This window comes from Oreochromis aureus, linkage group 3 (assembly GCF_013358895.1).
Source record: "Oreochromis aureus strain Israel breed Guangdong linkage group 3, ZZ_aureus, whole genome shotgun sequence".
NCBI lineage: Eukaryota > Metazoa > Chordata > Actinopteri > Cichliformes > Cichlidae > Oreochromis > Oreochromis aureus.
The window spans coordinates 118,362,683-118,434,771 of NC_052944.1; the positions used below are offsets into that span (position 1 = coordinate 118,362,683).

Consider the following 72,089-nt stretch of genomic DNA (forward strand, 5'->3'; position numbering starts at 1 on the left):
TGGTCAGAGGGCCCGGTGGCGCCAGTGTCCGGCAGCCTCGCCTCTGTCAGTGCGCCCCAGGGTGGCTGTGGCTACAACGCAGCTTGCCATCGCCAGTGTGTGAATGGGTGGATGACTGGATATGTAAAGCGCTTTGGGGTCCTTAGGGACTAGAAAGCGCTATATAAATACAGGCCATTTACCATTTTACCATTTACAGAGTCTCCTCTGACACTCTGATCCACCTCCACACCTTCAACACCACATTCACTCAAACTCTTTATCCTGGGTTTGGGTTCTGGTTCAATCCTGGTGCCTCAGTGTCCCTGTGCTGAGTGGAGTGTAAAGAGTGTCTCCTGTTAAAGAGACACTCTGACTGTTGAACAGATAGTTCAGTCTGTACATGTCTGTCTGTTTCACTCACAAACAGGAAGTGATGTCACATGTGTTCCTGTCCACACAGCAGAATGAGTCTATTGCTGACAGTGATGTACAAACAGAGTGAGCATTTCTGAGGCCAAAATAAACTGAGTAGTTCACTGAATGAACACTGTGAGCTCAGTTCCTTCATCATTGGTATGGATTATATATGTATATGTATTATATTAGTATCATATATATCAGGTGCTGCTGGTTTCAGTCATTGTGCAAATGTGCTGTTTGTAAGGTTGTAAAGCTGCAGTCAGCTGAGACTGAAGAAGTCACCTGATCAGTGAGCAAAGGTTTCTGAAAACGTCCAGATGAACAGAATCAACCTTTTGGGATCAGCCAGCAATGCAGCATCATTGTTGTTCAGGTTCAGAGGTTTGCAGGAATGAACTGATGACCAGAAACAGCTGCAGAGTCCAATCAAATACCAGCTGGAGTTCAGCTGCATTTGAAGAAGTCAAAGAAAAGTAAGGATGGCAAAGGCGATGTTTTCTTCAAAGAACTGAAAACATGGTCGACGCCTCATTAGAAGAATAATCTGGACATTTGTGAGGAACTCTAACCAAGAAAGCAACACAAGAAAGCAACGTCACACAGATCCAACAGACAGTTTCCATGACTGGAAGTGTTCAGTGTAAAATGCTACATTGCATTATTGCATCCTCTCACCACAGGAGGCGCTGTTGGCACCACTGATTGCTGATCAGCTGTTCTCTGATGATCTGATTGATCCTGTGAATAACGGGACTCACTGAACTCTGTGACACAGTGAAGATTACAGAGTTTAACATCTGACTGACGTCACACAGACAGAAGGATGAACCAGTGAGGCACAGAACACAGTTACTGGAGATACTGGATCAGCTCCATGTGAACCTCTGATGGAGAAGCTGCTGACCCAGAGAAACATCAGGACATGACAGGCAGCTGCACTGATCTAACAACATGTAGCAGAGCTGATCTATGTTAGAGGATCTATGACAGCAGCTGAAAGTCCAACACTGGATACCAGCTGAGCCTGTGCTGAGTGTTACAGGAAAAGAAACACTGACACTGGTAGACACAGTGATGCTGACTGGGGCACAGAGCTGAATGATGCAGCATCAGGACACTGTTTCAGTCTGACTGACAGAGAAACCTGTAGCTGCATCTACATGTGAGGCAGAGGCCACACAAGCAGCTTTCTATGTTTCACAGTGACTGAGATCTTCAGTGGGGTGGACATGCTCCTGTACAGACCTCTGAGGAGAACCAAGGTGCAGTCAAAGAGTCCAGTCTGTCCTCACAGATGTCAACATGTGGTTTCATCAGGTCTGCTGTCAGCTAGCAGGCTCACATCAGAATCACTGTTCCTGAAAAACACAGTCTGTGTGACATCATCAGTCAGCTGATGGTCCCAGATCTGAATGGTTTCTGTCTCTACTGAGGAAGTCAGAGAATCTCACTGAGGTGTGGATCAGGTCTGAGTGAGCTGTGGAGGGACAGCTTTAAACAGTCCACAGGTCTCACGTCCTGCTCAGTCTGGTAGCAGATACCTCGTATTGTTCCAGATGTGCTGACATCACCAGCAGCAGCAGCAGCAGCACAGCTGTGTGATACGATGAATCTCAGTTATTGATCCAACACACAGGAAATACAAAGATCAGGATTTATGAGAGTAATCATTATGAGTCTGAACACATGATCACTGAATGTTAGTCTCCACAATAATAAGCTAACACAAGCAAACACAGCTTTCAGCTCTTATTTTGAAACTTCTTTAGAGAGCTGTGATGTGAGCGTGCCTGGCTCTGAGGCACTTGGGTCAGCCTCTGTTGTTTAGAAGTGTTACAGACTGTGAATGACACAGACCTGTCAGTTTCATGTTTGTCTGTAACACAGCTCAGGGGCTCCATGCTGAACGCATCCATCCAGTGTTATTGATCCAGGACTAATACCAGCATTGGGATCAATACTACACAATCACATGTGTCCACGTGATGGATTTGACCAGCTTTATTCATTAATGATCAATCAACTTATTTACTGCATCTGAGTCCAGCTTCATTTAAATGATCCAACCATGAAAACGACATCAGTCCTACAGAAGCACTTAATGCTAACAGGAAGTCATTTATTAAGGTGGAATAACACAGAGACACAACCACTCACAGTTAACCTGACCCCACTAACTGCATGTGTTTGGACTGTGGGAGGAAGCCGGAGTACCGGAGAGGACGCACACAAACACGGGAGAACATGAAGCACTGAAACAAAGATGGTGGATTTGACCTCAGGACCAGGCGCGTAATTTCCAGGGGGGGTTACGGGGGTCACGACCAGGGTTTTAATAGTTTTGCAATTTTCATTAGTTTTTATTTTTATTTCGTTTTGACTTCAGATTTTCAATTTTATATTAGTTTATATTAGTTTTTACCAATTGTTTGCTAGTTTAGTTTAGTTTTTATTTTTTGGAAAATCCTTATTTTCAGTTTAGTTTTGACTAGTTTCAGTTATAGTTTTAGTTGTGTTTGCAATAATTAAGTGTAACAAAATCCCAGTTTCATCATATCAGTCATTCTCTTCTGCTTATCCTTGGGTATGTTGCTATTCCAGCTACCATACCCTGCACCCTGGACAGGTCGCCTGTCTGTCGCAGGGCTAACACGCAGAGACAGACAACTCACATTCCCACCTATGGGTTCTTTAAATAAATAAATTAGGGCAGATGAACAACCGTTGATACCAGGCAACTATAAAATGTATATCTTGGCCGCAATGAGACTATTAACTCTTGCAGCACCGGGTGTTCGTAATTTTGGTTCAAGTGAATTGATAAACCTTTTGAAGGCAATTGACTCACACAGTTATGTAGATATCCCAGTCCTGTTGTCTTGGGATGCATCACGCTGCCTTGCCTGGGGTTAGCTTCTGTTTCTGGGGATGAGGGTTGGGCGTGCTCCCTTACCTTCTCCAGGTAAGCTAGGCTAGATTAGCCTTCTTGTGTGAGCTTTTCAAGTGCACTTTAAGGTTTGTGGGATTTTTTTCCCTTTAGAAATGTCCCTCACAATTTGTCTCATTCCACTACAAGACACTTGCTTTATCCAAAACACAGTCATATTCAAAGTAATCCCAAACTGGACTCTGGCGCTTTCTCCCGACTTTTCCTGACGTGATTCTGCGCGTGGACGGAGCAGCAACACAGACGACTCGACTAACGTACTGCCACCTGCTGGCATAATGAGACACAGCAAGAAAAAAACCTGGAAACTAAACTTCTTTTTCACCCTTGACTATTGTATGACACGCACACATCAACGAAAACTAAACACATTTTTGCTATAAATTCAGTTAATTTTAGTTAGTTTTGTGAACACTCATTACAGTTTTAGTTAGTTTTCCTTTTTTTGTTTTTATTTTTATTTCCGTTAACGAAAATGTTTTTTCACTTCTAGTTTTCGTTATTTCGTTAGTTTTCGTTAACGATAATAACCTTGGTCACGACCCCCAATAATCAGATCCAGCCAATATAATTTCATCATTCCAGTTTATAAAATTATGAATTATCTTGATTTTCTTTAATCGTTTCAATTATTATCAGCAAAATAGTTTCATGTTTAATCATCTATTAATGTAACTCCGCCTCCTTCGCCGCATACTTGGTATTAACCAACCAGCTTTCTCTACCAAACCTTCACTGTTTGCTGTATGTTTGTTAGTGCAGTCGCTGGTGCCAGAGGCTGCCAGTGTCTTCAGTCTGAGGGTTTGAAGTTTCCATGTCTGTGTGATGTGTGGTGTGAAGGCTGCTGGTTAAACTGGGACTCACTGTTTAAAGCACTGAGTGCTCATAGAGAGATGCTCCATGAGTCCCAGTACAGACTACAAACATGGTGGAAACTTAGCTTTTATATCCACACACTCTGCACGTCTGTGAGTAACTGTGATGAAGATGTGCAGAGATCTGTGTACAAACAGGAGAAAGACTGTAAAGACTCTGTGCTTCTAACAGCCTCTGTTAACATATGTGAGGCTGTTTGTTGTTGTTGCCATGGAGCTTTTCACTGTTTGGGTCAGCAGGTCATGTGATCAGGTTTGTTCTGCTGGACGATGGTTCAGTGTCAGGGTTTGTTTGCATTCATCAATAAATATCTAAATAAATCAAAGACTCCATGTTTGTTCTTTCATCATGTGACCTCTGCTCATCCATCTCTGTGTGTATCAGGATACATTTAGTTCATAATACACAGAAAAATCAGAGTTATTACCTGTAATAAATGTGAAAGTAAAGATTCCTGCAGTGATAACCAGGCAGGACTGAAACACATCCAAGCTGTCACCACGGTAACAGCACCGTCCATCCACAGGTGAGGGAGGAGCAAAAGAGGGACTTTCACCATTTTATACTAAAACACTCAACTAATGTTTCTAATATGAAACAAATAAGCCCACATTAATGTGAGCATTTATTAAATAATAATAATAATGATTTCCTCCTGATCTCATTTCCATAGCAGAGAAAACTGTGGTGTATATTGCGGTGGAGGGTGTGGTCTATGGCTCAGGTGTAGAGTGAGGGTGGGGTGCACCACAGCAGCATGCTGGGACTGCTGAGGGTGGAGGAGGGAGTGATGATGACATCAGAGCCCCGTGATCAGCACCAACACATTCAGTTAGATGACAGAGTCCAGCTGCAGCTAGAATCAGCTCTGTGAACAACAGCACAGCGTCAGTGTTTCACACTCAGTGAAAGGAGGAAACAGCAGAAGAACACCATGTGTGCTACGTTTCCCAGGACACACTACAAACTGCACAAATACAGAGCAGCACGTGGAAGGACCTGGAGCTGCATTTAAAGAGAAAAGACAGCGTGATGTCCTGTATGGACAGGTGGAAGGAACCAAGTCCTCAGGTGAAACACTCGTGTTTGTCCACAGACAGGAAACACAGCAGGAAACAAAGAAGCTCATGGATAACACACTTCCTGTCAGTCACAATGAGGCTGGAGCCAAACACAGAAAGGTGTTTTTGTCCAGATGAGCCCAGAGAAGAAACACGAGTGTTCACAGACATCAGAAGCTCAGAGAGGTGAAACATGAGGTTGGAGTCCTCGTCAGCATCCAGAAGAGCTGCTGTGAAACCCTGAGTACTCATGACAGACTCTGATGGCACAAACACATCATGATTCAAACAGAAAGACAAACATGGAGCTCCTGATCCTCCTGCATGAGAACAAGCTGACATGAGCGCTGTGTCTGAGAGTGTCTCCCTGTCACAGTGACAAGAACACAGCTGCTGCTCACAGTCATTAAACTGACCTGAGGTCAGCTGCTAGCACGTCTCTGTGCTCCTTACATATGAACCATGTGACCTCACATCAGTGCTGTGGATGACTGTAGTCATAGAAGAGTAGAGCTGTAGCAGGTGGTGTGAGGAGGAGGAGGAGGTGGTGTATTCTAGTTAACGCAGTACTGAAACACTCCAGCAGAGGGCGCTGTTAAGTCCTTATTGTAACACAGTTACTTATGATCACAAATTTGTTTTCCAAACTTACAAAACAAACAAACAAAACAAAAACAAATTGCCTATGGCCTAAGGCTTTGCGTTCATATTAATTGAGTGTAAGCTGCTTTCTTCATTGCAAGTGTTTGAGTATGTGTTGTCTATTCATTCTATTCATAGAGTTCTGTTTCTCTCTGTGGGCTGTCTTGACACACCACAGGCACACAAATTTCCTGTTTCTGCAGACTAATCGAACTCTTTTGTTTCTCTTTGTATTCATAGTCTATAAACCCTCTTTAATTCTACTAAATCTTGATCTAAAAACGATACACCTTTATTTCACACACACTTTTAAATTGAGCTCTTTCAGACATCAGGAATCATCACACACACTTCCACTCGTTCACTCACTCTACTATGAACCTTTGTAGTGTTATTATTACTTATGTTTTATTATTTTTGTACAGATCACACCCAATCACTCAAAACCTACTACTCACAGCATTTACACAGTTAGAATCACTCAAAATATGCTTTCATACGAGTATTTCAGACATGCTTTTCAAGATATATAGAGGTCACTCACTGTACATCCACAGTAATGAATTCAAACTCTATTTATACAATTGTAGTGAGCAAAACCAGCATCTCCATGCGCGTCACCGCTCCTCATTAGCTTGGTAGTGTCCACATATTTAATTCAGCTTCTCATTAGTTGTTAGTATAGGTTTGCTCTTCATCCTAACGAAGTCTCATCTAAGATGACAGGTTTACAAGCAGGTCAAGTGTCTCTATGCACCTGATTAGTGTAGTTATTTCCTTATTTTCTTCATCTCGTATATCATTGTACTGAGTTTGAGCAAACCTTAAGCTTGAATCAGACTACTTTTAACAATTATTCACCTCACATCATAACTGACTGAGGTGCCTCTTCTTATTAATAGTATGTCATTATTAATGTTATCATTGTATTGTTTTTCCTTTTTTATAACAGCAGTAGTATATTACAATACACTACTTTACTACTAATATACAATAGTATATTAGTTTATATTTTATTATGTATCCATCACGGGTCTGTGCGAATCTGCAGCTTCACACCTTCCCAAGCTGGAGACATTTTCCTTGGCTGAACAATGACACAGCCGTAATATGCCTTATGCATCTCTCTTTTTTATTTGATATATTTTCGTGTGAATTATCTGGTTTCATGCATTCTATTCATTCTAGGCACGGTCGTCATGCCAACTATGTTTCATTGTTAATACCAGTTTACAGGTTGTTAACCTTCCTATTATCTCCTATTATCATGCTTATCACTAGATAAGCTCTGCTTTAATTTCAGTTAACCTTAAATTAACCTTTTGTTTATTCCACTTCACTCCACTTTCCATGCTTTAAAATACAACTCTTGTGTACGCTTTGTTTTCTTTTTAGCTTCCTTTTCAGTATTTATTTCTGCTTGGAGGGTTTCTTATAGTTTAGTTATACATTTTCCTTCCCACGTGGGACATTTAGGTTTTCTTTGGATTTCTCCATCTATATACACTAATTTGTCCGGCACCTGGACATTTCTTTTCTAACCACTGCTCGTCAGCAGTGAGTTACCCATTTTAATCCTCTTAATTCTTTTAACACTTTACAACTACACAACTGCGGCACCTTCTCTGGCACGAGAATCGAGAGAGGTAGTTGACACGGCCTTCTACTTTCAAGCTATTCTTGAAAGCGGTGTCATCTTTACGTGATGAAACACGACCTGTTTCTCTCTTTTCACCAGTACTTGGGTGGCCAACAGCAAACAAAATAGTGGAATAGTTCAGCCTCCTTATTGTGCTGTAAAATCAACTTATTCCACCAACAAAAATGAAACAACAACAATACCTTTTCAACGCGCACTACGTTTTACGGACGAGGTTTATCTAAAAATGCTTCCAGCCCTTTTCCAGGCGAGCCTTTACTTTTAGGAATGCTACCAGCCCTTCTGGGCGAGCCTAAATGTTTTACGCGAGGTGTCCGAGTGTTAATATTCACCTGGTTGCTGCCGGTCTCTCAGGTCTACCTCGTCGACCCCCACCGCCGTGGACCACTTATAAGAACGCTGGCCAGAACCCGAATGTCACATCTCTGGTCTTTATATCCTCTACCTAGAGAGGAGCTGTCGACAGACAGAAGGACCGGCTCGAAGGACCAAGAAATGTCAGGAGTTTTCCTGTATTGCAACTCAGGTCGGAATAAAACGCTCAGACAGGTTTAACGTGTACACGGTCGAGGCTCAGGGAGAGACTCGCACTGTGCAATAAACAGAAAGAGTCTTTATTCAGAGAGCACATACAGGAAGAGAGAAAATAGAACTGCAGGCTTCCTGTGTGACTTCCCCATTTAGGAGTCTGCACAGAGTTGCAGAGTTTAAGCTGAATACTGAAAAGAGCAAACACATTTAGATAATGAAATGTACTTTTAAGCATAACATAATAAAAATCTCAAAATCCTAAAAAATCTCTTATCATTTACACAGCTACGTTCTCGCCTGAAAATATGTTAAAAGTTTATTTTGTGACCCAGAAAGATTAATAAGAGTAATATTAAAATTAAGTAGCTGCCGCCATTGTTGGAAACTGGAATTGACTGGGCTGCGCTATGAATTCTGAGAAAGGTTGGGCCACGAAGGTTTTGCACCCATCCCATCCCTCAAATCTGGGGAAAAGAAGGACGCATTTGTTGGCCTTGGAGGAGTCTTTGAATTTGGACAGCCTTTGTCCCGTCGCTGTGACGTAATCGGTCTACAAATGCGTCCGCCGAAGGTTGCGGGCCCTCATTCTTCCTGAAGCCCATTTGTGAGGTCAGACACTGTTTGACGAGAACTTTATATTTAAGTACTGTTGTCCAGGCAACCACCAACCAAACTCAGACTCTATCAGCCTATCAGATTGCCGGATGGAGACGTGTGATTGGTCACTCCAGAGAACACGTCTCCATGCTATAGGGTCCAGTGGCATCAGATGCTTTCATCATGCTTGATGATGTAACGCTTGGATGCAGCTCGGTTGCCATGGAAACATATTTCATGAAGCTATCTGAACGCCATTTGAAGTTTGGTCGTCTGTAGTGATTTACAGAAAGTCGGCGACCTCTGTGTCCCTCAGCATCCACTAACCCCACTCTGTGATTGTAACTCTTCATCGCTGTGCTCTGTTCCACTAACAGCTGACAGTGGAATATGTAGTAGTGGGGAAAGTTCACACCTGGACTCGTTGCACTGGTAACATCCTATCACAGTCACACGCTGTAGTTCACTGAGCTCCTGAGTCATCCTTTCACAGATGTTTGTAGCAGCAGTCTGCATGCCCAGGTTTTATACACCTGTGGTTGTGGAAGTGACTGGAACACCTGAAGTCTGTGATTCAGTGGTGACTGAGTACTTTTGGCAGTATAGTGTATGTGAGCTGAGTCTCAGGAGACAGTGAAATGGTGACACAAAGCAAACAAGTTGTTCTCATAAGGGACGTCAGAGAAAAATAAACTGTTTTACAAGCAGCAACTAACTCAGACTGACGTGAACAATCAGCAGTTACACAAATGTTTAGAGTTGCTGCACAAAGACGTCACAGCAGGTAGTGTCAGTAATGCTTCACATACTTTTATCTTATAGGTGGAGAAGACTGCAGTGAATGATCACCTGAAATAGTTTTACCTGATTGGTTTGATTTTCTTTTAATCCACTTCCTGCATATGACTAATTACAAACATGATAAAAGTAACAAAAAGAAGCTTTGACAGAAAAGTAAATAATGTGTCATGTTGTCCTGTGAGAGCAAGTTTCCTAAAATATCTGTAGTCTGTAGTTCTAATCTAAGAGTTGTAGTTTGATGAGCAGAGACCAGAGCTGTGAACATGATTGTGGTGAAGCTTCACTCCTGAGACTGAAATTATGAAATACTGTGAAACATTTAGTCTCTATGCAGACGTCCTGGAGCCTTCATCTCATGGCTGCTGCACAGAGGAAAGTCTGATTAGTTTAACTCAGAGGAAAACTTGTCCTGATCAACATGAGCTTGTAGTGCATCGTTCCCTTCACTGGGATCAGAATCATGTTTTATGAGTTTTACATTATGGAATTAAATTAATGTGTGAATTTTTCTCCAACTTTACAAAGTCTGGCACAGATCTTTTTGTACATTGGAGAATAAAGAGAATAATCCCCCAGAATACAGTTTCAGCTCAGAGTGGGTCTGCATCAATAAAGATAAACATACACACAGTTATATAACTCTGTATAAAAGCCATTTATTCCTTTGGTTTGTGTTATGTGGGAGGGTCCATGTTTATATAGGCAGTGAGAGGAAGTCTGAAAATACAGATGGGACAAAGATAATGAAATTAGAAGAATCACACACATAAATAAATATATAAAAACTGGCTCCTCACTGGTCACCAGGGGAACCCAGAGATGGTACAGAAGCTGATTTGTTACTGTTCCCTTTGATTGTGTCCTTTCCTTAGTCTTTCCTACCTCTCCTCCTTCCCTTTAATTGTTGTGTGGTTGGACATTATGTCCCAGCAATGTTGCCACAATAACAAAGATGAAATCAAATGCTGGTAAAGTTCAGGAGCGATGAAGACACAGTGCACTCGGTTTGTCTTCCATCTCAGTACTGGGCAAAACTCCCCAAAGCAACTGGGGAACACCTGACTCGACATCATAGTTCCACCTGTGATGTTGCCCCATGTTTCTGTCCTTCTGTACAGTCTATGTCACAAAATAATAGATTACAGAAATTAGTCATGTTTCCAAAATAATTTGGAGTCCTCATAGTCACTGAAAATAACAAATATACAAATTAAATGAATTAAATTAAATGATTAACATAAAAGTGGACACATGGTTGGCCCACTGCATGACCCCCTGACTCTGACTGAGTCATTGGGTTGATTGTAATAACTTCTCCTGTGTCGGCCCCTCTCAACAGTTTTTGAACATGTTTCTGTTGCAGACATGCTAACAATGCTAATGCTAAAGGCTGCATAACTAATGCTCAGCTGGGACAAGAACTACATGTTGTGTTGTTCAATAATAAAGAAGCAGCAAAGACAAAGACGTTTGGAGTTGTGTGTGTTTGATCCTGCAGCTGGAGCAGCTGTCAGAAACCACATCTGTAATGTGGCACCAAATACAGTCTGACTGGAAGCTGGGACACTTTTGTTTTAGCTGCTTAGAGTTTATGCTGGAGGGGAACCTGCTCACCTCTGATATGTTTCTGCTTCTGCAGACAGTGCATCTGCTCATACTGGGACCAGTCTGCTTCATCAGGAGACTCCCCCTGTCCCCAGTGTGGAGAAAGATCCAGAAGCAGAGCTGGACTGCAGACAGCCAGTCAGAGCAGCTGTGTACAAAGTAAGACTGAACATCTGTCTGCTGATGGACTCATTTCTGAAAACTGGACTTCTTGTTGTTGTTCAGACATTGAAGAGTTTTCTTTCTGTTTTTCTTTCAGCAGATGTTGGTCTGCAGGAGGTTTTAGATGAACATAAGATCAGTCTGAGGAGGAGATGTGAACGTGTGACTGAAGGAAGTGATGAAACAGGAAGTAGAACCCTCCTCAACAGGATCTACACTGAGCTCTACATCACAGAGGGACAGAGTGAAGAGGTTCATACCCAACATGAGGTGAGGCAGCTGGAGACAGCTTCCAAGATGGACGCCCTCCATGACGCTCCAATCAGGTGCCAGGACATCTTTAAAGCCTTACCTGACCAAGAGAGACCCATCAGAGTGGTTCTGACCAACGGCGTGGCTGGTGTTGGAAAAACCTTCTCAGTGCAGAAGTTCACTCTGGACTGGGCAGAGGGCTTGGAGAACCAACATGTCAGTGTGGTGGTTCTGCTTTCATTCAGGGAGCTGAACCTGATCAGAGATGAGCAGTACAGTCTTCTGGAGCTGCTCCATGTTTTCCATCCAACATTACAGAAGGTCACAGCAGAGAAGCTGGCTGTCTCTCAGCTTTTGTTCATCTTTGACGGCCTGGATGAAAGCAGACTTTCATTGGATTTCACCAACAGGAAGCTGCTGTCTGATGTCACACAGAAGTCATCAGTCAGCCAGCTGCTGCTGTAACATATGTGTTAAATACTTGTGAATTTCACCCAAAACACCTTTTTTTTTGGATTAAATATGTAATTTTGCATCTCGGTCTCCTACCTGTGTGGTCTGAGTCTGTGTGCGTTCGTGTGTGCGTGCACTGCGTAGTGACGTAGGCGCGTGCATGTGTGCCCCAGTCACAGCTCCTTTCAGCATGGCCGGAGGTAAGTCACTGCCACGTTGCTCTCTGCTAATTAAAGTTTGTTCAGAGCCCAAGCTGCAATGTGAATACAGCCGAACCGTCGCGTTTTTGTTTGTCGTTATGAGACTCGTTCGGGATAAGTTTTGTGGAGGGCAGAGTTTGCTAATATACTTTTTTAATGAGTTTTAGCTCGTGATGGGTAGATGAGGCCTCGTGAAGCGTTTCAGCACATTCCCCAAACTGTATCGATACTGTGTCGACACAGTGTTGCTGTTTTGCTCCATACTGACACCTGCTGGACTTTAAATATCATTGCAGGCAACTTACTTGAGACTCACAACAGACACTGATTCAATGACCTAGTCGTACTTGTACACTAAGGTATTGTACTTTCCATGGAATCATTTTATATCTTTTACATTTCAAATATTTTAGACATATATAAAATATATTGTGAATGACACTAAGTGAAAATTAAAATGAAAGTATTGTGAATGTAATATTACCCATTTGACTCAGAGTTTATTATAAAATTCTATTCAGAAAAATAAGTTTATCCAATGTTTTTGCATTCAGTCTATTGCATTTTTTTTGACACAATTTCCCCAGCTTTGGAAAACTCACAGGCACAGATGAAGCTGGGGTACACAAAAGCTGTAAAGCCAGGTGGAAAAGGTTCTGATAAGATGTCTTCCTATTCCCCCAGTACGTTAAAGGATCCTCTGATCTTGGAATGTTTCTCTCCGACACTCTCCACAATACTAAGGGGTTGGCAGTCCTTTAATTCAGGACTGCCTGGTCCAGAACAGTCTTCCTAGATGCTTGATTTCAAAATAATAAAACACATATTAATTAAAAAAAATGATGATAAAGCTGTTCAGTGTCAATATAGGCCGACCTGTGTTCATTCTCGGTGTGTTTGTCTCCTCATTTTCATGTTTGGCTCTGTAATGCCTAAACACTGAGGAGGTGCTTTTGTTTGTGTAAGAAACGCAGAACAGATGCGACATTTAACCTGCATAAAATGAAATAAATAATTTACACTTCAACTCACATTGCTGTTTTTCCTATTCTGATAGATTACACTGAAACAAAGACAGACAAACTATTATCTTATTTGCAGTTAAAAGATCAAAATGATCCCACACAGCAGAAACAATTCTTTTTCTTTCGGGCTCCGTTTTGTTATGGAGAGATGTGTATTTTTTTGTTGTTGTTTTTTTTTGTGGCGACTCATTCCGTTGACAGATGCGGTACTTTTTAAACACAGTTTGGCGCGTTGGCAATGAGCGATACAGCAGCTGTATCGATCACGTGACTTTTTCTTAAAGCGACGCACGCACCGATACAGGCTTCGCTAGGTGAGCTTGATACAAGCGTCGGTGCGTCAGTGTTGCTGGACCCGTCACTAGTTTTAGCCTAGAACACAGCTGAAATGCTAGCATGCTAAGTTAGCCTGATCGCTCGCGGCTTGTCAGCGTACTCACGGCAGTTTTTTTTTTTAACAGCGTGCACTCTTTTTTTTCCTTCGTCAGGAGAGGTGTACTGGCAGGCGCGTGATTTAGAGATGCAGTCTGTCATTCATTGTTTTTATGGTACAGTGTTGTATTGCCTGTTGGATGGCGGTTAATATGATTGTACTTAAGTATAATGTTAAGTATAATGTTTGAACTATGAGCACTAGAATATTGGGTCCTGGTTATTAAATTGTATTTATCTGACTGTTTATTTGTTTTTGAATTATTTTGTTTATTGTTCTTATAAGTTGTTTTTGATGATTTTTCAGTGACATTATTTATTTTGTGCTTTTTGTTTTTGAGAGCTTAAGTTAATGTTTTAAAACAATTTGTTGTATTTGATTTATTATATTATTGTAGTGTTAATGAAGCTGCAGGCACAGCTCCTTTCAGCATGGCCGGAGGAGAGGTGTACTGGCAGACGCATGACACACACAGATCAGACTCGTATTTCTGTGTTGCAGATGTACAGTAAAGAGCCAAAGATCCAGTACTGTCTCCTGCCTCTTACTTTCACGCCAGAACACAACGCAGCAACAACAGGCGTAACACTTGAACGGGTTACACTGACAAACCTCATCCAGGGGAACCTGCTTCCCTCGGCTCTCGTCTGGATAACTTCCCGACCTGCAGCAGCCAATCAGATCCCTCCTACATACAGTGGCTTGCAAAAGTATTCGGCCCCCTTGAACTTTTCCACATTTTGTCACATTACAGCCACAAACATGAATCAATGTTATTGGAATTCCATGTGAAAGACCAACACAAAGTGGTGTACACGTGAGAAGTGGAACGAAAATCATAATTTTGAAAAGAGACCTGGCATCATGGCAACAATAATCAAAATACACATACCACATAAGTATATAACATTTAAAACAAATACAATATCCAATAACAGATTAAATTAAGAGCGACATTAAAAACAATCACACTGAGTAAAAGTTATTCTCTTGTTCCTTTAAGGTGGATGTACATGATTTTTATAATATTCCAGAAACACGCCATGCCAATCCGATCAGCTGTTCATAACGCTTCCTATGCTGGAATAAACATCAGCTTGAACTATCCTACGTCTGCCATTACCTGCCCAAAATCGAAAGCGATATCATTTTCACGGAAAATGTAGTTGTTGTTTTTTAACCTTCAGTGCCTTATAAGCCTATACTGGTGGTTTTCTGGTGAAGTCACGTTTGACTTCATGCTTTTCTGTATAGTTTCTGGGAAGCCTAGAACTCAAATTACACAGTAAGATATAGTTTATTATGATGCACATGCTTCTTTTTTTTTCTTTTGAAAAATTGCATTATAATATTTATTTTCATTTTTCCTGCAGTATATAAAAATTGGTGTATATCTCAAAAATAAAGCTATGAAAAAACTAGAAATAAATTTCCTGCAGTTGGAAACTATTTTGTCTAACTTTTGTGTATTTACAGTTTTGAGGGAAGAGACCTCTTAAATGAAAGACAAAAATGATTTTCAGTTTTTTTTATTGCACTTTTTTGCAATTTATGTAGTTATTACGGACTTAATGCATACTTATCAATAAAACTTGGGCTCTAACATTTCTATTGATGTATAGCAACTTGAAATGCTGCCAAAAATGGCATGACAGCAGGTAAAAGTATAGAGATAAGCTCTGGCGGACTTGATTCTATAGTAGGTCTTAAAGGGTTAAAGTCTCACTGCACTCTGAAATGCAAACATAGTGTAATTGGTACTTTTTTCCTGAGCATTACCTCCTAGTACAGAAGTACAGGAGCACAACATGATGTTTTGAAAGGAAGTGACCCCACCCTGATCCCCAAAGCCATACGCAGAAGAATATTTGCATGTTGAAGGTGATTTTATCGTCACCAAACTGAAAGCTTTAACTCCGAGGTGAACAAAGGTCAAAATAACAAACGAAATGAGGTCATTCCAAAAAGGGAGGTCCTACCTAAACCCTGGGTAAAACAAAAACTGAATAAAAGACAAGTGCTACCCCAAACTTCCTAACTGAATAAACAATAGAAAACAGTACAGAAAATAATAAGGCAATTCACCTCTCTGTTTATTTGCCTATTTACAAGTGAAAAGTATCTACAACCTATTTACAAAACTTTTAAATTCTTGGGAAACACAAATGTCATAGAGGGTTTGTAGCCCACCTCCGCGTTTTGCTACCTTAACGTTGTGGAGGGGTTTGTGTGTTCCAGGGATCCAAGGGGCTAAGTTGTCTGGGCTTTTGCCTTCTGGTATGGTCTCATATGGCAAATTGGTCCTGGGTGAGGGACCAGACAAAGAGTGATTCAGAAAACCTCTTTGAGAAGACCTTCGGGGTAATAGTTCACCTGGATAACAGGCCTGGCAAGGGAGGCCGAAGACGAGCGTCTGGTGGCCGGGCATTAGTTCATGGGGCGGGGCTGGGCACAACCCAAAACAGGGACATGGGCCCATCTTCCTGCAGGCCCACCACCTGCAGGGGAACCGTAGGGGTGCATCGTGAGCCGGGTGGTGGCCAGGAGCCGAGGTCCTCGTGGCCCAGACCCCAGCTACCAAGACTGACAACTGGGACATAGAATGTTACCACTCTGGTGGGGAAGGAGCCTGAGTTAGTGCACGGGGTTGAGAGGTACCAGCTAGATGTGGTCGGGCTCACCATAACACATGGCTTGGTCTCTGGAAAGGATTCTCCTAAGGAGGGGCTGGACTGTGTCTCTGTCTGTAGTTGCCCCTGGTAAAAGGCGGCAGGCTGGGGTGGGTATCCTGGGGCGGGGATCTGGATCTGAACCCGAGCGGTGTTTTGTTACTGGACTTCTGTTCAAACCACAGTTTAGCTATAATGAACACCATGTTCTAAGCTAAGCTAAGCTAAGCTAAGCTAAGCTAAGTTTAGCTATAATGAACACCATGTTCTAAGCTAAGCTAAGCTAAGCTAAGATAAGATGACCTTTAATAGTCCCACCGGTGGGAAATTTGTTTCGTTACAGCAAAAGTGCAAAGTTGTGTAGCAGAAATTAGAAAACACTGGAATGCACTAAAATAAAATAAAATTCTATATACAATAGAATAAAATAGAATACAAATGCTATATACAACTGAGTAAGAAATGGTAAATGGCCTGTGTTTGTATAGCGCTTTTAATAGTCCCGCCTAGGGACCCCAAAGCGCTTCACATACCCAGTCATCCACCAATTCACACACTGGTGGAGGCAGCTACAGTTGTAGCCACAGGTGCCCTGGGGCAGACTGACAGAAGCGAGGCTGCCATATCGCGCCATCGGCCCTTCTGGCCAACACCAGTAGGCGGTAGGTGAAGTGTCTTGCCCAAGGACACAACAACCGAGACTGTCCAAGCCGGGGCTCGAACCGGCAACCTTCCGATTACAAGGCAAACTCCCAACTCTTGAGCCACGATCAAGAGTTGTACTGACAAAAGTACAACTTTGTCAGAAAAAAGAATTGCACATGTAGCAGTCTTATTGCACATGTGTGGGTTTGATCAGCTGCAAGTCTTTGTTGTGGAGTCTGACAGCAGTGGGGTGGAAAGACCTGCAAAATCTCTCCGTCCCACACCGTGGGTGCCGCAGTCTCCCACTGAAGGAGCTGCTCAGTGCTGTCACAGTCTCCTGCATGGGGTGGGAGATGTTGTCCAACAGGGATGACAGCTTAGCCGCCATTCTCCTGTAACTCACCACCTCCACTGTGTCCAGAGGGCATCCTAGAACAGAGCTGGTCCTTCAGATCAGCCTGTTCAGTCTCTTCCTGTCCCTGGCAGTTGCCGCCCCAGCAGACCACACCATAAAACAGTGGTTCCCAAACTTTTTTGCTGGGCCCCCCTTTGTTTTACAAGAAAAATGCCCAGCGCGTGCTCCCGACAAAGGGAAAAGCAATTATGCAGGGGAGACCTACCTTGGCACTTGTGCAGGTGAAGCCAAAGGGAAGATATTCTTCACCATATTTTCTAGTCTTTGGCTTAGAATGAAGTTGGTTTGGAAACATATTCAGCTATACTTCATCTCCTGCTTTGCGTTTGTGTGGGAGCCCCGTGCTAGCAGTGTCCAAGCATTGTTTTTTTTCCCCCTTTTCATACCGCGTCCCCCCTGCAATGGCTCTGCACCCCCCACACTTTGGGAAGGTTGCCATAAAAGATGGCTGAGGCCACCACAGAGTCATAGAAAGTCTTCAGGAGTGGGCCATTCACTCCAAAAGACCTGAGTCTCTGCAGTAGGTACAGCCTGCTCTGCCCTTTCCTGCAGAGGGCTTCTGAATTATGAGTCCAGTTCAGTTTATTGTTCAGATGAACACCAAGGTACCTGTAGCTGTCCACAGCCTCGATGTCCATACCTTGGATGTTCAGTGGTTGCAGTGGAGGATGTTTGTGCCTGCGGAAGTCTACCACCAGCTCCTTGGTTTTGCTGGTGTTGATGTGGAGGTAGTTCAGCTGGCACCAGTCCACAAAGTCTTGGGTCAGTCCTCTGTACTCATTGTCGTCCCTGTTGGGTCTGTGTTTCCACAAGCCCCGCTAGTTTAGAGACTTTTTCATCATGAAGAAAACAAGACAGTCAGCGATCGATCAATTTACTTGCAAGGGAGGCCTCGTCGGTGTCTACCACAAAATGACCCCATATCCAGCCTCCACTTGCTGCCTTTTATTGGGAAAACAGTTCACACAATACACATCACATCAAAAGCACCTCCCACCATAAACCACTCAAATGGTTCTAAGACAAGGCACTATGTGTGTGTATGTGTAAACATCTGTATGCATGTGAGAATGTGTGTGTGTATGCATGTGAGAATGTATGTGTGTGTGTGTGTGTGTGTGTGTGTGTGTTTGAGTGAGTGTGTGAGAATGTGTGTCTCTCTGTGTGCGTGACTTTCAACTGTTTCTAACAACATCCTTAGTCATTGAATGGTAATCTCCCCCACACCCAATATAGGATTCAATTCCTGTATTGGTTCACCATGCACAACACAGTGACTGAGAACCTTCACAGACACAACACAGTGAAGCCACAAAAGGGCAGGAAGCTTACCAAACATCAAACAAACCTTCACAAGGATGTGCTTGTGATAAAACACTACATTCCCCCCAGAACCTTGAGAGGCTGGGGAGGGGGAGACAATGGAATTCCTTTCATCACAGAGTTGAAACAGTGTAGAGATGGGAAGCATAAAAATGACAACATTTAACAATTCACTTTAACAGTCCCCATCAGTGAGGAGGTCGACTATTGCAGAGTCATCAGAGAACTTCTACAGGAAGCACTGGGTGGAGTTGTGGGAGAAGTCTGCAGTGTAGATGGTGAAGAGCAACAGAGCCAGAACCATTCCCTGTGGGGCCCCCGTGATGCAGACGACCCTGTCCGACACACAGCCCTGAGTCCTCACATACTGTGGTCGGTAGGTGAGATAGTCTAGAATCCATGTAGTGAGGTGATGGTCCACTCCTGAGTTCTTCAGCTTGTCCTTCAGGACTGTGGGAAGAATGGTGTTGAAGGCACTGGAGAAATCAAAGAACATGATTCTCACAGTGCTCCCAGCGGTCTCCAGGTGAGCGAGGGAACGATGTAGGAGGTGGATGATGGCATCATCCGCTCCAATGCCAGGTTGGTAGGCAAACTGAAGTGGGTCCAGTGATGAGCTCACCAGGCGCCGAAGCTGAGCTAGGACCAGCCGCTCCAGGGTCTTTATCTGGTGGGATGTCAGAGCCACCAGCCTGTAGCAGTTGAGGTCCTTGGGGCGTGAAGTCTTTGGCACTGGTACAACACAGGAGGTTTTCCAGAGCTGTGGGACTCTTCCCAGCCTCAGGCTCATGTTGAAGAGGTGCTCCATCACCCCACACAGTTGGTCTGCGCAGGACCTGACGACCCTCGAGCTGATGCCATCTGGACCCGCTGCCTTCTTGGGTTTAATCCTCCTCAGTTCCCTCCTAACCTGGGTGGTTGAGAGAGACAGGCTGGAGCCCTGTGTTGAGTGTGTATTGGATGCTGTTGTTGGGGGTGAGGAGGAGTGAGCAGGGTGAGTAGAGGAGGTGTGAAGTGTCTGAGGTGTCAGAGGTGAGACAGCAGCAGTGGGGGTGGGTGAGTCTGCAGCCGATGTTGGAGACTGCCTCATGGCTGAATCAAACCTATTAAAGAAATGATTCAGTTCATTTGCCCACCTCACATCCCTCCCAGGCAGAGAGTTCTGATGTTTGTGGCCCGAGATGGTTCTGAGGCCTCTCCAGACTTCACCAACGTTGTTTTGCTGAAGCTGGTTCTCCATCTTCTGCCTGTAGCTATCCTTCCCATTCCTCATCAGTCCTCTCAGCTCTCTCTGCACCCTTTTTAACTCCTCTTTGTTCCTGGATTTGAAGGCCCTCCTCTTTTGCTTGAGGACAGCTTTACTTTCTGGGGTAATCCAAGGTTTGTTGTTGGAGAAACACAGTACAGTCCTGGTAGGCACGGTGTTATCCACACAGAAGTTTATATAGTCCGTAATGCATGTCACCAGGCTGTCGATGTCCTCTCGATGGTCGTCACAGATCACCTCCCACACAGTCCCCTCAAAACAATCCTTAAGAGCCTCCTCGCTCTCCTCCGACCATCTCTGTACTGTGCGGGTGGCTGGTGGCTCCCTGCGCACTAAGGGCTCATACACAGGGACAAGGTGCACCAGGTTATGATCAGATCTGCCCAGGGGAGGGAGAGGTGATGAGCTGTATGCCTCTTCTGCATTGGCATACAGCAAGTCCAGTGTTTTATTGTCTCTGGTGGGGCAGGTCACATACTGGGTGAAAGTGGGCAGCGTGGATTTCAGTGAGACATGATTAAACTCCCCTGATATTATGAGAAGGGCTCTCGGAGATTGAGTTTGGAGTCTGCTGACCACCGAGTGAGAGTGTCTATAAGTGCATGTGGCACCAGGATGCTGTAAGCCACAGGTCAACAACAATTTTGTAATTGCATCGCCAGACCCTAGGGCCATGGCTGATAAAAAAGGTACAAAAAGCAAATACACACTGGGGAGAAACTAACTAGAACTAAACTGGGAGACATGGAAGCATGACGAGAATGACAGACGACTTCACAAAGAATGAACAGAAACACACAGACTAATTAACACAAGGGTGATTAGGGAAAGTGAAACACATGGGGAACAGTTGACACCAATCTGACATAATGAGACAAAGGAAGCAAAGCCCACTACACTGATATAGAGTCAGACCTTCAAAATAAAACAGGAAAAATGAGATAGAAACTTGACAACCTAAGACGCAGCATGAAATACATAAATGGTGAGGGAAACTTAAATACAGGGGTAGAAAACACAAAGGGAATCTAATTAACAAATGAAATAAGCTAACCTAAAGAACTTAAACATCAACATCCAACAAACTGAAACTTAAAACGCTGGGTCAACAGACCCAGTAACGTGACAGCATGTCCCACTGGGAGGAGACCCCGGGGCAGACCCAGGACACGCTGGAGAGATTATATCTCTCGGCTGGTCTGGGTATGCCTTGGTGTTCCTCCAGAGGAGCTGGAGGAGGTGGCTGGGGAGAGGGAGGTTTGGGCTTCTTTACTTGGTCTGCTGCCCCTGCGAACCAGCCCCGGATAAGTGGAAGAAGATGGATGGGTTTGGAAGCCAAAGACAGGCATGGGGACAACTGCTGTAGAGACTTTTTAAAACAGCACCTTGATCATGGACGCAATCAGCAGTTGTCAGCTCTCGAATCAGAAAAGACCTGCAGAGACTCTTGAAGTCACCGAACACACAGAACAAAATTCAGCTACCATGATCCAAATTATGGCCAAGGCCGTAACACTGAGGTAGTTCTGGCATAGCTTGGACTTATGTTTTGGGTCATTATCTTTGTGTAGAATGAACCACTGACAAACTAGACACATAACAGAGTATACTGCATTGCACTGCAGAATTCTGTAGTAGTTCTCCAAAAGTTGAATCTGTTCATCTGGACGTAGCGTTTTGTGGGAGAAACGTTTCGTCACTCATCCAAGTGACTTCTTCAGTCTCAGCTGACTGCAGGTTTCCCCAAACCTTATAAACAGTACATTTGCATAATGACTGAAACCAGCCCACAGAAGGAACAATGTGCTGGGAGGTCAGTTCCTTAATCATAATTATGCAAATTCCCATGACCATTGATCAACAATCACTGACCAAAACCCACTGATCAAGGAACACTGATCAATGGCCATGAGTACCATTCACAGAGAGTTGGGGAATGGCTGCAATCACAGCATTGTAAGATGGTGACAGATGTACCCTTAGGCCCCCTCCTCGATTCAGAGATGGTCTTTCCCTTTTCACGTAAATGGCCTCCTTGACTCCGCGCTCAAACCAGCGTTCTTCCCTGTCCAGGATGTGTACATCCTCATCATTGAAAGAGTGTCCACTGGCCTGTAGATGTAAATAAACTGCAGAGTCCTGGCCTGACGAGGTAGCTCTTCTGTGTTGTGCCATCCGCTTCGCCAGAGGTTGTTTGGTTTCCCCGATATATAAATCCTGGCAATCCTCCTGGCACTTAACAGCGTACACTATGTTACTCTGTGTCGGGGGACCCGATCCTTGGGGTGGACCAGCTTTTGGCGCAGACTGCAGAAACCTGCAGTCAGCTGAGACTGAAGAAGTCACTTGGATGAGTGACGAAACGTTTCTCCCACAAAACGCTACATCCAGATGAACAGATTCAACTTTTGGAGATTTACTTTCCTGGATGATTGAGAATGCATCAAGAAGAAATTCTGTAGTAGGTGTTTTGGTTCAGGGTGCCTCTCACTCTTTATAAGTCACACAGCCTGGACCCCACAAAATAGCCCCAGACCATCACACTTCCTCCTGCATGTTTGACAGTTGATGCCACCCACTGTGGAATTATCATTTCTCCCACTGAACGTTGTACAAAAATCCTGCCTGATGAACTGAAGATTTCAAATTCTCATTCATCAGTCCATCATACCTTCTTTCAGTCTCCAGCAGCCCAATGGTGGTGCTTCATGGCCCAGTCAACCCTCTTTCTCTTATTCTTACATCTTAGCAATTGCTCATCCATTCAAACGTGCAGCTCGAAATCTTCTCTTCGTAGCTGAAAGTGAGACTGGCTTACTATAACCATTATTAAGCTGTGCTTGAACCTGTTGTAGTGTATTTTGTTATTTCAAAGTGATATATTCAAAATACCATTCTTAGCAAGAAAAAAAAGCTAAATGAACATCCGACAACTCAATGTCTGAATCATACTATTAAAACAATAGTGTGAGTGCAGGCATCGTAAAATGGTAGGAGATATGAACACTTTAATATAGGAACTCTTGTTGTGTCTCATCTTAACATGAGAAATATAAAAGCTGTTTTAGCAGATGTTTTTGAGTTTAAAAGGACTCAAAAAACATCCTGAAATAATCATTGTGGTGGGGCGTTGCCTGCGATGCCGCTGCAAGTGAGATAGACTCACCCGCACAGCATCTACAATCATGCCTCGCTGGCTTAAAATCTGTGCTCTGCTTGCTGTTGATTGTTGGTGGTTGAATGCGTGTGGCAGTTGGGACAGTGCAGCAGAGTTGGCCCAAATGGTGGCCGAGCTGTTTGCCACACAGCTGGAACAGGCGGTGCTGTCATGCTGCCAGCAGAAGGAACTCCAAGACTGGATCATGTGTGGAATACAGAGGATTGTGAATCTGGTGGCTTTGATCCAGTCCTGGCTGAAATTGCCACCACTCCCACCTGCATTTCCTGAGGGCGTTGGTGTGCTGGGAGACTGTTTCAGTGCCTGTGCTGGCCTCCAAGATGCAAACAGACAGAACGCAGCCTGCTGCTGCACCTATCCCCACTCCTTGTGTGGGAGCGGGGCCTACACGCCAGTTGATCCTACTCGTAGGATGTCTGCCCAGCCACTTGTGAACCACAAGTGGTTGGGCGGATGGCTCCTCGGCCTCATTTGGGCAATGTGGGTATGTGGCGGGGCATTGCCTGTGATGTAGTGTAGGTGAGATGGACTCACCTGCACAGCGGCTTAAAATCTATGCACTCTGCATACTGTTGATTTTTGCTGGTGGTAGCTGGGACATGCAGCTGAGGTGTGTTGTAACAGCAACCAAGTGTAAATAAAAGGAAAATGTTACAGAATGCAGAATCGTGGTCGCATCATGCCTCATTTCTGCCTCAATCGTACCTTACATCTTTAAAAACGAATAATTTAGAACAATTTATAGCATCAACTGATTAAATCCATGAATCTGAAAGAGTTTCTGAGTGAAAGAGACAGACATGTACAGACTGAACTATCTCTTCAACAGAGCATTTCTCTAACAGGAGGACACTCTTTACATTCAACTCAGCACAGACACACAGAGGAACCAGGATAGAACCAAAACCCAGGATAAAGAGTCTCAGTGAATGTGGTGTTGAAGGTGTGGCGGTGGATCAGAGTGTCAGAGGAGACTCTGTAGAAGGACAGAGTGCCAGCAGGACAGTCCACATACACTGCTACTCTGTTAGAGACAGAGGACGAGGAGATGAACGTTACTCTGTTATTGTGCTGGACAGAATGAGGACCATCATCAGAGCAGTTCAAACTCCATGACTGATCATTCCTTCCAAACCTACAGTCATCACTGATTCCTTTCCTTCCAATTTTTCTGTAACTCACTGATATATCAATGTTTCCTCTCCACTCGACTTCCCAGTAACAGCGACCAGTCAGACCATTTCTACACAGCAACTGAAACCAACCATCAAATCTGTCTGGATGATCAGGATATGACTGAACCTCCCCCGCAAATGTCACCATCCTGTTGTTGTCAGACAGTTGGAGGTTTGTGTTCACTGTGTTTGTGTCGATTGTGAGTTGACAGGAATCTGAAGGAGAGAACAAACACAATCCAGCTGCAGTTATTGATCCATCATCTGTTCATTGATTGATGACTTTGATGATGACTCCTCACATCAGAGATGTGAATGAGTGATGTGACAGTTTGAAGTGGTTTTCATGAATCACATTAAAAACACACTTACACTTCCTTCGTCCTCCTCTTAACCATCGGACTCCAGCAGGCTTCATCCTGAAAGTGAGGAGGGGGATCAGACCATCATCATCATCCATCATATATAGCACTTTAAAAACACACCTGGTACACCAAAGTGTTAAACAATACAAATATAAATCAATTATTACAATAGCAAAAAAAAAACATAGCAATAAAATTAATAAAAATGTCATTTACCCACAGAGGTAAAAGCCTTTTTAATCTGGACGTAAAAACTGGTATTGATGTAGCTTGTCTAATATGGAGAGGAAGATTATTCCAAAGCACTGGAGCCACAACAGAGAACGCTCAGTCTCCTCTAAGTTTTAGCCGTGATTTAGGGGCTGAAAGGTACAGCTGCTCAGCTGACCGAAGCAAACGAATGGGGACATGGGGCTTCAACAAATCAGACAAATAAACAGGTGCCAGACCATTTAGAGATTTTAAAACCAATAAAAGAACTTTAAAATGGATCCTAAATTCAATAGAAAGCCAATGTAGAGATGCCAAAACTGAAGTGATGTGGTCGAATTTCCTTCTACCAGTTAAAATTCATGCTGCAGCATTTTTCGCTAGTTGTGCAAAGTGCCCTGCTCAACCCCTATTTACCCTTTAAGACCTACCATAAAACCAAGTCCGCCAGAGCTTATCTTTATACTTTTACATGCTGTAGTGCCATTTTTGGGAGCATTTCAAGTTGCTATACATCAATACAACCGTTATAGCCCAAATTCTAATAATATGTATGCATTAAGTTCATAGTAACTACATAAATTGCAAAAAAGTGCAATAAACTGAAAAAAAATGTAATATCATTTTTGCTTTTTTAGCAAGATCAACATCTGGAGCGTCAGAGAAATGATTTAAATAAGATCGCTTCTGTCTTATGATCATTAAAATTAAAAAAATAATTTTGCCCATCCAAGATTTCACATCACTAAGGCAGTCAAGCAGAGGTCGACTTGGGAGACTATCAGAATGACTAAAAGGTAAACAAAGCTGGCAGTCATCTGCATATAAATGGAATAGCACTTTATGTTTTCAAAATATCACACCAAGAGGCGGAAGATACAGCGTAAACAATAATGGCCCAAGAATAGATCCCTGTGGCACACCCCAAAGCAGGGGGCCACAGAGGATGAAGCCAACCCCAACATAACACAAAAAAGTCCTGTTTGACAGATAACCACAAAAGTGCTGAACCAGAAATTCCCACACAGTGCTTTAAGCGGGAGATCATCATGAGCCACTGTGTCGAATGCAGCGGTCATGTCCAACAGAACAAGCACTGCATTATTTATATTTCTGTCACTGGCAGAATGTCATTCATAACTTTTACGAAGGCTGTTTCTGTACTATAAAAAGGGCTTAAAGCCGGACTGAAAGATTTAAGACAATTGAGAGTCATTCAAATAGTCAATCAATGGAGTAAAAACAATCCTTTCCAGGATCTTACTCAGAAAGGGAAGATTAGAGATGGGTCTAAAATTTGACATGACTGAACTGTCTAAGCCTGGTTTCTTAACTAGAGGATGTATGACTACATGCTTAAACTCGTTAGGTACTTGAGCAGGCAAAAGACTAGTATTAATAATGTTCAAAATGTGAGGTCCGATGGTAGGAAATACCTTTTTGGGAAAGCGGGTTTAGCTTTCAACACAAGTTTCTCTAAATCATTTAGAACAGTTGGTAGAAATGCAGAAAATAAACTTGACCAAGAACCATGTCCGGGTTGGCAATGAATAGAGTAGGAGGTCTCAGGCTAGCAAAGTTGTCCACAAAAAATTAAGAAACTTATTGAACATAACATCAGAAGAGTGCAAAAGAACATAGCCTCAGTATTAGGCACAGAATTTATAGTGTTATACAAAACACGAGGGTTATGCAAGCTGACAGCAATAAGTTGAGAAAAATAGGAGTATTTGGCAGCCCTTACTGCTCTCTGATAGACTTTCCAGCTAGTTTTAAGAGCTTCCAGAGAGACATACAGCCTGTCCTTTTTCCACCGTCTTTCACATCTCCTACATTCTTTTCTAGCGGCTCTGGTAAAATCCTTGGGCTTGCACTGCCTGAATCTTAAAGGAGCAACAACATTGAGAACAGATTTACAAGCAGAATTCAAATAAGAAAATAATCCATCTAAGCTGGACAACTCAGGAGGATAAGACATATGTTGGTCAAACAATATGGAAAACCGCTCTGCAGTATCTGAGCCAAAAGCACGATAACAACGAACAGGTACAGCCTGTTTAACAACAAGATTAAAAAGAACAATGTCACATAAAATCGGCATATGGCCAGAGAACACCGCATCCTCGACTAGTACATTAAGGACAGAGTGTGTGACCATGTTCTTAAGTGGCACCTTTAACAGATTGAACAAAATCAAAAGAGTTCACCAAGTCCACAAAGTCCTTGGCCAGGGGCTTCTCCAGGCAGCAGATGTGTATATTAAAATAACCGAGCAGAAGGATCTGGTCATACCACGATGCACAGTCAGCAAGAAACTTTGCAAACTCAGATAAAAACTCCTTATTATATTTTGGGGGCTGATAAACAATCGCACACATGTTACGCCCCAGTCTAGGGGTACAGGAACGCAACATAAGTTTGAAAAGATGGCCCCGCCCTGGTCCCCAAAACCATACACAGAGAAAACCAATTTCTTAATGAATGGTGGTTTATTTTTGCTACACTGGAATAGAGAAGCTCAGGGGTGAACAAAGGCCAAAATAACAAACAAAACAAACTAAGTCAGGAGGAGGTGCTGTCTAAACCCTATGTGAAACCAAAAACCAAACAAAAGACAAGCGCTACACCTTACTCCCTAACCGTGATAAACAGGAGAAAACAGTGCAAGGAAAAACAATAGGCAGCTCACCCCTTCTGTTCCAGTGCTATTTACAAAGTGCTATTTACAATGAAAACTACTGTACACACTATATACAAAACTGAGAAAACCGCAAAAAGTCACAGGCACAAATGTCATGGGTTTTGGAGGCCAGGGTCAGGTCTGCTGCTGCTGTCAGTGGCTGCCCTGGGACAACTGCTGGTAATGGATTTTGAAAGCGGCCACATGATCCGCGGACCAATCAGGAGCCGTCAGCTCATCCAATCAGGGCCTGCAAAGATTTAAAGATACAGACAAAGAAAACACAGCCACCAAAACAGATTATGGCCAGGGCCATAACACCCCCCTTCCCAAGACCAAACGTCTCCCCTATAGATGTTTGGCACTTAGGAGTTCAGAAAACTACGCGACAGAGCATCTGCCATTACATTCTCGGTCCCTTTTTTGTGATGGATCTCCAGATTGAAATCCTGCACTAAGAGGGACCATCTCATGAGCCTCCGGTTAGAATTTTGCATCCTAGTCAAAAACACGAGGGGGTTGTGATTAGTGTAAACAATGACAGGTGATGAACTAGAGCCGACATAGACTTCGAAATGCTGTAGAGCAAGCAACAGAGAAAGAGCTTCTTTCTCGATAGTACTGTATTTTTGCTGGTGAACGTTGAACTTCTTCGAAAAATAACCAAGTGGGTGATCGACACCCTGCTTGTCCTCTTGCAACAACACCGCACCTGCACCGTTGGCGCTGGCATCCACCTCGAGTTTAAAAGGAAGTGTGAAATCAGGAGCAGCAAGTACCGGAGTGCTGCAGAGGAGAGTTTTGGCAGACTCAAAAGCATTCTGGCATGTGGGCGACCATACGAATGGTTTTGATACACTTGTGAGACTGGTGAGAGGCGCAACTACATCTGCAAAATTCCTACAGAAGCCACGATAATAGCCGGCCAGTCCAAGGAACCGGCGAAGTTCACGTCTAGTGCGAGGCACAGGGAAATCTAGGATAGCCTGGATTTTGGCCAGAAGGGGGCGCACCTGTCCCTGACCCACCTGCTTCCCTAGATAAGTCAGAGTGGCCTTAACAAAGTCACATTTGGCAAGATTTAGGGTAAGGGATGCCTCTTTTAATCTTTCAAAAATCTCAGTGAGTGTTCCAAGGTGTTCTGACCAAGTCTCTGAATAAGCTACAATGTCATCTAAGTACACTTCACAGTTTGTGACACCACCTAAGACAATGTGCATAAGGTGTTGGAATGTGGCAGGGGCATTTCGAAGGCCAAAAGGCATGACGGTGTACTGGAGGAAGTGATCAGGAGTGACAAAAGCGGAGATTTCAGATGCACGTGGAGTGAGGGGAACTTGCCAATAACCCTTTAATAGATCCAGCTTGGTGACAAACTTTGCGGAGCCAACCCTGTCAACACAATCTTCCATGCGGGGAAGAGGATAGGAGTCGGGTTTGGTCACACTGTTCACTTTTCGAAAATCAGTACAAAAACGTGGGGTTTTGTCTTCCTTCGGCACAAGAAGGCATGGGGAACTCCATGAACTAGAACTAGGGACAGCTAGACCATTTTCCAGCAAGTAGGAAACTTCTTGCTGAAAAAGTGCACGTTTGGTAGGGTTAACACGATAAGCGTGTTGTTTGATCGGAGGGTGGTCACCTACATCTATGTCATGTTCGAGGACAGTAGTGCGAGACGGAGTGTCAGCAAACAGGGATGGGTAAGTATTGATCAGAGAACACACATCGTTCTGGGCAGCCTCGTCTAAATGTTTTAGGTGGGATTTTAAATTATGCAATATTTCAGAGTTTCCGAGTCGGGAGCAACCCTCAGCACAAACGAAAACTAAACCATCACTTTCTGGGCTATACTGTGACGGAGATGCTGGCACAACTTCCGGCACGGTAGACGGCGCAGCGGGGGATGAAGAGGAGTTTACACCTGCATCACGAACAAAATAAGGCTTCATCAGATTAACATGACACACACGACGTTTTCTCCTACGGTCTGGGGTACCTATAACATAATCTGTGTCACTCAGTTTCTCTTGAACAGTATAGGGCCCACAGAACTTTGCCTGGAGAGAGGATCCAGGAACGGGTAGGAGAGTCAACACTTTGTCACCCACTTCAAATTTCCTCTGCACAGACTTTTTATCAAATTTCTTTTTCATTTTCTCCTGAGACGCGGAAAGAGCCTCGCGTGCAATTTCGCATGCTTTATGGAGACGCTCCCTAAAACAACTTATGTAATCTAATATGCTCTGCTCGGAGATAGCTGTGTCGGACAGATATTTTTCTTTAAGCAGGCGCAGGGGACCACGCACTGTGTGTCCAAACACCAGCTCTGCGGGACTGAAACCCGTAGACTCCTGCACACTCTCTCTCACCGCTAGAAGGAGAAGTGGCAGACCCTCGTCCCACTCTCTTCCTGACTCGAGGCAGAACTTCCTCATCATGGCTTTTAAAGTTTGGTGGAAACGCTCAAGCGCACCCTGTGATTTGGGATGATACGCACTGGATTTTTGATGCTTGATGGACAGCGATTTTAATACCTGAGCGAAAATCTTGGACATGAAGTTAGACCCTTGGTCCGTTTGAACTGATTTTGGCAAACCGAAAGTGGAGAAAAAGTGTACTAATGCTCTGACGATGGCTTTGACTTTGATAGTGCGTAACGGAATAGCCTCGGGGAAGCGTGTGGCGGCGCACATCAAAGTCAAGATGTACTGATGTCCTGACTTTGTTTTTGGAAGCGGACCTACACAATCAATGATTATTTGCTCAAATGGTTCTCCTAAAGCCGGGATTGGATGCAATGGAGCGGGAGGAATAACCTGGTTGGGTTTCCCACTGACCTGGCAAACATGGCAAGAACAGCAATACTTGGTCACATCAGACTTCAAACCTGGCCAGAAGAAGTGACGCAGAATACGATGGTAAGTTTTCCTAATTCCTAAATGTCCAGAGAAACTGTCATGTGCGAGGCTGAGTACCTGGGGACGGAATTTTTGCGGTACAACTACCTGTTGAAATACGTTCCAGCCTAGATCACTAGATGAGGGAGGATGCCATTTGCGCATTAACACGTCATTTTCAATGCTGTAGACACGGGGATTCTGATCGCTGGAATTTGCGGCGAGTAAACAATTGGCCAAAGTCGGGTCATTCTGTTGCGCATAAAATCTGTTTTGTTTACCTCAAGAGACAGGTCAGGTGCAGCAGGTAATATTTTCTCAGACACACATTTTTCAGCTTTTTCCACAGGCAGTTCAGCTTTCTCAGGAACAGCTTCAGAACATAGAAAAGAGTCAGACAAGTCAACATCACCGTATTTGCGCTTGTGGGCGCGCTTGACAACACAGGCAGGAAAAACAGAGGGCAGACTGTCAGCAGCAGGTTCAGAAACAAAAACAAAATCGTCGACGGGGTTTTCAATTACTTCAGGGATCGGGAAAACCTTACCGTTGGCTAGATCATTCCCCAGAATCATAGTAACCCCCTGCACGGGCAAGCGAGCGCGCACCCCAACTGTTACCGGGCCCGAAACGAGAGGTGACTGTAGGAAGACTCTGTGCAGCGGAGCTCGTAACACACTCATTTTCACTCCCCACACGAGAGCATCAGCACCACAAAACGAACTACTTGAAAAAGGCAATGCACTTTCCAAAATGAGAGACTGGGCAGCCCCAGTGTCACGCAGAATTACAATCGGCACGCGATCCTCCTCTTTCCCAGTCAGTGAGGTGAACCCTTGTGAAATGAAAGGTCGGTAACTGCTGTCAAGACTGTCATTTCCTGGTTCATCACTGACGGGGTTAGGAGTAGAAACTGACCGAACGAAACCAACACTTTTTGGCTTTTTCAATGTGTGAATTTGCTCTTTGCGACGAAGTGACGGGCAATTAGCAATGAGATGGCCAGTATCATGGCAATAACAGCATTCTCGGACAGTCATGGGAACCTGATCAGGGTGCGTTTGACGCTTAGGAGAAACCCTCAAACTCCTCGCAGGTTTAGACAATGGAGCACATTCACGGCGCACAGCCGAAAACGTAGCGCGATGGGTTAACACAAACTCATCTGCGAGAACAGCAGCTTTAGACAACGAATCCACCTTTTGCTCATTGAGATACACAACAACATTCTCTGGAAGACACGTTTTGAATTCTTCCAGCAGAACCAATTCTCTTAGCTGAGCAAAGTCCTTCACTTTACTTGCAGCTAACCTGTCCGAGGGACCGCTTCAGCATTCTGTTTCAGCTGGAGGGACCGAGGGGCCTGTCCAGCCTTCATTCGTCTCCGCTGGAGGGTCCGAGGGGCCTGTCCAGCCTTCATTCGTCTCCGCTGGAGGGTCCGAGGGGCCGCTTCAGCCATTCGTCTTCGCTGGAGGGTCCGAGGGACCGCTTCAGCCATTCGTCTTCATTGGAGGAGCCCGTCCAGCCATCAGCGTCGCCTGCAGAATGGCAACCAGTGCCTTGTGCGCTGGTCCTTATTCCTCCAGGACTACAACATTGACACCCGGTACAAAAAGGGCTTAGAAGACGTCATGGCTGATGTCCTCTCTAGGTCATGAATCAAACATTTCATTTGGGGTTAAATGTTTGATTTTTGGGTGGGGGGAAATGTTATGATTTAATGTTGTCAGTGTTTTGTTTTATGTCATGTTTAAGGATTTGTTCTCGGTTGTATCTCACGTTTAGTTTAGTTCAGGTTCCATGTGTCATTCTGTCTGTCTGTCTCTCAGTGTCAGGTCTGCGTTTTGGTGTAGTGTTCTCGTTTCCTGTTTTATTGTGAAGGTCTGCGTCTCATGTGAGTGTGTTCAGTTTTACCTCTGTCTCTCGTCTGGTTGATTATCCCCAGCTGTGTTCCCCCACCTGTGTGTAATCTCCTGTGTTTCTCTGTGTGTATTTAAGTTGCGTCTTCTGTCTTTGTGGTTGCTGGTCCGTCTGTGTATCCACCATGTTCCACTCGTGTGTCTGGTGTTAGAATCTTAAGTTGTAAATAGTGGTAAATAGTCTTGTCAAGTTGCACTCGTGTATTTTGTTCACCTTGTACATATTCTTCACTGCAGCAGCCTAGTAGGCGTGAGAAGCCATTTTTGTTGATTAAGTTTTCTCCTGTTTTTTACAGCGAAGACGAGTGGTCCAGTTTGCACAAACAGAGTTCAAAACTGGTGTGGCGTGTCGATGGGGATAGCTGCTTAAAGTCAAGATGTGCCTTAAAAACAACAGCTAGCCCTCCTCCGTGACCAGAAACTCTCGGAACACTAAAGAAGGCACAGCCAGCTGGCAGTAATTCAGAGAAGGCACTTAACTCACCGGGTGGAATCCAAGTTTCAATCAAGCAGAGAAAATCCAGCGCACGGGAAGAGAAAAATTCCTTCAAAATAAATGTCTCATTTGCCACTGATCTGGCGTTAATTAAACCGAACCTGAGAGGAATTGGCTCGGGAGCTTCCGAGGCGGTAACAACCAGATCCACAGGTCGGAGGTTTTTTCAGTCCACTCCATGCAAACGCAGATGTCGGAGAGGAGAGGGTTTTGCAGAACTATTCCCAAGAGATCCCACAACAGGAACCAAGCAGGAGTCCACCGGGTCCAAAGCACGCAACGGCACCAGGAGTCGCGGGCAGGATCGACAAATTGAGCGAAGCTCATGAGGAAAACAAGAAATCCTGAGTCTCAGTTTGACAAGGTGACCTCCACGGTTATCCCGTCTCCTGCGTCGCTTCCGCACATCCAGTGGCAAAGGTAAGGAACGCCAGTGAGGTGGTGTTACTTCCAAATCGGGAGGCAGAAAGCCTTGGTTGTCATTTCCAAATCGAGCTAAAGCTTGGGTAGATAAGCCTATTTCCAATAATTTCTGGCGATCATAAAACAATGTAGGGCTAACATGTTGCACAAAATTGACTAAAAACAATAAAATAAAACAAATAGAAGAGAGCGACAGACGGCATGCCAAACACACAGGCGCCATCTTTGAAACCAGCCCAGTCTCTTTCAGCATGGACACATTTCTCTCATACGCACATACTGTTAGACTCTGATAAAGGAGCAGTCCAACATTTTCACAAATACACTTCAATCCATACATGGATCAACCTGCTGATGATTTGGACTGATCTTGGATCTGTCAGTACACCATTGTATTGAATGAAATATGAATGATTCAAACTGTGACCTTCGTTATCTTTATATTCCTCGTGTGTTTAGTTGGAAAGGACACCTCCCTGCCTTTGCTGCTAGCTGTTGTTCTCCTTTTGGTGTCAGCGTGGTTACTGTACATGACCTCTGTCCTGTGAGTGAGTGCAGCTTTGTTTTCATGTGTTTTAATGCCATCTTAAACCTGTCCATGTTCTAATTTAACAGCAGATTTATCCACAGGCACACAGAAAAATTACCGCCTCTGCAATCAGCGCTGTGCTGCCCCAGATGCAACGGGGCGTGGAACCTGTGTAGGCATAGCGCAGTTGTAAGCTATCAAAGACTGAAGAAAAATAACTGCACTACATGATGCCCCCAAGCAAAATTGGTATGGCCCGCATCTGGCCCAAATAGTGTGTTTACACATGGCCAACATGCCACAAAGAATGACGTCCCTTTGGTAGCCCACCCATGGGCCACCACAAGGCCCCTTACAGACACACTGGTGGTCCTGTGCTGGCCCAGAAAACTTTCAGCTCTGACCCCAGATGTCAGCCTAATGTGTACCTTAAAAAAAGCCATGTAATAACAACATGTACCGAAACATAATAGTGCAAAAGTAACATGATGAAACGCTTTTCTACTTTCTCAGTGATCTATACAACATGCCACATTCGCCCAATCCCAGACTTTATCTAAACTGAGTGCTTCCTAACTACATTCAGACAAAATTCACAGTCTTTACATGCAGACTAGACTAAGGAGCTTGGAAAGGAAAGCGTCTGGATGTCTTTAAGTTGCTTGAAGATGTTTCACCTCTCATCCAAGAAGCTTCTTCAGTTCTAGGGTCAAATGGTGGAAAGTCCCAGATTTAAACCACGTGGGAGTATCCTCCCCAAAGAGGGACAACAGGACCCTCTGATGATCCTCTAATCACATGAGCCAAGGTGTAAAAGCGGGTGTGGGTCACAATCAGCCAGGGTTTCAGGTGAGCTCATTGTGAAACCTAGGCCCACCCTATCATGTGATTTCCTGAGGTCAGATAGCCCAGGATGTGCGTGGGCGTTGAGGCGTCTTCTCCAACTCCAACCCCCGACGCATGTGGCAAGGACTCCAGACCATCACAGACTACAGGACCACCAAACCCTCCCCCGCATCCTCTGATGCCTCCTTCCTCAACGAGCTCAACAACTTTTATGCTCGTTTTGAGCAAGGGAACCTCACAACCACAACCAAAGCAGATGTGACGCCAGACCACCAACCTCTGACTCTCTCCCCCACCGATGTAGGAGCGGTGCTGAGCAGGATCAGTGTCCACAAGGCTGCAGGTCCTGATGGTATCCCCGGTCGTGTTCTCAGAGCGTGTTCTGGGGAGCTTGCAGGAGTGCTGACAGACATATTCAACCTGTCCTTGGCCCACGCTGTGGTACCGGCCTGCTTCAAATCCACCTCCATCGTCCCGATACCCAAAAACTCCAACCCATCTTGCCTCAATGACTACCGCCCAGTAGCACTCACCCCATCATCACTAAGTGCTTAGAGCAGCTGGTCCTAGCACACTTCAAATCCTGTCTCCCCCACCCTGGACCCCCACCACCAAGATACCGCCAGAACAGGAGCACAGAGGATGCAGTCTCCATCGCACTGCACTCTGTCCTCTCACACCTGGACAACAACAACACCTACGCCAGAATGCTGTTTATAGACTTCAGTTCAGCGTTCAATACAATCCACCCTCACAACTCATCAGGAAACTGACAGACCTGGGCATCAGTTCCCTCATCTGCAAATGGTTACTGGACTTCCTGACCAACCGCCCCAGCATGTCCGGCTGGATAACCACTGCTCATCTACCATCACAATGAACACCGTGTACCACAAGGCTGTGTGATGAGCCCTTTCCTCTACTCCTCTTCACCCATGACTGCAGACCTGCTGATGGTTCCAACACCATCATTAAGTTTGCAGATGACACCACGGTGATTGGCCTCATCAGTGACAACGATGAGGCCGCCTACAGGAGGAGGTGGATCGTCTGGCTGAGTGGTGCGACACAAACAACCTGCTGCTTAACACCGAGAAGACCAAGGAGCTCATCGTGGACTACAGGAGGAATGCTGACCCACATCCACCCATCCACATTAAGGGGATGGCTGTGGAGCGTGTGAGCAGCTTCAAGTTCCTGGGAGTCCACATCTCTGAGGATCTCACCTGGACGACCAACTGCTCCAAGCTGGTCAAGAAGGCTCACCAGCGCCTCTTCTTCTTGAGGACTCTGAGGAAGAACCACCTGTCCTCAGACATCCTGGTGAACTTCTATCGTTGCATCATCGAGCATCCTGACCAACTGTATAACAGTCTGGTACGGGAACTGCTCTGCCTCGGACCGGAAGGCGTTGCAGAGGGTCGTGAAAACTGCCCAGCGCATCGCCGCCGGAGCACCACTTCCTGCCATAAAAGACATCTACAGGAAGCGGTGTCTGAAAAGGGCTGGGAAAATCATCAGAGACCCCAGTCACCCATCACATGGACTCTTCACCCTCCTGCCCTCTGGGAGGCGCTACAGGAGCCTCCGGACTAAGACCACCAGGTACCGGAACAGCTTCTTCCTACAGCTGTCAGACTCCTGAACTTTGCCTCCTGACATCTGACCCACGTTAACACATGGACTGAACATACACACACCCACAATGGACAACCGTACCCTCAAACACACAATAATAACATGGACTGAACCACCACTCACAACCACTAGCACTTTATATAGCCTCTGTAGAAATTATCCACACCCTCACTTATCTTAACTGCACTACTGTATAGCTCTGTGTAAATAATCATTCTGTACATACAATAATTTTTAATCCTACAACTGTTTACAACTTGCATAGTTCCCATTTCTGTATAACTGTATAACTCAGATTTCTGTAAAGTTATTTATTTCATATTCTGTATAGTTTTTATTTCATATTCTGTATAGTTTCTCATATTTATATCCTGTTCATAGCCTGTACATAGCTTGTACTCACTACAGCCTGTACATACCTATAGTTATAGAATATTCACAACATACTTCATACCGTGTACATTATAACATACCATAATAGACCCATTTCTGTAATATACTTACATATCTATATTATTGCTAATATATATTGTAATATATCTATATCACTAAAGCACTTCTGGATGGATGCAAACTGTATTTCGTTGCCCTGTACCTGTGCATGTGCAATGACAATAAAGTTGAATTCTATTCTATTCTATTCTATTTTAAGGGAACTAAAAATTGGATTATAGATGGCAGACAGTTGGTGTCGTAAGCCACCACTTCTGTTCAAAGATGGCCGCTCACAGTGGACACAAATGGCCGCTTTTACTCCTCTTTCAAACCATCTGTCATCTCTGTCCAAAATGTGAACATTGGCGTCCTTGAAAGGGTGACCTTTTTTCTTTAAATCCAGATGGACAGCCGAGTCTTGTCCCATGGAGGTGGCTCTTCTATGTTGCGCCATGTGTTTGTGGAGTGGCTGTTTGGTCTCTCCAATGTAGAGGTCTTGGCATTCCTCGATAAACTGTACAGCATACACCACATTGTTACAAGAAGACAGCTCTTTGGAAGATAGAACCAACTTCACCCCTGATCAGATTTGCACACTGTTAGACCCCTGCCTTACTACAACATATTTCAAATACAACAAAGGTTTCTACAGGCAAAAACATGGCTGTGCCATGGGCTCCCTGGTGTCACCTATTGTAGCCAACCTTTACATGGAGGAAGTGGAAAGAAAGGCTCTTGGCTCTTTTAAAGGGAGAGTACTTAGCCACTGGTACAGATATGTAGACGACACCTGGGTCAAAATCAAAACTCAAGAAGTGGAATCCTTCACTGCGCACATTAACACTGTGGATAAAAACATCAAGTTCACCAGGGAAGACACAAAGGATAACTGTTTGCCTTTCCTGTACTGCGCTGTGCACATTGAAGAGAATGGCAACCTCAACATCGAAGTTTACCGGAAGCCCCCACACACGGACCAGTACCTCCTCTTTGACTCCCACCACCCTCTGGATCACAGACTTTGAGTAATCAGGACTCTACATCTCTGGGCAGAGAGTGTTCCCTCTACGCCTGAAGGGAAAAAGGAGGAAAACACACATGTAAAAGAAGCGCTTAAAACATGCGGTCATCCTAATTGGGCCTTCATCAAGGCAGCAAAAATGCACAGAAAAGAAGACCAGAGACCAACTAGGGAGGATAAGAAAGACAGACGCAACAACATTGTCATCATGTAGCCGGTGTATCAGAGAAACTCAGGAGGGTCTTCTCCAAGCATGACATCCCAGTTTACCTCAGACTCAGCAACACACTCAGACAGAAACTGGTTCATTCCAAAGACAAAACTCCTAAACACAAACTTAACAATGTGGAGTATGCTGTACAGTGTAGGGAGGAATGCCCAGCCCTCTACATTGAAGAGACCAAACAGCCACTTCACAAACGTATGACACAACATAGAAGAGCCACCTCCACAGGACAAGACTCGGCTGTCCAGCTGCATCTAAAGGAAAAAGGTCACTCTTTCGAGGACGCCAATGTTCACATTTTGGACAGAGAGGACAGATGGTTTGAAAGAGGAGTGAAAGAAGCCATTTATGTCCACTGTGAGCGACCATCGGACAGAGAGGACAGATGGTTTGAAAGAGGACTAAAAGAAGCCATTTATGTCCACTGTGAGCAACCATCTTTAAACAGAGGCTGTGGTTTAGAAGACCAACTGTCTGCCATCTATAATCCAGTTTTGAGATCCCTTCCCAGACGCCTCAACGCCCACTCACATCTTGGGCCATCTGACCTCAGGAAATCACATGATAGGGTGGGGCCAGGTTTCACAATGAGCTCACCCAAAACCCTGGCTGATTGTGACCTACACCCATTTTCACACATTGGCTCATGTGATTAGTTAGAGGATCATTGGGGGGGTCCATTGTCCCTCTCAGTGGGTTACTCCCACAGAGCTAAAATCTGGGACTCTCCACCATTCGACGCTAGAACTGAAGAAGCTTCTCGGATGAGAGGTGAAATGTCTTCAAGCAACTCAAAGAAGTCCAGACGCTTTTCTTTCCAAGCTCCTTAGACTATGAACTCAATTGTATTCATGATCTGCATGCCATTATTTGTTGATTTTTTTTATTGTTAATGTCACACTACATGAATGTTTCCAGTTCTGTCTCCTCTTTCAGAAATTTGATCCATACCTGAGAGTGTCCAGTCTCCAGTGTGGATCATTCAGTCCAGCATAAAGCAGATTCATTCCTGACTCTCCTGGATGATTGTAGCTCAGGTCCAGGTCTCTCAGATGGGAGGGGTTAGACCTGAGAACGGAGGCCAGAGAAGTACAGCCTTCCTCTGTGATCAGACAGCGTGACAGACTGCAGACACACAAACCAACAACCCATACACGAACAATGGTTTTCTCAGAAGACTACTGAAAGTTTCTTTGTTAAAAAATAAATAAAAAAAAAACAACTAATACACATTATAAATAATACTAAGTAGTGAAGACAGATTCCTGACCTGAGACTTTCAAGTTTACAATATGAACTTTTCAGACCAGCAGACAGAAGCTTTACTCCAGAATCCTCCAGGTTGTTATCACTGAGGTCCAGCTTTGTCAGACTAGAGGTCTGGGAGCTGAGAACTGAGGACAGAAGTTCACAACTTCTCTCTGAGAGGTTACAGATGCTCAGCCTAGGGAAAGAAAAATCAGTTAAATATATGTACACAGTGATATTTAAAGTATACTCAGGGTATAGCGAAGAGTTTCTAGATAAGCCAGCATGTTCTTTCAGGCATGGCTAGAATTGCTATTGCTTTGTGGCAGTTTAATGTGAATTAGAAATGATGAAAAATGCCACAGTTCTTGAGAAATGGCTTTTATTATCAACAATTACCAATTGGTTATGTCATAAAAAAAATATAAGTCTTACCTCAGATTTTCCAGTGTGCAATGTGGACTTTGCAGTGCAGCACACAGAAGCTTCAAACCTGAATCTGGTAGGCTGTTGTTACTCAGATCAAGTTCTCTCAGATTTGAGGACTGGGAGCTAAGAACTGAGGACAGGGCATCATAGCTTTTCTCTGAGAGAAAACAGCCACTTAGTCTGAAAGAAACAATTTGTGTTGAAACGAAATTACTTCTAATGTTCAACCTAAATGAGAAAGTGAAGAGGAAGTGCTGGTATATATAGTCATAATTAAATACACACACACACACACACACACACACACACACACACACACACACACACACACAAAACAACCTACTATCAGTACCTGGTGACACATTCTATACATTTCATTTCAATTCAGTTTTGTTTACAGCATGAAATTACAACAAGAGTCAACTAAAGGCATTTCACATTGAGAGGTAAAGACCTTGCAATAATTCTATACCTATATTAATAGTACTGGGTGTCACTTCCCTAATTCTAGTGTCCGTGATTATTGTTTCTAGATACAATTCATGATAATCTATATTTATTAGATAATGCACCCAGTACCTCAGTCTATCCTTTAACTGATGCTATTTATATCTTTGCTGTCTCTTGTCCAGTTAGAGGAATTAAGCAAGGGGTAGGCAACTCCAGGCCTCAAGTGCCGGTGTTCTGCAGGTTTTAGATCTTACCCTGGGTCAACACACCTGAATCAAATGATTAGCTAAATTACCTCCTCAACATGTCTTGTAGTTCTCCAGAGGCCTGGTAATAAACAATCAGCTGTGTTGGGTCAAGTACACATATAAAACCTGGCACTCGAGGGCTGGAGTTGCCTACCCCTGAACAAAGTTGAAGGGCAGCACACAGCCCTTGGGGGCCCCACCTCCTCCAACTTCTGGTTTACTAGATATAAAAAGGAAACTGTAAACCTATGAAAATGTAAATCATGAATCCTGATTGAAAATTAAATTTTCTGAGATCCATTTCTACATTTTAGAGCCTGATTTCTGATATTAGATTTGACAGCAGGAAGAAAGAAATAAAGATTAGAGTAAAATGTCTCTGATAGTTTCATTGCATTCAACAGTAAACATTTTTTAAAGGTGCCAGACTGCAGTGCGCTGTTTTGGGTTTAAAAAAATCACCCTATTACACATCCTAAATTATACTAAAGAATCCATCCAGCCATCTTCTCCTGCTTATCTGAGGCCGGGTTGTGAGGACAGCACACTAAAGAGAGAAGCCCAGACTTTCTTCTCCCCAGCCACCTCCTCCAACTTATCAGCTGAGAGATAAAATCTCTCCAGCGTGTCCTGGGTCTGCCCCGGGGCCTCCTCCCAGTGGGACACGCCCGGAACACCTAGCCCAGAAGGCATCCTTATCAGTTGCCCGAAACCACCTCAACTGGCTACTTTCAATGTGGAGGAGCAGTTCTACCCTGAGCCCCTCTCAGATGGCTGAACTTCTTATCCTATTTCTAAGGGAGAGGCCAGTCACCCTTTGGAGAAAGCCAATTTCCACTGCTTGTCACGGCGATCTTGTTCTTTCGGTCACTAAACACAGCTCGTATTATTGGATCATTATATTGTTTTTCAATATATCAGAATCATCATATTGAGAAACTATTATACTGATTTGTATTATATTATACTGTTGACTTATAAAGAAAATACTGGTTGCATAGAATCATGGTAAATGACCGGTATTTGTATAGCGCTTTACTTAGTCCTTAAGGACCCCAAAGCGCTTTACACTACATCCAGTCATCCACCCGTTCACACACTGGTGATGGCAAGCTACATTGTAGCCACAGCTGCCCTGGGGCGCACTGACAGAGGTGAGGCTGCCAGACACTGGCGCCACTGGGCCCTCTGACCACCACCAGTAGGCAACAGGTGAAGTGTCTTGCCCAAGGACACAACAACTGAGACTGTCGGAGCTGGGGATCGAACCGGCAACCTTCCGATTACAAGATGAACTGCCAACTCTTGAGCCACGATCGCCCGATTGCCTTCCTTTTCTGATTACAAAAGAACAGAACATACAGTGGAGTTTTTCTGCCCCACCTCACTCACAGAAGGAGAAAAACGAGCCAAGGTCGTAACTTAGGCGCCATAAGATAGAAAGAATGTGAGGGTTTAGACTTCATGGCCCTGGGGAGGGAGGAAAGAAGCTATAAGAGTAGGGGGAAAAGTCAGACACTTCAAGATCTGCTGGAGACCTTCTCTGGGCGGAGCTCCTGTTTGAACGAAATTATGATCAAAGTTTTATATGGAATGAAATGAATTGTATGGAATAAAGTGATTGTTGATTGAGTGTTGTACACCGAGTGTGTTTCTTCCTCCAGCCTGAAGAAAAAAGAATTGGGTGATTCTCAACAGTATCCATTGGTGAGGGTAGGGACATAGATCAACTGGTAAATTTAGAGTTTTGCTTTTACACTCAGCTCCCTCTTCACCACGACAGATCAGTACAGCATTCGCATCAATGCGGTCGCAGCACCAATCCGCCAATTAATCTCTGGCTCCATTCTGCCTGTCACCTTTGAACAAGACCCTGAATTACTTTAATTCCTCCACTTAGGCCAGGAACTCGTCCCTGACCCGGAGTGGGCACTCTACCCTTGTCCAGCTGAGGACCATGGCCTCAGATTGGGACGCTGCGACCCATTCGAGTGCAAGCTGGAGGCCATCATCTAATGCAGCCAGCAAAACCACATCATCCGCGAAAAGCCGGGATGAGATCCTGAGACCACCCCAGTGAAAGCCTTCCGCCACTTGGCTATGCCTAGAAATTCTGTCCATAAAGATTATGAACCGAATTGGTGACAAAGGGCAGCCCTGGTGGAGTCCCAACCTGTCATGTATTTTGTGGACTTGGAGAAGGCATTCAACTGTGTCCCTCGTAGTGTCCTGTGGGAGGTGCTCCAGGAATATGGGTGTCTGGCCCATTTCTACGGCCTTTCAATTGTTATAAAACCGTTGCAAGAGCTTCTTCCGCATTCCTGGCAATAAGTCGGACTTGTTTCCGGTGGGTAATGGCAAACTCCCATGCACCCTCAAGTATCCTTGAGAGGATAAAGAGCTGGTCTAGTGTTCCACGAACAGCACGAAAATGGCATTGTTCCTCCTGTATCCAAGTTTTGACAAACGGATGGACTCTCCTTTCCAGCACCATGGCATAGACCTTCCCAGGGAGACTGAGGAGTGTGATCCCCCTATAGTTGGAACAAACCCTCCGCCCCCCCTTTTTGAAGATGGGAACCACCACCCTGGTCTGCCAATCCATGGGTACTGGCTCTGAACTCCATGAAACATTGGTTCGTTCCCAGCCACCAGGTGCTCAGCGTTGGGCACCCTTCCCGGACTTGGATGTATTGATGTTCCCTTGATGTTCTTCTCATAGGGGTTGTCTGAATTGCTCTTTGTATGGTCCCTCACCCAGGAACTATTTACCATGGTAGACCCTACCAGGGGCAGATGCACCTGTACAACATAGCCCCCGGAATCCCTAGGACATACATGACAAAGTAGCGATTTGTGGAAGGACTAAGTAGAATGAACATCTTAAAAACACATGTATGAGAAAATGTTTACTTACACAGCTTTGCTGGAGGCTTTGACCACTGGCAGCAGCCTCAGAAGAGCCTCCTCTGAAGCAGAGTATTTCTGCAGGTCAAACACATCCAGATCTTTTTCTGATGACAGTAAAATGAAGACCAGAGCTGACCACTGGGAAGGAGACAGTTTATCTGTGGAGAGACGTCCTGATCTCAGGGACTGTTGTATCTCCTCCACTAGAGAACGATCATTCAGTTCATTCAGACAGTGGAACAGATTGATGCTTCTCTCTACAGACAGACTCTCACTGAGTTTCTCCTTCACATACTGGACAGTCTCCTGATTGGTCTGTGAGCTACTTCCTGTCTGTGTCAGCAGACCTCGTAGCAGAGTCTGATTGGTGTGCAGTGAAAGACCCAGGAGGAAGCGGAGGAACAAGTCCAGGTGTCCATTTTTACTTTGTAAGGTCTTGTCCACAACACTCTGGTAGAATTGTCTCTCTGAATATTCTCTTATTTCAGACTTCTGTGAGTTTGTTTGTTGTTGCTCGAGCAGATTGACTCCAGAGTGGATGAACGCCATATGAACATGAAGAGCAGCCAGAAACTCCTGAACACTCAGATGGATGAAGCAGAACACCTTGTCCTGGTACAGTCCTCTCTCCTCTTTAAAGATCTGTGTGAACACTCCTGAGTACACTGAGGCTGCTCTGATATCAATGCCACACTCTGTCAGGTCTGATTCATAGAAGATCAGGTTTCCTTTCTGCAGCTGATCAAAAGCCAGTTTTCCCAGAGACTCCATCATCTTCCTGCTCTCTGGACTCCAGTGTGGATCTGTCTCAGCTCCTCCATCATACTTGACCTTCTTCACTTTGGCCTGAACCACCAGGAAGTGGATGTACATCTCAGTCAGGGTCTTGGGCAGCTGTCCTCCCTCTCTGGTTTCCAGCACATCCTCCAGAACTGTAGCAGTGATCCAGCAGAAGACTGGGATGTGGCACATGATGTGGAGGCTTCGTGATGTCTTGATGTGGGAGATGATCCTGCTGGCCTGCTCCTTATCTCTGAATCTCTTTCTGAAGTACTCCTTCTTCTGTGGGTCAGTGAACCCTCTGACTTCTGTCACCATGCCGACACACTGAGGAGGGATCTGATTGGCTGCTGCAGGTCGTGTGGTTATCCAGAGGCGAGCAGAGGGAAGCAGTTTCCCTCTGATGAGGTTTATCAGCAGCACATCCACTGAGGTGGACTTTCTAGGGTCAGTTAGGATTGTAGTTTTGTGGAAGTCCAGAGGAAGTCGACACTCATCCAGACCATCAAAGATGAACACAACCTGGAAGTCTTCAAAGCTGCAGATTCCTGCTTCTTTGGTTTCAGTAAAGAAGTGATGAACAAGTTCCACCAAGCTGAACTTTTCCTCTTTCAGCACATTCAGCTCTCTAAAAGTGAATGGAAATATGAACTGGATGTCCTGGTTGGCTTTGTCTTCAGCCCAGTCCAGGGTGTATTTTTGTGTTAAGACTGTTTTCCCAATGCCAGCCACTCCCTTTGTCAGCACTGTTCTGATTGGTTCATCTCTTCCAGGTGAGGCTTTAAAGATGTCTTCTTGTCTGATTGTTGTTTCTGGTCTGTCTGGTTTCCTGGATGCTGTTTCAATCTGTCTGACCTCATGTTCATCATTGACCTCTGCAGTCCCTCCCTCTGTGATGTAGAGCTCTGTGTAGATCTGGTTCAGAAGGGTTGGGTTTCCTGCTTTAGCGATCCCCTCAAACACACACTGGAACTTCTTCTTCAAGACAGACTTGAGATGAAGTTGAAAAAGTCCAATAAGAGTTCCTAAAAGAGCATAGAAGCAAATACCGCAAAGAATTCATGAAAAGCAATATCGGGTTAAAATGATGCCAGCTTGAAATGACACTGAAAAAAATATTGACATTGAAACTGAAATAAAAGTTCTGAAAAAGTTTGTATTAAAAGTGAAAAAATCAATATTAAATATTAACATTAACACCAATAACTACTTACAACCAAGTTTTCACAGTCATTTATGTTCTAGAATCGATTCACATATTAAAATATCGATATTTTAGTAATTTAGGGTAAATTTGTCTACATTGGAAGGAATTACTTCCTCTTCCCCCTTTCATAGTCATGTGCGAAATACGCCTGCATAAATGTGTCACAGGCCCTTGGCGTGCGCACTCACAACAATGGCTGGGCATAAATGGAGTCATGTGCAGACGTATTTTACCTCCACAAACAGCCAAGACACCTTTTGCGATACATGTGGCAAGACAGTGAGGTGTTGTGGCAACACCACTAACCTCGTCAAACACCTCAGAGTAAATCATATCACAGAATATGACGAGCGTATGTTCAGGCGAATTGAAGAGGAGAGGGGTAATAATAATAATAATAATGATAATGATAATAATAATAATGGACTGCATTTATATAGCGCTTTACTGGGCACCCAAAGCGCTTTACAATTCCACTATTCATTCACTCTCACATTCATACACTGGTGGAGGCAAGCTACAGTTGTAGCCACAGCTGCCCTGGGGCAGACTGACAGAAGGCTGCCATACCGCGCCATCGGCCCCTTTGGCCATCACCAGTAGGCGGTAGGTGAAGTGTCTTGCCCAAGGACACAATGACCGAGACTGTCCGAGGTGGGGCTCGAACCGGCAACCTTCTGATTACAAGACGAACTCCCAACTCTTGAGCCTTGATTTACCCCAGTAGGTGCTGCCAGGGTGAGACAGACGTCTCTCGCGGAGTCCTTTAGTGCTGCAGCCAGGCAACATGCTCAAATGGCACACAACTGCAGTGTTTTTTTATTTCTGTATGATAATTCTGTATATTTAACCCTTTAAGACCTACCATCCAACCAAGTCCGCCAGAGCTTATATTATATTTTTACATGTTGTAGTGCCATTTTTGGGAGCATTTCAAGTTGCTATACATCAATACACCCATTATTGCCTAAATTTTAATAACATGTATGCATTAAGTGCATAGCAATTAGATAAATTGCAAAAAAGTGCAATAAACTACAAAACAATTTGAAAATCGTTTTTGTTTTTTTAACATATATTTCTAGTTAGAGAAATTTCAGAAGCTTATCCCTCAAAACTGTAAATACAAAAAAGTTGCACAAAATAGTTTCTCACGACAGGAAATTTATTTTGAGTGTCTTCATAGTTTTATTTTTGAAAGACAACAATTTTTATACACTGAAGAAAAAACAAAAATAAATATTATAATGCAAATTTGCAAAAAAACAGCATATGCATCAAAATAAACTATTTCCAGCAGTGCAAATTGAGTTCTAAGCATCCCAGAAATGATACAGAAAGTCATAAAGTCAAACTTTTAAAAACACCAGCATAGGCTCATAAGGCCCTGAAGGTAAAAAACTACATTTCCGCAAAAATGACGTCACATCCGTTTTTGGGCAGGTCATGGCGGACATGCGATAGTTCACACTGATGTCTATTCCAATGTAGGAAGTATTACGAGCAGCTGATCGGATCGGCAAAGCATGTTTCTGGAATATTATGTTTTTGTTGCTGGAAGTGGTTTTTATGCAATTTTTGCAAAGCTATATGTGAAAGGAAACCGTGACCTAGGACAAGCTGATGGCATAAGATGTAAGTATAACTCCTCCGGTTTCATATGGAAAAAAAATTATTGTGCTAGCTTACCTGGTTGGAGTTCTACCGGGATTTAAAAATAGTTACGCAAAACGGAGCGTGCCCGCTCCGACCGGCTTTAAAAGGTTAAGCGATAAGAGCAAGTAATCTGATGTCCTGTAATCATTATGAAGCTATAATTTGAAATACAATAAAAGATACAGTAAAACAAACAAGTTTTTGTACAAAGTATCGGTATCCGATCAGTATCGTCGATACCACCCTGAATTTTTCTTGGTATCAGATCAGAAAGGAAATCAGTGGTATCGCACATCACTAACACTTACATGTTTTTTTTAGGCTCACAGTTTTTGTTTTTGGAAGGACTGTTTTTTTTAGTGCTGCTGCTTTTCACTTTCAATTTGCTGGAACTGTTTTGGCATCTTGGGGTGCCCTTGAGGGGTGGGGCTTCAGACCCGCATATATTTACATAAATTATACAGGCTGTCGCAAGTGCTGAACAGTGTTGGTCAAGTTACTTGAAAAAAGTAATCAGTAACTAATTACTGATTACTTGCCCCCAAAAGTAATCCCATTACTTTACTCATTACTAATTTTCAAAAGTAATTAATTACTTAGTTACTTTTTAAAAACATGATTTACAACCTGAATAGGTCATAAATCAATAGATCTTTTAAAATCAAAGACTCAGCGGTCCTGCTGCTCTATTTTCACCTGTAAATCAGGGGTGGGGCAAGCGGAGGTTTGCCCTGGTGCAGGTGTGCCGCAGCGGTCAGTGGGAGGATCTGCGAGTTTGTCTGTGAATTTCCCATTCCGTGGTAGCGTACTGTCGGTGCTTGCTCGGAAGTTAAAGGGGGGGGGGTTGCTGTAAAAAGAAGCTTTCTTCCCACACAGTGAACAGCGGATGCTAATGTCTTTGTCACTTTTTACAGAATCAAACCCAAAGTAAGGTCAGTACTTCCACGCTTTAAATGCTGCACGCTCATACTCTCTCCCGCAATCGATATATTATCCATTGTTGATCTGCACACAGCTGTTGCCACGAACGTCGCACTCGCTTACGTCATTGTCATGAGACATTCTCTCAAAGAAATCACGGTTTTAGTAACGCAGTAACGCGGTGTGCTTACGGGAAAGTAACAGTAATCTAATTAATTTTTTTGCAATAGCAATCCCTTACATTACTCGTTACTTGAAAAACAGTAATTGGATTACAGTAACGCGTTACTGCCCATCTCTGGTGCTGAACAAGCTGCCATCTTTCGCTCTTTACCCGGCTAAAAATATGCAACAGCTGCTTCAAGTTCAGGTGGACCCTCCAAACTGCAGGCAAGTAATCATTTTCTGTCATGTTTCTTTGCTAATCCGCACGACTGGACATAAATTTAGTTTTTTTAGTTACATCTGGTGAAGTTGTGGTAAAATGCTAACATTTGCCATAGCAAGCCAGCCAGCAGCTAATATTTGTTAAATTTTGCTATGTCCCTGTCTCTTTGGGACTTAGAGGCCAGTGTTGTAGCAGTGGCACAAGATCTCATTATTAATTATTTTGATTTTTCTCTGGTCCCCTCCCCAATTAGACCAGCTTTGACATGTTTAGTCGCATGTTCTCCTTAAATTGCTGGCTTTCTGAATGGTGTCCAAAAAACAATTTGGGTTTCATAGATGATTGGGAAACTTTCTGGAGCAAACTTGGTCTTGTTAGGAGAGATGGCATCCATCCCACTTTGGATGGAGCAGCTCTCATTTCTAGAAATATGGATAAATTTATTAACCCCCCAAAATATGACTATCCAGAGTTGGGACCAGGAAGCAGAGTTGCAGTCTTACACGCCTCTCTGCAGCTTCTCTCTTCCCATTGCCCCCCAAAACCCCATCTCTATAGAGACTGTGTCAGCTCCCAAAAGGACAAAATAAAAAAAAATCCCATAAAATCCATCAAAATCATGAAAATTCACAAAGAAAGAACAATACAGTATCTACCCACATAGCAAAATTGCTATGGTCTGGATCTGGCCCACACAATGTGCTTACACATGGCCCACATACCGTAAAGAATGACGGCCCTTTGGTGGCCCAGGTCAGGTTTGCCAGAGGTGGCCCACACATGGGCCAGTACATGGCCAGTTGCAGACACACTGCTGGCCCTGTGCCGGCCCTGAACAGTTTCATCTCTGGCTCAGAACAGTTCAGCTCTGGCCCCAGATGTCAGCCTAATGTGTACCTTAATTAAGCCATGTAATAACAACATGTGCATAATAGTGAATGGACTGATTCTTGTATAGCATTTTTCAACTCTCCCAGATTACTCAAAATGCGCTATACCAGCGGTCCCCAACCCCCGGGCCTCGGACCGGTACCGGTCCGTGAGTCGTTTGGTACCGGGCCGCGAGAGTTGAGGCTCAGGTGTGAAATGTATGGTTTTCAGGGTTTTTATTGGTTTTCAGCGTTATTTTGTTATCGTTTTTATCGTTAACTCGGTTTCCCTGGGTCTTTTCACGTGTGTTATGAATAAATCTTCTTTTTTTCGGTACCGGTACTAGTTTTATTTTGTTGTATTTATCCGCGACACCTTAAAGGCCGGTCCGTGAAAATATTGTCAGGCATAAACCGGTCCGTGGCGCAAAAAAGGTTGGGGACCGCTGCGCTATACAACATGCCACATTCACCCAACCACACACTTTTACTTAACTGAGTGCTTCCTAACTACATTCATACTCAGGACATGCAGACTGCAGGAGCCAGGAATCGAACTACTAACCTTCCGATCAATAGGTGACCTGCTCTACCACCTGAGCTACAGCCACCCACTGGCAAAGATAAGTAAACCCTCACTAAGTTTTAAAGTGTACACTCAAAAACCTGTCAAACCTGCATTTGAGACATTGGCTACCATAAGAGTATAGTATTGCAACATGGCATTTGGGTCTTCTAACTAAAATAGGAAAATAGGAACATAAATAGTGCATCATTGTCAGACCTGGCCCACATCTGGTTGACATACACCCTGCCATAACACCGGTCAGTCAGAAGTGCCAGCTTGATGCCGGATCCCGGCCAGAGCTGTTTTCTATGGGACTGGGCCACATAAACCAAACCACAATCAGGCCAGATATGGCATGCCATCGCATAAACAGTGGCGTCATTGCCAGACCTGGCGCACATCTAGTTGACATACACTCTGCCATGACACCAATCAGTCAGAAGTGCCAGCTTGATGCCGGATCCCGGCCAGAGCTGTTTTCTATGGGACTGGGCAACATAAACCAAACCACAATCGGGCCAGATGTGGCATGCCATCACATAGAGAGTGTCATCTATGCCAGGCCTGGCCCATATCTGCATGACATATGTCTTATCATGCCAGAAGTCAGCCAGCAGTGCCGGCTTGATACCAGATTCGGGCCAGACCTGCTTGCTATGTGGGTACATCTGCACCAAAGAGTAAAACAATGAAATGTGGATTATTAAAAATTAGGCCTCTGTCTTCCAAGTCTCTGTTAGTACATGACTTAATAATTGATCAACAAATGAATTTACTCTGCCTTAAAGAAACCTGGTTGCAGCCAGATGATTATGTTAGTTTAAATGAATAAACACACCCGAACCACTCGAACTACTAGAAACCTTGAAGCACAGGCCAACGGGGCAATGTGGCAGCAATTTTCCACTCTAGCCTATCAATCAACCAAAGACCCAGATAGACTTTTAATTCATTTGAAAGCCTGATGGTTAGCCTTGACCACCCAGATTTAAAACTCAAAGAACAGTCTTATTTGTTATCATCTATCGTCCACCTAGGCATTAAACAGAGTTTCTGTCTGATTTCTCAGACTTTTTATGCTAAAAATGACAGCCTCAACACAGCATTTGATCTATTATTAGACTCAATTGGCACTTTTGCTGTCACATTTTATTTGTAGTGTGAATAACCAGACAAAAAAATCAGATTTGATCCAAAAATCGGAATTGAGCATTAAGACCTGCTGTGTGAACATAGCCTCAGAAACATAAAGTACAGTACTTCAGAGTCACACTGACAGCAAAGATGGTAAGATGTAAATTTGGTAAGCTGAACACATTCTGTACCGTACAGGAGACAGCATGAGATTGATTGACATTGGCCTTTAGCCAATCAGGACACAGAATGCTCTGTTTAACCCCCCAAAATATAAATAAATAAATAAATAAATAAAAAAAATAAAATTAAATAAAATTAAAAAAAAACAGCATGCAAAATTGCACAAAAATTTTTTGCAAAAAGTGACCCAGTGTTATAGTAAGGGACATGCATTGTCTGAAATGGGTTTTGTCATGTTACTTTTGCACTGTTATTTTCCGGCACATGTTGTTATTACATGGCTTGTATAAGGTACACATTAAGCTGACATCTGGGCATATTGTGTGGGCGGGATATAGGCCATACCAATTTTGCTATGTGGGCACAGGCCTTCAAGTTAGCAGTAGTTAAACCGTTACTTAAAAAGCCATCTCTAGATCCAGCCGTCTTAGCTAATTCAGCTAATTCAGTCAGGTTTCAGAGCTCATCACAGCACAGAAACAGCTTTAGTGAAGGCTACAAATGATCTTCTTATGGCCTATGACAGTGGACTCATCTCTGTTCTGTGCCTGTCGTGCTAGACCTCAGTGCAGCGTTCGATACTGTTGGCCATAATATCCTATTAGAGTAATTAGAGCATGCCATAGGTATTACAGGTACTGCACTGTAGTGGTTTGTATCAAATCTATCTAATGGACTGTAATTTGTTCATGTAAATGGAGAGTCCTCTTCACACACTAAGGTCAATTATGGAGTTCCACAGGGTTCAGTGCTAGGACCATTTCTGTTTACATTATACATGCTTCCCTTAAGCAGTATCATCAGAAGACATAGCATACATTTTCACTGCTATGCAGATGACACCCAATTTTACCTGTCCATGAAGCCAGATAACACACAAATTGCAGGAATGTCTTAAAGACATAAGACCCGGATGGCCTCTAACTTCCATCCATCTATCCATCCATCCATCTTCTTCCGCTTATCCGGGGTGGATTGCGGGGGCAACAACCCAAGCAGAGAAGCCCAGACCTCCCTCTCCCCAGCCACCTCCTCCAGCTTGTCCGGGGTAACACCAAGGCGTTCCCAGGCCAGCCGATGGATATAGTCTCTCCAGTGTGTCCTGGGTCTGCCCCGGGCCTCCTCCCAATGGGACATGCCCGGAACACCTCACACCCAGGAGGCATTCTTGTCAGATGCCCGAACCACCTCAACTGGCTCCTTTCGATGTGAAGGAGAAGTGGCTCTACTCTGAGCCCCTGACAGGTGGCCGAACTTTTCACCCTATCTCTTATGAGAGGCCAGCTACCCTTTGGAGGAAGCCCATTTCCGCCGCTTGTATCCGCGATCTCGTTCTTTCGGTCACCACCCACAGCTCGTGACCATAGGGTGAGGGTAGGGACGTAGATTGACCAGTAAATTGAGAGCTTGGCTTTTACACTCAGCTCTCTCTTCATCAGAAAAGACCGGTACCGCGTCCACATCACTGCAGGCTCAGCACCACTCCGTCTGTCGATCTCCTTCTCCCGTCACTCGTGAACAACCGTTCCAAGGCGAGCTGGATGCCACCACCCGATGAAGCCAACAGGACCGCATCATCCGCGAAAAGCAGAGATGAGATCCTGAGACCACCAAAGTGAAAGCCTTCTGCCATTTGCCTACACCTAGAAATCCTGTCCATAAAAATTATCAATAGAATTGGTGACAAAGGGCAGCCCTGGCCGAGCCCATCACCCACCAGGAACGAGTCTGACTTACTGCCGACTATGCGGATGAAGCTCCTGCAACGGTTGTATAGGGACTGAATGGCCCATAGCAATGGGCCAGACACCCCATACTCTCAGAGCACCCCCCACATGACCCCCTGAGGGACACGGTTGAATGCCTTCTCCAAGTCCACATAACACATATAGACTGTTTGGGCAAACTCCCAAGAACCATCAAGTATCCTTGAGAGGATGATGAGCTGATCTAGTGTTCCACGACCAGGATGAAAACCGCATTGTTCCTCCTGTATCTGAGGTCGACTAAAGGATGAACTCTCCTCTCCAGCACCCTGGGATAGACTTTCTCAGGGAGGCTGAGGAGTGTGATTCCCCTGTAGCTGGAACACAACCGTCACGGTTCTGGGTTGGTTCGACCCAGCATTTTGAGTTCTTGTGTTTTGGTTTATTTTTGAATGATCGTTTTGTTTCTCTGGTGCTTTGCTGATGGTGATTATTATTATTATTATTTATCTATTATTCGGTGATTCTGGTTTAGGCTTTTGTTCTCAGGTTTTGTGTTCTCATGTTTTGTGTGGGTTTACAGTGGCTTGCAAAAGTATTCGGCCCCCTTGAACTTTCCCACATTTTGTCACATTACAGCCACAAACATGAATCAGTTTTATTGGAATTCCACGTGAAAGACCAATACAAAGTGGTGTACACGTGAGAAGTGGAACGAAAATCATACATGATTCCAAACATTTTTTACAAGTGAATAACTGAAAAGTGGGGTTCTAACTCTCTAACATTCTGATTCTTAATTCAGATAAAACTGAGGTTATTGTACTCGGCTCTGAAAATCTTAGAAATATGGTATCTAACCACATTCCTACTGTTGATGGGATTACCTTGGCCTCCCGCAACACTGTGAGAAAGCTTGGAGTAATTTTTTACCAGAATATGTCCTTCAGTGCACAAATTAACCAAATATGTAGGACTGTTTTCTTCCTTTTGAGCAATATCTCTAAAATTAGAAACATTGTGTCTCAGATTGAAAAACTAGTTCATGCTTTTATTACTTCTAGGCTGAACTACTGTAATTCATTATTATCAGGATGTCCTCAAAAACTCCCTGAAAAGCCTTCAGTTAATCCAAAATGCTGCAGCAAGAGTACTGATAAGGACTAAAAAGAGAGAGCAGTGCGAGAGCACTTCCCTCTCGCACTGTAGGCTTTCTTGTTGTTCCTAGAGTATTTAAAAGTAGAATGGGAGGGAGAGCCTTCAGTTATCAGGCTCCTGTTCTGTGGAACCAGCTTCCAGTTTGGATTTGAGAGACAGACACTATCTCTACTTTTATGATTAGGCATAAAACTTCCCTTTTTGCTAAAGCATATAGTTAGGGCTGGACCAGGTGACCCTGAATCCCCCTTTAGCTATGCTGCAATAGTTGTAGGCTGCCGGGGATTCCCATGATGCATTGGGTTTTTCTTTTCCAGTCACCTTTCTCACTCACTATGTGTTAATAGACCTCTCTGCATCGAATCATATCTGTTATTAATCTCTGTCTCTCTTCCACAGCATGTCTTTCTCCTGTCTTCCTTCCCTCACCCCAACCGGTTGCAGCAGATGGCCCTGCCCCTCCCTGAGCCTGGTGTTGCCGGAGGTTTCTTCCTGTTGAAAGGGAGTTTTTCCTTCCAACTGTTGCCAAAGTGCTTGCTCATAGCCCCATAGCAAAATTGGTAGGGCCCAGATCTGGCCCACCAAAAGCTCTGCTCAGACAGTAAATGGACTGACTCTTATGTAGCGCTTTTCTACTCTCACAAATTACTCAAATTGCTCTAGACAACATGCCACATTCACCTACTTTCTATAAACTGAGTACTTCTCAACTACATTCATACTCAGGACATGCAGACTGGAGAAGCCAGGGATCAAACCACTAACCTTCCAATCAGTAGGTGACCTGCTCTACCACCTGAGCTACAGCTACCCAGTGGTAAACGTGAGGAAACCCTAACGAGGTATGGGATAAAGTGTACACTCACAAACCTGTCAAACCTGCATTTGAAACGTTGGCTACCACAGCAGTATAGCTTTGCGACATAGCATTTGGGTCTTCTAAATAAAATAGGAACATAAATAGCGCCATCATTGCCAGACCTGGCCCACATCTCATCGACATACACCCTGCCATGACACCATTCAGTCAGAAGTGCCAGCTTGATGCCGGATCCGGACCAGACCTGTTTTCTATGAGCCTGGGTCACATAAACCAAAGCACAATCGGGCCAGATTTGGCATGCCATCACATAAACAGTGCCATCTACGCCAGGTCTGTTGATTTTCCCCTCTCTAAAGCAATGACTTTAGAAAAGATGTGTAAATTGTTCTTTTCATTTAATAATTATAATCAACAGTTACATTCACCCTGGGGGAAAACTGGTGAGGGAGACCATCAGGACCAAGCTGAGTTTTCTTGGTCCAACATTTTGGAGAAACTTCTTCCGTTTCTTTCATCACAGCTGTCCTGTGCCAGATGTTCTGTTGACCATCATCTAGGATCGACCTGTCTTGACTTACATTGCACGGTAACCAATCAGATATTCGACGAGTTGCAATCCCACCTCCTAGCTTTGATGGGTGAGGCTGACATGATAAAATGAATTCATGATGAGAGCCGCTGGAGTCAAGACTGCCAAAATGAATTTAAAAAATGTGTCATTAATCAATTAAAATGGGAAATAAATAAATAATTAAATGTGTCAATAATAATTTTATTAAATGTGTCATAAATATTTATTTAATTAATTAATTTCAATTTTAATTAATTATTGACACATTTAATTAATTGTTTAATGGTGTATTTAATTAAATTATTTTGTCACCATCGACCATCGACCCCCGCTCTCAACAGAGCAATCGAAGTTACATTGCCCAGCCTCGCCCCCCTTAGTTCCTCCTTACCACCTTCATGCTCTGTCTCCGCAGTCTGATGTGTGATGTGTGGAGGGTCCGGGCTGCGAGGATTATGACAGTGGTGACTTTTCCCAGGAGAAGCTGGGACCCTGTTTACTAGAAGGTTTTAAAATTTCTGTACTTTTAGGTGACAGAAGGAGACGTGGCCTGGTCAAAACACAGAGAGCTGCACTCTAAAAGATCTTTAAATATAGTAAACATACCTTGTGTGCCACAGACTGCTCCCAAACACGAGGGGGCAAATAATACCTCTAAAACACTTAAGTTGGCTTTATTAAACGTTAGATCTTTAGCTGGGAAAACATTTTTAATTAATGATTTAATCACCGAGCACAGCCTTGACTTTATGTTTTTAACTGAAACTTGGTTGGACCAAAGTAACAGTGGAGCTGTTCTCATCGAGTCGACCCCTCCTAACTACAGTTTTATCAGTGAGGCCAGGGTGAGCAGGAGAGGAGGAGGGGTGGCTGTCTTATTTAATGAATCATTTCAATGTAAGCATCTATCTCCTGGAAGTTTTCAGTCTTTTGAATATGTGGCTTTACAGCTGAAGGCCCCATCCAAAGTTGTGTTTCTTAATGTTTACAAGCCTCCCAAACACTGCACAGACTTTTTTAATGACCTCAGTGAACTGCTGTCTGTGATCTGTGTTGATTTCGACTGTGTAATTATTGTTGGGGATTTTAACATCCATGTGGACAACCCTCAGGAAAAAGGGACTAAAGACCTGAGTAACACTCTGGGCAACTTTGGGCTGAGTCAGCATGTAACAGAGGCCACACATAATAGAGGACACACTCTTGACCTACTGATCTCCAAGGGCCTGAGCATTTCAAAGGTTACTGTGTCTGATGTGGGCCTGTCTGATCATTACTGTGTTTTCTTTGAAAGTAAAATCTCAGCCCACACAAATATATCAACAGCAGTGATCACAAAACGGTGTATAACTGAATACAGTAGTGAGATCTTTAACCAGGTCTTCCCATTAACACCTGACCTGTCCAGAGGTTCAGTCAATGAGCTCGTCACTAGCTCCAATGGTAAAATGTTAAATGTAATGGACACTATTGCTCCCATTAAGGTGAAGGTTATCTCTGGAAGGAAGAAGTCTCCATGGAGAAACTCCACACTGGTGAAAAATGAAAAAAGAGAGTGTAGGAAAGCTGAGCGCAGATGGAGAAAAACAAACCTCCAGGTTCATTATGACATCTATAAAGAGAAACTTCACAATTATAATTTACAACTGAGGAGTGCAAGAAGGTCCTACTTCTCTGACATCATCACTAAAAACAGTCATAACGCTCGGGTCTTATTTTCTACAGTTGACAGGCTAACAAACCCTCCTGTGTCAGTGGCAGCTGAACTTCATTCGACCATGGCCTGCAATGACTTTGCCAAATTCTTCACAGAAAAAATCCAAAAGATTAGACAAGCAATTAGTACATCAACAGCAGATTCAGGATACATACTGTGTCCACCGAAAAACTGTTTAAACACCATCAAACAGTTTCACCCTATTAACAGCAAAGACCTGGAGGACATCTTAGGTCAACTGAACTCCTCCTCTTGCTGTTTAGATGTCCTGCCAACAAGTTTTTTCAAAAAGGTCTCAAAGACTTTGGAGTCAGACCTGTTACAGATCGTCAACTTTTCTTTAATGTCAGGTGTGTTTCCAGAACCACTAAAAACTGCTGTAATTAAACCTATACTGAAAAAGGACAATCTTGACGAAACACAAATGAACAACTACAGGCCGATCTCAAATCTCCCATTTTTAAGTAAGATCATTGAAAAAGCAGTTTCTCAACAGCTCAATTACTTCTTAAAACAGAATTACTGCTATGATGCCTTCCAGTCAGGTTTTAGACAGAACCACAGCACTGAAACCGCTCTGACCAAAGTGTTTAATGACATATGTCTGAACACAGACAGTGGAACAATGTCAGTCTTAGTTTTACTGGATCTCAGTGCAGCATTTGATACAGTTGACCACAACATATTACTCAAACGACTGGAGAACTGGGCAGGTCGTTCAGGAACTGTACTAAACTGGTTCAAAACATACTTAGAAAACAGGAAATACTTTGTATCAATAGGTAACTTCACATCTGAGCAGACAAGTATCACATGTGGAGTTCCCAAGGTTCCATCTTGGGACCCCTTCTGTTCAACATTTACATGCTCCCACTGGCACAGATTATAAAGAACAACAAAATAAACTATCATAGCTACATGAAGACACACAAATATATATCACAATGTCACCAGGAGACCGAGGCCCTGTACAGGCTCTTGGTAAATGCATTGAGGAAATTAATGACTGGTTGTGCCACAACTTTCTCCAGCTAAACAAAAACAAAACTGAAGTATTAGTCTTTGGTGCCAAAGAAAAACGATTACAGGTCACCAGAGAACTTCAATCTATACACCTAAAAACCACAAACCAGGCGAGAAATTTGGGTGTAGTGATGGATGCAGACTTAAACTTAGAAAAACACATTAAGACAATAACAAAATCAGCTTACTATCACCTCAAGAATATTTCAAGGATAAAAGATCTGATGTCTCAACAGGACCTGGAAAAACTAGTCCATGCATTCATCTTTAGTAGGCTTGATTACTGTAACAGCATCTTTACAGGTCTACCTAAAAAAATCAGTCGGACAACTACAGCTCATTCAGAACTCTGCTGCTCGAGTCCTCACTAAGACCAAAAAAGTGGACCACATCAGTCCAGCTCTGAGGTCTTTACACCGGCTGCCTGTCCGTCAGAGGATAGACTTTAAAGTTCTGATGCTGGTCTATAAAGCTCTGAATGGTTTAGGACCGAAATACATCAGTGACCTTCTGACCCAGTATGAACCTTCCAGATCCCTCAGGTCATCTGGATCCGGTTTTTTATCAGTTCCCAGAGTCAGAACCAGACATGGAGAAGCTGCATTCAGCTTTTATGCTCCTTATATCTGGAACAAACTCCCAGAAATCCTCAGATCAGCTGAAACACTCAGTTTATTTAAATCCAGGTTGAAGACCCACCTGTTCTCAGCTGCATTTGAATAAAGCACCAAATCCACACTTTTAAGCTTAAATTTCAAAACTTAAATTTTAACTACTGATTTTATCTGCTGTTCTGATTTTATGTACTGTTTTTTTAATCAATTTTAAATCATGCTTTTTATTTGTTTTTGTTTTTAATGTCTCTGTAAAGCACTTTGAATCACCTTGTTGTTGAATTGTGCTATATAAATAAACTTGCCTTGCCTTGCCTTCACTTGCAATGCAATATTTTTCAGTACATTTATTTCAGAATCAGTGTTAATATTTTGTGTTTCATTATTATTTTTAAATGCCAATATTTTCTTCAGTTTTTTCTTAAACTGGCATCATTTTAACCCCATGGAGCGCATGTCAATTTCTCCTGCCACAAAGTTAGTATTTTAGTATGAACATAAATACTTATTTCTCCATCTCTTCACACATAAATATTTCATCTTTATAGCATATTACATGTTCAGAGAAATACTCTTACTGCTCTGCAGAAACTCAGCCAGCTCCACCAGCTTCATTCTTCTCAGGAAGTTCACTGTGATCTTGACAAATGACTCTGTGCTGTCCCACCTCTGTTCCTCATCTTCACCCTGCATTAACTCCTCATCGTCTCTCTGACTCTCTAAGCATTCTGGGTAATCTGGACTCAGAACCTTCTGGATCTTCTTCAGCTCGTTCTTCACAAAAGTGATGATGTTGTCCTCCAGCAGCTGGAACAGAATATTTATGAATGAGCCAATCAGACTGAAATCATGGAGCCAAACATCAGATCCATGTTGGACACACTGACAATCCACTGGTCTACAAAGAGCAGCATGGAGATGACTGTGAACAGAATAGATGTAACAGTAGTTGTTGTGCATGTACAGACCATAAATATGGAGTCCAGCTGTGTTTGATGCTGCTGGGCAGACTGACCACTGGGAAGCTCTGAGCTCTGCTGGTCCACTCTGTGGAAAAACCATGAATAATTACTTGAAACACTGAGTAAAGTAACCCTTGAATTGCCATTTAATAATATATTAAAGCTGCAATGATTCAAGTAATTTGAATACCTGCTTTATAAAAAAATCCTGAACAAATTTGTGCATCAATACTACATTTAAACTCTAGAATTCAGTCAAACATGTCAATTACATTTGCAGGTAAAAATGGACCCACAAAAAGATGTGTTTAGGAGCAGCATGTGAATAAAAAATTTGACACCATTAAGTGTGTGTATGGTGTTGCATGTCTATTCCAGGGATTATGGTTAGCACATATGTCATGTGGGAGTTGTATAATAAATAGCAGGAAATATATTGACCTCGTTACCGGTCTGGCTGCATGGTGAGTTGGTCAAAAACTGAAATACACATTGAAATACAAATGCTTAATAGAAAATGTTTGGAAAATTGCTAATTGATTGCTTCCAAGGCTGTGACGTTGTAGGCAGGAAGTGGAATCAAATGCTGTACTCAAACACAAAAAGGTAAACTTAGAATGGCTGCTTTATTTACTGGGAAAGCTCCTCCTTAAACATGAACTCACACAAAACAAAACAAAACCCTGAGTTAGAAACTAAGAACAAAAACACTGGGAAACTAGAAGTGCAGAACTAAGATGGAAATCAGAAACAGAGGGAACATGGAAACAAGAGTGACTAGATGTGGAACACGGGGAAGGCAAAGTAACAGAAACCTAAATCCTAGAAACTAAGAATATAACACAAGCAGAAAACAATAAAGAGAACAAAAACCACGAATAACAATAATCTAAGAATATAATTCAGCCAAGAAACACAAAACACTGTCACAGACCCAGTACTGTGACAACTGCTTTTTTAAGAGTGAGTCAGCAACACAGTACTCCCTACTTCATCCTCAGAGTGGCTTAATTAAATGTGAATTTGAGTGACTGAAACACTGAAAAATAATATGGTGTATGTATTCAAAACCTTCATGAAAAGCAACAATGAAAACATTTATGTCACAATCACAACTTTGTTAAAGCTTACTTGGAAGTATAATAATACAGTGGATCTCTGGACTTATATCTTCTGTTGCTCACATGGCTGGAATCTGTTTCACAAAAATCCTGGTGAAGAGGAGACAACCAGGGATCATTTCTAACAGACAGAGAGGGAGAATTATTATTTTTAGTCATCATCCACAGAAGCCTTTTTCTCCTCCTTTTTTAATGATTTTAATGCTTTAATCCTGGTTCTGTTGGAGTTCTCTTCCTGTAAAAAGGAGTTCTTTCTCCCTACTGTCATCAAATGCTCCTCATAGTGGATCATCTGATCTTTTTTCCCTCCAGTTGTCACGGCGGGGTGCGCCGGTGTTCCAGATCAACTGGCGTTTAGATCAACTGGCGTTGGTCAAACAGATGTGTGGCAGTCTTGCGTTTCAGGAGCTGCTACCGACAAAACAGCAAAAAAAACGCCAAATATGTCATCCGTGACACTTGTGAGGTTATCTCAAACACACTCCGTCAGTCTTGATGCCATTGAACAACAAAATGTTTAAAAATGTCAAGAGTTTACCTGGTGATAGCCTCATGCTCGACACGATCGCGAAAACAGCAAACAATTAACACCACGCCGGTGTTGTTCACAGGACAGCGAGAATAAATGATCGGGAGACTCTTGCCGTCGTTATCGCTCCCCTCGCACGTTTATATCTCCGGTTTCAGCGTTTTATGCTCAAAACTAAAGCGTGCAGTTTACTTTGTGTGCACTAACATGGACTCGAATCAACCAGCGCCACCTCTGGCCGAGTGCCACAGCCTACAGCCAGATCAACTTGTGACACACATCTGCACCACGTTTGAATTCGTTTCATGCACAATACATGTGTACTTTTCAATTGTGTGTTTGTGCGTCATGCAAATAAACCTTTGAAATGAATGAAATCATACCATATATTTATTATTGGCCTACATTTGTACAAAATGCCAAATTATATACACAAAGTCATAGAAATCACCACTCCAACTGGTCATCATGATTATAATATTCTCTTTTTCCATAACAATGAAATATGCCTTGGACAAATATGACACATCAATAGTTCATTAGTGTTGTCACATCACATCCTGTAAGCATCTTCTGTTTGTGTCCTTTCTCTGGAAATGAATATTTCCAGCCAATATAGGCAATAACTCTGATTTTTCTGTGTATTATGAACTAAATGTATCCTGATACACACAGAGATGGATGAGCAGAGGTCACATGATGAAAGAACAAACATGGAGTCTTTGATTTATTTAGATATTTATTGATGAATGCAAACAAACCCTGACACTGAACCATCGTCCAGCTTTCACAGAACAAACCTGATCACATGACCTGCTGACCCAAACAGTGAAAAGCTCCATGGCAACAACAACAAACAGCCTCACATATGTTAACAGAGGCTGTTAGAAGCACAGAGTCTTTACAGTCTTTCTCCTGTTTGTACACAGATCTCTGCACATCTTCATCACAGTTACTCACAGACGTGCAGAGTGTGTGGATATCAAAGCCAAGTTTCCACCATGTTTGTAGTCTGTACTGGGACTCATGGAGCATCTCTCTATGAGCACTCAGTGCTTTAAACAGTGAGTCCCAGTTTAACCAGCAGCCTTCACACCACACATCACACAGACATGGAAACTTCAAACCCTCAGACTGAAGTCACTGGCAGTCTCTGGCACCAGCGACTGTGCTAACAAACATTGGTTTTTAATGTAACCTCACAAATGTTGCAGATTTTGGGATCTGACTCTTGGTGGCGCTGTCACTTGGTGTTCGCTCGCTTTGTGGTAGAGTATCACTTCCTGTTCCTGCTCAAACACAGTGGTGTTTCTGAGTAGCTTTTCTGCTTAGCAATTTAATTTAAATCTTTTGACACATCCCTTTTTCATAGTATAATCTTAACGTGCTTCATCTGAATCACCCTTTCTGTGTGCTCACTGCCTAATTTATAGCCAAAGTATTCACTCACTGTCTCTTTACTGTTTCGCTAGCTTAGCTTAGCTCGTAGCCGACTCGTTAGCACCATGGCTACTTCACCTGTCCCTCCTGCACTTTCCTGCTCATTGTGTCAGATGTTTAGTTACTCCTCGGCCTCCTTTAGCAGTAATGATACCTGTAACAAATGTAGCATATTTGCAGCTCTGGAGGCCAGGATTACTGAATTGGAGACTCGGCCGCACCCTTCATTCACCCGTAGCTAGCCAGGCCCCTGTAGCTGGTGCAGCCGAAGATAGCGTGAGCCCCGCTAGCTGTTCCCGGCAGACCCCAAGCAGCTGGGGAAAGAGGGCGGCTGGGTGACGGTGAGGAGGAAGCATAGTCTTAAACTGAAGCCCCAGGTACACCACCAACCTGTTCATGTGTCTAACCGTTTTTCCCCACTCGCGCGACACCCGTCGGGGATCAAACTCTGGTAATTGGTGATTCTGTTCTCAGACATGTGAAGCTAGAGACACCGGCAACCATAGTCAATTGTCTTACAGGGGCCAGAGCAGGCGACATTGAAGGAAATTTAAAACTGCTGGCTAAGGGTAAACGTAAATACAGTAAGATCATAATTCACGTCGGCAGTAATGACACCCGTTACACCAATCGGAGGTCACTAAAATCAATATTGAATCGGTGTGTAACTTTGCCAAAACAATGTCGGACTCTGTAGTTTTCTCTGGTCCCTCCCCAATCAGACCAGGAGTGACATGTTTAGCCGCATGTTCTCCTTAAATTGCTGGCTGTCTGAGTGGTGTCCCAGAAACGATGTGGGCTTCATAGATAATTGGCAAACCTTCTGGAGGAAACCTGGTCTTGTTAGGAGAGACGGCATCCATCCCACTTTGGATGGAGCAGCTCTCATTTCTAGAAATATGGACCAATTTGTTAAACCCCCAAAATATGACTATCCAGAGTTGGGACCAGGAAGCAGAGTTGCAGTCTTACACGCCTCTCTGCAGCTTCTCTCCTCCTGCTACCCCCAAAAACCCATCTCCATTGAGACTGTGTCAGCTCCCAAAAAGACAAAAAACAAACTAAAACCAGCAATAAACAACTTAAACATAAAAATCACAAAGAAAGAACAATACAGTATCCACATCTGAACCAAAGAGTAAAACAGTGAAATGTGGATTATTAAATATTAGGTCTCTCTCCTCCAAGTCTCTGTTAGTACATGACTTAATAATTGATCAACAAATCGATTTACTCTGCCTTACAGAAACCTGGTTGCAGCAGGATGATTATGCTAGTTTAAATGAATCAACACCCCGAGTCATTCTAACTACCAGAAATCCCGAAGCACAGGCCGAGGGGCGGTGTGGCAGCAATTTTTCACACCAGTCTATTAATTAACGAAAGACCAAGACAGACTTTTAATTCATTTGAAAGCCTGATGCTTAGCCTCGTCCACCCCAGCTGTAAAACTCAGAAACCAGTCTTACTTGTTATCATCTATGTGTTAATAGACCTCTCTGCATTGAATCATATCTGTTATTAATCTCTGTCTCTCTTCCACAGCATGTCTTTATCCTGTTTTCCTTCTTCACCCCAACCAATCACAGCAGATGGCCCCGCCCTCCTGAGCCTGGTTCTGCCGGAGGTTTCTTCCTGTTAAAGGGAGTTTTCCTTCCCACTGTCGCCAAAGTGCTTGCTCATAGGGGTCATATGATTGTTGGGCTTTTCTCTGTATTTATTATTGTGCTATCTACTGTACAATATAAAGCACCTTGAGGCGACTTTTGTTGTGATTTGGCGCTATATAAATAAAATTGAATTGAATTGAATTGAAATTGAAGTTTATCAGCTAAAAGATGTGGCTGGATAATATTAAAAGCTTAAGAGAAATCAATAAATAGGAGCCGAGCGTGAGCTTTGGTGCCATCAAGATGGCGATATAGGAAATTCAACAGAGTGACCACTGCATCATCAACACCTCTACGAGGCCTGTATGCAAATTGTAGTGAGTCGATAAGCTTTTCTACTTGCTGCTGGATTCCTTCCTGATAAGTTTTAAGTTTTTGTTATTAAGGAAAAAGTGCACTACTTTTGAAGGAACAATGATCTCTGGAATAGGACATCAGGAGGAGTCAGTTCATTAATGTCTCTGCAAGATTCTGTAAACACCGACCAGTCTGTACAGTCAAAACAGCCCTGCAGGGCTAACGCGGTGTCGTCACTCCAAACCTTTATGTGATTTTTCCTTACCTTCTCTCTCCTCAGCACAGTCTTATAAACTGGCAGGAGATGCACCGTGTTGTGATCCGAGGGCAGGGCCTGCCACAGATGTATATGCACCTTTTATGGAACCATAACATAGATCCAGAGTCTTATTGAAATGTGTGGGACAGTTCACATACTGATAAAAACGGCCCAATGTTTTCTTTAAGTTACAGCGATTAAAGTCCCACAGGGCCTCAGAGAGAGAGATTGTAGTGAGTGAATCTTTAGATTCACTTTAGGATGGATGTAAACAACGGTGACGTTGATCTGCAGGAATTGCCTTGGCAGATAAAACAGCCTCAAAGACACAGAGAGGAGCGCAATGTCAGGGAGACACACCTGTCTACGGACGGTGATGTTTTTACAACATTTCTTAGGGGCGATCGTGGCTCAAGAGTTGGGAGTTTGTCTTGTAATCGGAAGGTTGCCGGTTTGAGCCCCAGCTTGGATAGTCTCGGTCGTTGTGTCCTTGGGCAAGACACTTCACCCGTTGCCTACTGGTGGTGGTCAGAGGGCCCTTAGGCGCCAGTATCTGGCAGCCTCGCCTCTGTCAGTGCGCCCCAGGACGGCTGTGGCTATAATGTAGCTGCCATCACCAGTATGTGAATGGGTGGATGACTGTGTAAAGCGCTTTGGGGTCCTTAGTGACTAGTAAAGCGCTATACAAGTACAGGCCATTTACCATTTTTCTGATTAATACACAAACACAATCCTCCTCCGTGAGATTTCTGGGTGGCTCCGGGGTCTCAATCCAACCGTATGGGAAACCCGAAGCCCTTTAATTCCAGAGAAGAATCAGGGTCAGAAATGAAAGTTCACATACTGACGTGTAAAAACATTAGATTTTCTAACTGTCATAGCTCAGCTCCAAAGTCTATGTCAAAAGAACGAGCTCACACAGTGTGTTTATGATCAAAACTGCTCCCAACATAGATGATTGCATCAGCGCTGTAACTTGCACTAATCAACTGAACAGCTACTACTGTTATAAATTACACATTACTTTTCTCAGTTTATATACACTAACTTATTGGAAGTTACATGTTTACTTTTTAATGCACAGGTACAATCACACAATCTGTACTTTTCTAATTATTCTAAATATTCTTGACTATTTAAAGATCTTTCAGAGTATCCTGCCCTGTTTGCACACTACAAGCTGGGTCTGCCACTGATCTGTACTCTAATTTTAACAACTGTACAATACTGTTACTCTGTTTTGGTAACTATTGTCCATGATGTAAATATGTAAAAGTTGTGCGTGTTTCTGTTTTATGTCCTCTGTCCTGTTCTGTTTGTATAGATTGTTTTTTGCTGTTGTTACAACCAAATTTCCCCTTGTGGGACAATTAAAGGATTATTCTATTCTATTCTGTTCTATTCTATTCTATTCTATTCTGATTAGTGTGCGAGTCAGGTGGTGTCTCAGAGTGTGTGAATAGTACTAAATATGGTCTGCACTTTTCCACGCTGTTGAGGCCACAAATTCATGTGTTTACTTGAGAAACAAAATTAACTGCTCATTTGAGTTGGAGAGTAAAGTTCATATTGTGATGTGAACTGTTTGGGTTAGTTATGCAAGAAAAGTAACGTATTAACCCTTTTTTCACTACTTATCCTTAAAGCAGAATGTTACTTCATTACTCTCTGGAGTACATTACTTTCTCATTACTCTGTAAAATGACTTGAAATAAACTGTCACATACTTAGCAGTTAACAATAAATATGCTACAGTCCCACACACCATCACAGATCTGTATCCTATTTAGAACACACATATGATCTTTCCAACAAAATGTATTTTGCTATTGGAAATCCTTTTTTCATTATGTCAGTAAATTTCAGAGCAGAATATTAGAGTCTACAAAAAGGGAAAAAAAGGATCACAGCAGGATGTCTCTGTTTGGAAAATATTCTAATTATTCCCCTGAGCCTGGTTAGTGAACTCAGAGCTTTTCCATTGATCCTACAGGATCTAACATGAAAACGTAACTCCATCCTCTGAAATGGAGAACAGACTCTAACATTTGCAATAAATCTTGGATTTTCTGTGTGTGTCTTATGTTGATCTTCATGTGACTAACTTCTTGTGCGGAGTCTTTGACGATGAGAAACCAAAGACAGACAGTAGATACAGACAGAAGGACTGTTTATTCAGGGTTTTATACTGCTGAACTAATGCTTTAAATCTTGTTTTGGTTCAAATCAGAGATGATCAGCCATGAAAATCTCACTCCTAAATCATCACACAGAGAACCTAATCAGACTTCGGTCAAACTGAAGAAAGGAAACAGTTCTGTGTAGTTCATCATCACAGTTCACCCTTCAGCAGCATTAACCAGACCTTCCATCAACTTTTCTTTGCCTGTCTTGGTGAGGATGGTGCATTCTGGGACAGTGACACACTCATTTATTCCTGTCAGTATAAACTAAGAGACTAAACTTTTTCTGCAGTGGCTGCACCAACAGAAAGCTGACAGGCAGACCAAGATCAGAGATATAAGATTTAACACCATCAGAATTAATAGTCTGATCATACATCAGATATACTTTATGTAAAATTAATAAAAATGTCTGAATTTCTATTCTGTCTTTCAGATCCATCAATTTTTGTGACAGTCTGCGTGGGAACATTACACAAGTTGTTAAAACTTCATTCTACTTCATTCCTCTTGTTTTTAAATATATTTTTTTTTATAATTCATCAATAAGTCAGGGTTAGGGTTAGAGTTACTCTTTGTAAAAACAGTCAAATTGTTCCCTTCTCTTTACATTCTGCTGACCAGGAGCACCATGAGATCTCAGACAGATTCAGACCTGATCTTCTGGTCACTACCATCTCATCTTTGTTAAAGTTGTTTAGATCTTTACACCTGAGTATTTCCAACACACTGAGTTCACTGAGTGTCTGATATATAAGGACTGATATGCTGCTACCAGAAAGTGTTGGGAAGGTTACTTTTAAAATGTATTCCACTACAGAATACTGAATACATGTCCCAAAATGTATTCTGTAACGTATTCCGTTACGTTACTCAATGAGAGTAACGTATTCTGAATACTTTGGAATACTTAATATATTATCATGCTTTTTACAACTACATGAATGTCCTATTGCTGTGATTTATTACTGATACTGAAGTTTACTTGCCATACCAATACCAACTAGACTTTTAAATCTTAATATAAATGAGTAACAGTAGGTGGACATTAGGTAAGGCTGCACTTTTAGCAGCGATCTCGTATATAAAACTATTCTGTGCGTATATAAAACAGGTCCTCAGCTCCGAACCGTAGTAAAGGGACCTCTGGCTAATACGGTGGGTTCCGTGTTGGGCTGGTAGCCGAAAACTAGCTTTACTTTGTTGTCTGGGTCAACTTTGCTAGCGAGAGACAGAGAGAGGCGTTGAAAGGCTGCTCCAACAGAACTTATTGTTTCGGAGGAAAACACTAACACAGTGTACAGTTGAGTCTTAATAGCTTACTTACAACTGGGCTCGTCAGGCTCTCTTCTTGTCTGCAGTGGTTATTATTATATTTACATGCTTCCAGCTCCCGTTTTTGCTCCGTGACAGCTCGGACTTTTCCTTTTTCTCCCTCCCTCGCTCACAGACCCCAAATAAACACGCATTAAGAGGCTCTAATGCCTGTGTCTCAATTTAAATATTTTTTTTAAAGTATTATCCAAAAAATTATTAAATATGAAGGCAATAGGCAGAATGTTACAGGCATAGCACTAAAGAAGCCTCATGGGCAGTGTAGTCCGTGCTGCAGGGAGAATTGACTGCCATACACGTTATGGTTTCCACCGGTGTGGAATTACCAAAAATAGAGAGAGCATAGCCGAACATATGAAACACGAAAAGACCACCGTGTAATCCATTTATTTCAACAAAGTAACTGTATTCTCAATATCACCTTTTTAAAAAGGTAACTGTAACGGAATACAGTTACTCATATTTTGTATTTTAAATACGTATCGCCGGTACATGTGTTCCCTTACTCCCCAACACTGTCTACCAAATAATCGTAATGTTCATTTGTGCTTCTGATTGTGTCTCATGTGGTGTTGAGAAGGAACATGGATAGATTTTAACCCTACACTTAGAGTATACCTGCTCTAAAAGAAGTATTTCTACAGAATAATGAACTGGCTAATGACCAAAGACCAAAGGTGGAAGGAGGCCTCTGGTCTTATCCATGAAATAGGATGGCTCCAAAGACTTCAATTAGGGGCAGACAGACTCAGAAACAGACTCAAATGTACTGATTAAGAACAGAAAGTACAAAGTGAACACAAAACCCTCAGAGTGTGAAAGCAGCAAGAAAGTGATTGTCAAAACACAAAAACAAGGAAAAGCTGACAAGTCCAAGTATTTTTTATGCTTTTTGTTTGATGTAAGCCTCAGCCTCAATTTGCAGATATTATCAGCAAACACAGGATTTAAAACAGGCTGAAAATGTTCATAGTGTTGGTGGAAATCTATATTTTCTTTTGACTGACTTTCCTTTGAATAACTCTGAACTGAGCTGGAGCTGCTTTGATAATACTTTATTTATCCTGAGGGAAATTGTTTTAAAGGCTGCCAGACGAGCCGATGCCATGCTTTGCTTCTTGTTGTTTCGATGTTACTTCAGTAAAACCTGAATGTCAAGTTCTTAAGAACACACTGATTTTATCTCTTTGTTCTTGCAGTTTCCAGTTAAACGGAATAACAACGTCCCACTGGTGATGACTGGTTACTGATCAATGTCTAAAGTTTGATACAACCTGATTTAAACTTTATCACAGTAAAAAAGAAATGTTTAATTGCAGAGTCATGGACTGATAACCAGTGTGGAACATTGAAGTCAGCTCTCTGTGGAACATGAAACTGGGAGTTTTCCTTAGATGTGAACTGTGACTGTGTGGACGGCAGCTTTGTGCTTTCACAGTCAGACTGATGAGTTTGTAGAAACACTGAAATCCTGGATCAAGCTGTTTGTGTCCAGCTTCACTGTGTTCATGGTCATGTGAGTGTCACTGTGAAGCAGTTTGATGAACAAACACATGATTTTCTCTCACAGTCTCTGACTCACATCTCAACAATGATGCTAATAAGAAATAAGTAAATAAGAGCTGAACATCTGGTCCAAACATTACAGAGCAGAAACAAACAGTAAAACTGTTAAAGGAGGAAACAAAGCAAACAGAGACATGAACAGCAAGCTCCACTCCACACCTGAACACACCGTCGAGCTGCTTCCTGGAAGAAGGCGGGACTCCACCTGAAGCAGGATAGGTTGAAGGGGGAGGAGGCAGATTTTCAGATGAGTTTCTGAATGTTTACTTTTGTGTCGTCAGATTTAAAGTGGACTTAATTTTGTCTCATTTCATTCTGTTATTCTCTGAGCAGTTTCTGTTCTCATTAAAATAAAAAAAATGACTCTGTATCTTTCAAAAAATTCCTAATTAAAAGTAAAGTTCCCTAAACATACTCTGATTTATTACCTCAGTGTGAAAATCAGCATAGCTTGGTACCAATACAAGAACCTCTTTTCCATGGCCGTCATTCAAAGTGATACAAACAGTTTTTAAACTCTGAAAAACAGCCGTTTATCTGGATGTTTCAATATTGCTCCTGAATGCTGCACACAGATGGGCTTTCCACTCCAAGTTTCACATGACTTGACCACAGACTGATCAGGGAAGTCTTTTTCTTATCTAACAAACTTTATTGAGACCCATGAATAATCCAACATGACTACATGAAGATGTTGATCAGGAGGAGAATTCAGAAAACTGTTGACAGAAAAAAAATCAGAGCTGCTAAACTACTAATAACTCTCTGTGGAAATTCTGATTAAATTTAAGGTCCTAATTTTAAACTTTTTAAAGGTTTTGTGATCAAACTTAAACTTTTTTAGATGTTCAAGCACTATAACAGTACTGCGATGTACAGTACTCAATGGGGATGTGGCGTACAGCACTAGAGGCCAACTTCAAGCTAATAGCACAGGTCACCATCAAGTGTGGGATCTACCAACGAGATGCTCTGTTAATTGCTGTTCTACAGCAATTAATAACATATAAAATACTTCATAGTCTGTCAGCCTTGAATGATTAAACTGCAGCTTCTTGGCTTCATCGGTGTGTGTGTGTGCGTGTACGGCACACTTTCATGTGTTCGCTCCAGAAAAATGCCATCTGACTGCTCAGACTGATTCTCAGTCAGAGTAAAGTTCACATATTGTATTAGAGCTGTTATTCAAAAAGGAAATAATGTATTACACATTACTGGTTACTTTAAAAAAAAGTACCACAGCACGTTACTTAATTACTCAATGGAGTAAGAAATTTGCTACCGTACCTGTTAAATTATTTTCTCATATCTTCATAAAATGACCTGGAACTGTCTCATAATAAACATTTAAAATATAAACCCATAAATTTTAAACTACAGCCCAGCAAACTGACACCAATTATTATCCTAATCAGGAAATTGTCTTTATGATATTTATGTATGAGCTCAAAGTTAACAGCACAAAGCAAAAAGAAAAACAAACACAAATAACTTTAAAATGATCTCCACGGCTCCATCAGTGACTTCTCAATCATCAGCTGTCAGCAGAGGAATGTTTACCTGAACACTTCCTCATGTCTGAGTGTGCATACTTATCAGGTTATTAAAAATATATTCCACTCAGTTCCTTCTGTTTTTAAATCATTTTTTCTGTTTTGATCAATAAATCTTAGTCCTTGTTAAAGAAAAGCATGAACAGGCATGATAAGTGGAAACTGATCTTCTAGACAGAACCAACTGATCTGTGGTTCTGATCTTCACTCCTGAACATTTCCTGAGTTCACTGTGTGTCTGATACAGAAAGAACAAGATTCAAAGCATTTAACCAAAAATCCAAAGGCTTCAAAGGCGGGAAACACGAGAGACCACACACTGAACAACTATTAATGATTAAAGCTTCAAACACGAAAAGAAGAAAACTCAGACTCAAATCCACTAATCAAAAACACAAAGTTCTAAGTGAACATGACAGCGACACAAAGACATGGAAAAGCTTCCAAGTCCAAATACTTTACTGCACAATATGCATGATTCACGTCCTAGTGTCCATATGCAGATATTATAAGGTTCAGAATTTGAAATATAATTTAAAATATGGCTAAAATGTTCATAGTGCA

The 72,089-nt window shown here is 43.1% G+C and overlaps 1 protein-coding gene across 1 annotated transcript; it reads right to left on the reverse strand.

The window, feature by feature from the left end:
- Nucleotides 1–24,011: 24,011 nt before the first annotated feature.
- Nucleotides 24,012–60,035, reverse strand: LOC120435153 (NACHT, LRR and PYD domains-containing protein 3-like). Its single transcript, XM_039604167.1, has 8 exons — nt 60,022–60,035; nt 59,579–59,657; nt 59,189–59,417; nt 43,300–45,097; nt 39,691–39,864; nt 39,278–39,451; nt 24,692–24,738; nt 24,012–24,535 (listed from the first exon to the last, which is right to left on the reverse strand). The coding sequence occupies exons 1-8, from the start codon at nt 60,033–60,035 to the stop codon at nt 24,012–24,014; spliced, it is 3,039 nt and encodes a 1,012-aa protein (XP_039460101.1).
- Between the last annotated feature and the right edge of the window lie 12,054 nt (nt 60,036–72,089).

What these genes read in the sequence shown, in the direction of transcription:
- LOC120435153 (XM_039604167.1), bottom strand. An exon ending in AAAGCCTCCAGCAAAGCTGT is followed by an intron (nt 39,865 to 43,299) that starts GTAAGTAAACAT and finishes TGTTTCTTTCAG; the next exon opens with ACTAAGTGGCTGTTTTCTCT. An exon ending in TGCACACTGGAAAATCTGAG is followed by an intron (nt 39,452 to 39,690) that starts GTAAGACTTATA and finishes TTCTTTCCCTAG; the next exon opens with GCTGAGCATCTGTAACCTCT.